The 60,948-nt window shown below is 29.9% G+C and overlaps 7 protein-coding genes across 8 annotated transcripts; 3 read left to right on the forward strand and 4 right to left on the reverse strand.

The window, feature by feature from the left end:
- Positions 1-1,826: 1,826 nt before the first annotated feature.
- On the reverse strand, positions 1,827-3,080 carry LOC109792906 (protein MIZU-KUSSEI 1). The gene has a single exon (XM_020352649.3). The coding sequence runs from the start codon at positions 3,007-3,009 to the stop codon at positions 2,143-2,145; it is 867 nt and encodes a 288-aa protein (XP_020208238.2). The 5' UTR covers positions 3,010-3,080; the 3' UTR covers positions 1,827-2,142.
- Positions 3,081-13,849: 10,769 nt separating this feature from the next.
- LOC109798396 (E3 ubiquitin-protein ligase ATL9) lies at positions 13,850-14,335 on the reverse strand. Its single transcript, XM_020358690.3, has one exon. It carries the CDS (start codon positions 14,333-14,335, stop codon positions 13,850-13,852), a length of 486 nt encoding a protein of 161 aa, XP_020214279.1.
- A 5,378-nt stretch (positions 14,336-19,713) lies between these two features.
- On the forward strand, positions 19,714-21,601 carry LOC109797187 (putative clathrin assembly protein At4g40080). The gene is made up of 2 exons (XM_020357179.3): positions 19,714-20,207; positions 20,807-21,601. Exons 1-2 carry the CDS (start codon positions 19,840-19,842, stop codon positions 21,402-21,404), a joined length of 966 nt encoding a protein of 321 aa, XP_020212768.2. The 5' UTR covers positions 19,714-19,839; the 3' UTR covers positions 21,405-21,601.
- Positions 21,602-27,978: 6,377 nt separating this feature from the next.
- LOC109800192 (uncharacterized) lies at positions 27,979-28,814 on the forward strand. The gene has a single exon (XM_020360938.3). The coding sequence runs from the start codon at positions 28,053-28,055 to the stop codon at positions 28,608-28,610; it is 558 nt and encodes a 185-aa protein (XP_020216527.1). The 5' UTR covers positions 27,979-28,052; the 3' UTR covers positions 28,611-28,814.
- A 1,104-nt stretch (positions 28,815-29,918) lies between these two features.
- Positions 29,919-31,466, forward strand: LOC109797641 (uncharacterized). The gene is made up of 2 exons (XM_020357745.3): positions 29,919-30,542; positions 30,774-31,466. Exons 1-2 carry the CDS (start codon positions 29,992-29,994, stop codon positions 31,219-31,221), a joined length of 999 nt encoding a protein of 332 aa, XP_020213334.2. The 5' UTR covers positions 29,919-29,991; the 3' UTR covers positions 31,222-31,466.
- Positions 31,467-50,330: 18,864 nt separating this feature from the next.
- Positions 50,331-51,077, reverse strand: LOC109797277 (putative E3 ubiquitin-protein ligase XERICO). The gene has a single exon (XM_020357264.3). The coding sequence runs from the start codon at positions 50,987-50,989 to the stop codon at positions 50,600-50,602; it is 390 nt and encodes a 129-aa protein (XP_020212853.1). The 5' UTR covers positions 50,990-51,077; the 3' UTR covers positions 50,331-50,599.
- Positions 51,078-54,058: 2,981 nt separating this feature from the next.
- Positions 54,059-59,130, reverse strand: LOC109799094 (uncharacterized). 2 transcript variants are annotated; one of them, XM_020359597.3, is made up of 15 exons: positions 58,711-59,130; positions 57,502-57,651; positions 57,273-57,384; positions 57,004-57,147; positions 56,594-56,698; positions 56,193-56,276; positions 56,000-56,115; positions 55,770-55,871; positions 55,569-55,682; positions 55,425-55,481; positions 55,272-55,338; positions 55,105-55,158; positions 54,881-54,955; positions 54,767-54,802; positions 54,059-54,437 (listed from the first exon to the last, which is right to left on the reverse strand). In XM_020359597.3, the coding sequence occupies exons 2-15, from the start codon at positions 57,519-57,521 to the stop codon at positions 54,324-54,326; spliced, it is 1,200 nt and encodes a 399-aa protein (XP_020215186.1). In that variant the 5' UTR covers positions 57,522-57,651; positions 58,711-59,130; the 3' UTR covers positions 54,059-54,323. The 2 variants fall into 2 exon arrangements, with proteins under 2 accessions (XP_020215186.1, XP_020215193.1); XM_020359604.3 differs by lacking the exon at positions 58,711-59,130 and adding an exon at positions 57,823-58,656.
- Between the last annotated feature and the right edge of the window lie 1,818 nt (positions 59,131-60,948).

The following is a 60,948-nucleotide window of genomic DNA, read 5'->3' on the forward strand; positions in this document are numbered from 1 at the left end:
ATTGTCCTTTTTAGACATACAGGTTTTTTTTTTACATATAAAATTTCCAAATTACCCTTATTTTGACTAGTCTTTTTGAGAATCCTTATTTTAGAGGTTACATTTCAAAATACTCAATCCGAAGGAATGTATATCTGAAAGTCTGAAATAGAGTCCCTCCAGAAAATACTTTTGGATTGGGTATTCCATGAGAGGGAAGGGTAGTTTAGGAATTTTTTAAAGTATGATGGGTGTATGGGGAAATTAGAAAGGTAGATTAAGTACTTGCCTATAAGTCATTATATATTACCATATGATCCAGTTATTCAGTCCTTGGGCCCTTAGTTGGACTGGGCTGAAAAAATAGGCCCAGGTTTGAGGTTGAGCCCACCTAATACAGGGCAACCTCATAAAAGGGCACTGTTACACGTGGTTCATTCGGATCAAACGACTTGAGGAATCTAAAACAACTCATACATGCAATTAGATACCCATTATGAAGAATGCCCCACATCTTAAAAAATAAAAATAAATAAATAAAATCTTCCACTCATCCTTGCTCTTTCAAATATTAATGATGATGGGGAATTATATAAATTAATCATTGTGATCTCTGAAATTTAATTCTATGCTCGATATCTTTCGGCATCTGATTTTTAATACGAATTTCTAAAGCTGTATGCATGGGTAAAATTTTCTCCAAGATTGCTTAATAGCAATAACTAATAAGAAGAATATTATGACCTGTCAATTATGCGTAAACATTATTAAAATCAAGCCATAATATAGACGGATATATATTGCCTTCTTTTTTCTTCTTTTTTTTAAATCAGCCTATATTTTCAAGTTAATCTATTATAGAAGTTGCAAATTAGAGTTATCTGCTGACATGGCCATTAAAAAAGTTGATACACTTGACATGTCAGTCTCTGGACTTTCATGATATCGTGATAATAAAAACTTCAAGGCAGTAATAACTTTAACGAACAAGAGAATAAGGAGTGAATGTAGAGGCTGGCTCAGGATTATAAAGTGATATTGATCGACCAATCATTTTTAAAATCATGAGATGGTTAAAAGGACATTGTTATTTTTAAAATTCATATAACAATTTCTATAATAAGAGAGATAGAAAAGAAAAAAATGAATTCAAATAAGACAAGTAATGTGATAAAAAAAAGTATCATAAAAAATATGTGGAAATTTTATGTAAAAATAACATCACACTACTTTAATTAACTGTTTACTTGGATGAAATAGTGAGACCGGATATTTTTCTTGAGAAATTTTTTTGGATATCTTAACAATACAACACACTATTAATACTCTTTATTTTTCTTTATTTTCTTTTTCATATCACATCACATCATATTATATATTATATTTATATTTTTTCTCTTTTCTCTTTTTCTTTTGGTACCTGCTGGTATGAAACATTTGTACAAACTCATTTTTCTTTTCCTAATGCATTTTGGGAAGGGAGAAATTATTAAAAGATTCTGGATAACTTCATTCCTAACTAATCTTTCGACCTATAATCAAATTTTATTAATTTTTTTCATAAATTAAAAAATATAAATTATATCATGTAGTGATTAATTGAGATTATGAACATTTGATAGTTCAAGACTACTTATGAAGGGAGTTGTTTGGGGTAAGAAGTGAAGCTAAAACTAAAAAATTGTTAATTGTATAACAGTATTCACTTAGAATAGATTTTTTTTTTTTTACATTATTATTCATTCATGAATTGTTACATAAATGTTAAAATTGTTAACTCTTGATTATATGATCATGTTCAATAGAATAAAAATGAAAAGTATTAATATTCAGACCAAACCAAACAGTGGTAAAAGGAAAATATATTAAAAGTATTATTGGGTGGAAAGACAAAGACAGTTCTTAATTTCTGCTACAAGAGAGGGGAAAAAAGCCAATAGACTAACTAATAGGCTTGAGGCTCCCTCTCCTAAATTGTCACATTCTGTCCTGTCTAACACAACCAACAAAAAAAAAACCACAAGAGTACACTTCAAACTCTGCTTACATAGCATAAGATAAAGCCATGCATGTCAGGTCTGACAGGCCGGCTCAAAAAGAGGGTAATATGAAAGTTGAAACAACTTTGAATATATACATAACAATAAATAAACTTAAGAAAGTTCACCTAGGCCTGAAAAAGAAAATACTAAGCTCTTGACCAATGCTTCCTTCTGGATCAATCAAATGGAAAGACTCACAATTGGATGAGCCACGAACCCTTTGAAAGTTTGCTCTAAGGTACATAAGCTCATCCTCCTTGCAACTGTTCATAACACCAGTCCCCACAGCAACACAACGCATCAAACTCAGTGCTTCAAAGTCACCACTTGAAGGCCTACGTTTCACTGCATACCCCACTTTCCTCCCATTGCAGTACATGCTCCACAAAGGCGTGGAAAAAAGGTTGTTGTTGTTGTTGTTGTTGTTGCATGCTCCTGTGGTGCCACTCTCTAGCACAATTCTCAGTGCCCCACCTCTCATTTCCTTAGCCAAAACGCTTGTGGGAACTGAAAACTCTAGCAGAAGAATAGGGTTGCTAGAGTTAGCATTAGCCTGGATGCAAAAACTTACCTTTCCTCTACGGTATCCGAAGATGGTGCCAGTGACTGTGGTTGAAGTTGAAGACATCATGAGTTGTTGTGGATTATGGTGCTTTTGGAGACACCTTTTTTGGTACTGGTCTTGTTCTTGTTGTTCTTCGACGAAGGTGCAGTTGCAAGTGGGGATGAGAAGTTCCATGAGGGAACGTAGGAGCCTCCATGATCTCACTTGTTTCTGGCAATCCACAGTGGTGACTCCACTGCTCATGCTGTTAACACCAACTGTGGCTATGTAAGCCATGTTTAACTTGTTTTCTTTCTTGGTTCTCTTTTGTGCGGTGAGGGCTGGTTTAAATAATATGGTACATGTGTTTGGGATGATGATGATAATTTTAGTCCTTTTTCTCTTTTTCTTTTTATGTTCTTTGGTTGACCTCATGGTCCTCATCAACACTGGTTCTACAGGAATCTAGTGTTTGATTGGTTTGTAGTGATGCTTGTTGGGTTTTTCTTTTGTCACCAACTGGTGTGTTTTATTTGAAAAAGAAATGTACTTGTAGAATACTTTTATATACAGATTTGTATACAATGGAGAGAGATCGGAAAAGTGTGAGATAAGATAATTAAATCTAAGGATCAAGATTCTTTTATGTATCTATGTGGAGACACAGAAAAATAGGAAGAAAATGAAATATAAACAACTGACACGAGGGATGATTAGATGTAATAAAATAAGGTTTAGTTACCTTTTTGATAGTTATAGTTTTATATCATTTATTATTTATAGTTAAAAATGTTTTTATTTTATTTTTTTAATATACTATTTTTTTTTCTCTTTTTAATCTATATTGTCTATTATTATAGGAATTAAATAAAAAGTAAAGTTTATGTAATTATATATAAATTAAAAAAATATATATATGTATAAGAATTAAAATGAAATATTTTTAATTATAAAAATTTTAAAAATAATGTTCTTAGACTAAAAACAAAAGATAATTATACCTAAAAATAAAGAAGAGTGTCAATGGTATGTGTGAAAATGTTAGGTGTCCAAGAGTCAGACATCCGGGTGTGTTTTGGTTCCACATTCTAGATATGATTTTTTACATTTACTTAAAAGTTATTAATTATAACTTTTAGGTTTTATCACCCTAAAATTAACTAAATAATGAAGAGTCAAATAATATATGTAGACATCTAGATTTAAACTTTACTTTTCTGTAAAAAAAATATATTTAAATTTTGTTGTGGTTATTGCTAAAAGTATTATAAAAAAAACTCACATTTTGTAGTATAATTGACATAATTTTTATTTTTTTCATCGTATTTTTAAACACACATGCAATGAAAGATAAAGAAAAGGATATTATAAAAAATGTGATACAAATAATATAACTCATGATTTAACATTCATTTTTTTAGCCATCATAATTTAGCATTCATCCGAGTGGATTATGATGCAACCAATACAATAATGTCTCTTTTTGTCCTGTTTTCTTAATAATGTGGATTTTTTTAATTTTTTAATGGCCCTTTTTCACTTTTTCTTTGATTCCTTATGTATTTTGTTGGGTTTATTTTAGTTTGTGGACGCAAGTCCTTGAGCACGATGGGGCAACCATGGCTGAAAATCTTATTTACGAGAATAATTGGGGTGTCCCAGCTTTCATTTATGGCTGATTGATGAGCTTTTTTCATTATTTGAGAAGAAGAATTGGGATGAAGATTTCCGTACGACCATAAAATCAATTAATATTCGCAATCTAATCATTAGTCTATATTAGATTTGGGCCAGAGCATGTTCAAATATACAACTGTTCAACAACTACTAAATATAAGTATATGTCTTCATGCACAACAAATGCATAGAGCACTCAAGACTACTACTTTCCTATTGTCAGGTGTCACTATGTTAAATTTAGTCCATTTAAAATGTTTTTTCATTTGTTGTGAGGCTAAAGAAGATAATGGAGGTGTGTAGATGGTTGCATGTGATAGTAGAGTTGTTGGCCTAAATAAATAAATCACTTTAAATCTTTTTAGAATGTTCAACTTATTAATAGGATTCTAATTCGGTCTTAGTTTTGATAACTACCCTATAGAAAGGTCAACACTTAGAACAACCTAGAGAAAAAGACAACAGAAAGTAAATGGGCATGTAATGTTATAATCAAAATAGCAAGAAATCATACCGAAAACGGTCTCATTAAGAGGTATCACTAGGAATCATTGCAAATTCCAATAGTTTTGAATTGGTCAACACTCATGTTGGTCACTAATGACGGAGACAAATTCAGCATGGATAATTTTAAGAATTAATCACCTATTGTCAGTTTAAAGTTTTTTTACATTAACAATCAATTATATCTTTTAGTTGTGGCATGTCACTATTAAGAGTAAAATGTGTTTACAGTGACATGGTATAATTAAAAGATATAATTGATTGTCAATATAAAAAATTTTTACACTGGTAGTATATAGGTGATTAACTCTAATTTTAATATTTTTCATTCTAAATGTCACTATTATAAGATAATAACGAAATTATGATTTTAGAAAGAATGTTATACAAAACTAGCATTCAATAAATGATTATTAAAAAATCCAAAGTATTTTTTTAATAAATAAAATGATATATAAAAAATGATACTCCATAATATTAAACAAAAATTCAATACGATGAAAATTTTCAAATTAAATATTATCCACTTATTGTAATTAAAATTTGATAGTTATCAATTTAACTTAAAATTCTTACTTGGATTTATTAGAAAGATTTTATTTCTAACATCAAGAAGTTATTTTGGTTTTTTTAAAAAACAAATAAATTACATCATAACTAATGATATGATAACTTCAATACAACATAAATATATGAATACATATGTCAAGTAAAACCTTTTTTTCTATACTAGTGTATTCTTTGGCCAAAAACTAAGAAAATTGCTCAAAATACTAAAATTTACTTAATAGATTGACCTCATCCAATAGATATTTGTTTATGTACAAAAATTCAACAACAATAACTGTAAATGTGTATATATATACTTATATTTTTTTATCCCATCGATGCACTAGTGTAGTACACTAACCTTCTTTTCTCATTTATAAGGCCCTACCCCATAAAGAAAGAATTGTTTGTGTGGGAAAGGAGACCCACCAGAAGCCGGCACTATATCTGATGTCTATGTCCTGTTTTCATAATGGCATGTGGGAGGAACTTTGGAGGCCAAGCGTGGTATGTGGAAGCCAAAATCAATTTCATTGGTGTTAGCTTTTGAGTCTGGTTGCTCCACTCTTGTCCTCCTTTTCCCTTCCCTTGCGACCCCCTTACTTATAAAAGACATGAGCAAACATTCCTCCTCTCCTCCTTTTCCCCTTATTGCAGAAGCAAGGGACCCATTCTCTACATATATGTTCCCAAATAAATTCCCCAACTCTCCATTACAAGACTAAAAGTTATACACTCAAAATCTTAATCTATTCACCTATATATTTATAAAGGACATATCATCTTACTTTTTAAAAGATCAATATATTTCTTTACTTTATTCTAACTTTTTTTCTCCTCAATCTATTTTTTAAGGATAAAATCTATAATTTATAATAATATATAAAGAAAATATCACTTTTTAAAGAATAATTATATTTCTTCACTATAAAAAAATTATTTTATAATGACCAAATATTTATTATTTAAAATTACTTTTACTCATATGTATATTCTCATAATTGTTAAAAGCGTAATATAAGTTATAATGATATATAATGTAACGTAGCAAGTTGTTTCACAAGGTCTAAAAGTTCAATATAGGTGATTTAGTAACCTAGAACGGGCCGTTCCCAAACTGGAACGAGGCGTTCCATCTACTAAATTGACTTGTAAAAAGTAGTTGAGAACGGACCGTTCTAGAGGGAGAATGAGTCGTTCCAAATCTCAAAACGGGCCGTTCCGGAAGGAGTACGGGCCGTTCTGGATGGAGAACGGGTCGTTCTGGATGAGTCCCAGAATGGGCCGTTCTGCATGTAAATTTTGTATGTGATGAAGGGGTGCAGAACGGGTCGTTCTGGATTTGGAACAGGGTGTTCTGGCCACTTCGGAACCTCTATAAATAGGGGTTGGTGGTTTAGGAGAAAGTGAAGTTTTTAGAGAGAAGTTTTAGAGATAAGGACTATGGGTCTGTGAGCTCCTTTCTCTCCCAAATTTTTCTGTATGATTCTTTTTCTCCTTTAGATCACTAATGCCTTCTGTCTTTTCTTGAAATTCAGATTTAGGAAGCTTGCTTTGGGAGGATTGAAGTTCCGGGTTGAGCTTCGGAAGGGAATTCTATTTCTTCTCAGTTATTGGCTATTTTGAGCCAATCTTCAGGTGAGGGAAGCTAGAATGTAGGTTGTTTAATTTCAGGAGAGTTAGGGAAGCTTTATGCATGATGTTCTTTTGTTGAAATAGTTGAGTTGTTGGGTGCTTAAGTTGATTTATGCTGTTTATATTGTTGAAGTTGTTTATAAAGTTGTTAAGTTGCATTAAGTTGATATTGTATTGATTACAGTTGTATGATTGAATAAGAAGTTGTCAAGCTGGTATATAATGTCTATTGTTGTATTATTGTAAGTTGTCTATTGTTGTTAAGATGTATATTGTTGTAAAGTTTTTAAGATGTCTATTGCTGAAAAGTTGTATGTTGCTTAAGTTGTTAAGTTGATTAACTTGTGATGATGAGTTGTTGATCACTAGGACTAGGGGATATGTTTTCGAAGTTGCCCATCCCATTGTGTGGATTGAGATAGTTCTGGTGCTCTGAGAGCCCAATTTGTTGAAAAACCCCCCTTGGGGAAGTTGTCCCTTAGAGTGGATGTTGTATTGTTCTCCTCTAGGACTTAGTTGATCCCGTGTGTGGGCAAGGTCGAGGCACACGTGTACAAAGCGACCACGATATAGGGGTCAGGCTGAGCTATACCGATTACAAGCGGCCAGATGTTTATTGTTGTAAAGTTATTATGGTGTCTATTGTTGTAAAGTTGAAAAGTTGGGGACATATGGTGAAGATACATGTCTTATGTTGAGATACATAGTACTAAGGTAATAAATTGAAAGTTGTTTTAAAGTTGAATCCCTTAGTACCGTGTGGGCGACATGGAAATAGTCGATCCATGTCATGGTTGAATGACCAATTTGAGTAAGGTATCTAGTTAGAGATGTAGTCTTTGACTAGGTACTGGAGGGTGCGTGGTACTTGGAGGACAGTGAGTGGGCTAACTCCATATGTGGATTGGTGATGCTAGCCAAGGCCATGGTAGGCTCATACCCAAACCCTTTTGTCCTGACAGTAGTACTGGACCTTCGAGTCTAAGTGGCACACCTGAGCAATCGACTATTATTGTTTATACCTGGTTCTCTTCGGAGTTCCTAATGTTGTTCTATACCTGACCTGATTGAGATAGGTCAAATGCTGGATTCGGTAGGGTTTATGCCACCTAGACTGCTCAACCTCAGTTGTTAGAGATCTCCCGGTTGTACATGCGTGACGACGCATTAAATATTAAGTTGTATATTGTTGTTGTTGTTGTTGTATTAAAGTTATTTCTAAGTTGTATGAATGAGTTGGGTTTTTATGTTGAACTGTATGACCGTTTGTGATGATGATTGATATGCATTAATATCTGTCATGAGATACATTTATTACATGATTGTTAATATGATGAAGTCTGTGGTGTTTAGCTTCATGATTGATGGATTGTATGTTATACATGAGTAGTATTGGATAGAGTATGGTGTGACTCTATGAACATGATTGATAGTTGGATGATTGTGTGGTATAGACTATTGTCTGTACTTGTATGATTGATTTTTTTTAAACTCTAGCTTACCCTTCTGTTTCCATGTGGTGGAACTGCAATGATCATACTTGGTATGAGAGCAGTCAGGGCTAGCTTGGAGTTGAAGTGTCTGCTGCGAGACAGGGAGTTTTGATCCTCGTGTTAGAGTTACCATTATGGGTAACGGTTTTGTCTGTGCTTGACCGACACTATGAAATATTATTTTTGGGATGACTGTACATATATGGAGTTTTATTTTATAATCAGAAACTTAGTTATTTTCATTTTTATTTGTACATGTATGTATGAGTTATCCAGCTTAATATTTCTCTTAATTTTACTAGCAGTAGTGCGATTCCACTAAGTGTAGAGACCATGGCGGGTCGTTACATATAACATATGTTGTTGAATTGCATTTAAAATCAACACCAAAATTATATAAATATGTCAAATAAACTTATTATTTATATTTACATATATTATATTTATAGTGACATTTTTTGTATGTTACTATATATAATATTTCTTGTAGTACTTTCACCAATATATCTTTTAAAAATGAAATAGAAAAAAATGTATGGAAAAAAATTATCATCCACTTTTTTTTAGGAAAACACATTTTTTTATGGAGGTATAGAGTTTTTTTTTTCTGCTAGTTTAATATAAAAGTTGTTGTAATAATTGGTTAATATTTATGTTCTTTAATAAAAATAGGATTCCAATTTTGAGTTTCAATATGAAGTTATAATAGAACATATTACCTTACTCTTTAAATATAATAAATTGATCGAGAAGAGTTAATTATACCTCTCAATTATTAAAAAATATATATATATAGTTAATAGTTATTAATTCAATGTCCAAAATATCGACACGTGCTGAAAGCTATAATATATTTAATACCTGATGTAGCAAACAAATTCACACATTCTTTTTTTAAGAGATCAAAGTAATTTCTGTTGCCCTATTAATTTGAATAAGAAATAAGTAAGTAATTTTTAGAATTTTAAATTTTAAATGCTGATGTTTCAATTCTTATTTATTCATTTATCACGGAACACCTTATCTAAATTGCTGTTTTAATATTAACTTAACAACTAAAAGGAATTTCGTTAATTACTTCTTAACACACAAAAAAAAAAAAAAAAAAAACCTAAACAATATTTATATTAATAAATTTTCGTTGAAACATCTCATTAAAAATATTTTACGTATAGCATGTGTGATCAGTAGTCAATGACTAATCTCTGTTGGAGGCAATAAACAAACTATGTAAATATTCTTTTCTCCACATTCTTTATTCTATATATAAAATCAAGTTTTGAACAACTTAATTAAATTAAAGAATATAAGTTACAATTATCTATGTCATTGTCATTTGTGTCAACTATCATTGGTATCAATATATGACTCGTTAAACATTTTTGATTTGGTTATAACTAAATTTGAATTCTAAAAAAAAAGGTTCCTTAATCAATGTATAATTAATTGAAAGGCATTTTTGAAATAAATACACCACTTTCATGTGTGTATACTCATGGAAGATTTAATTTTGTGAAGTAAAATATTGGGCTATTAAACCCCTAAACATATATTGTTTAACTCGAATTTCTTTCTTTCTTTAAGTATTCCCATCCAATGGCTAAATATTACTTCCTTTCAATAAGTAAATTTTATTCTTTTAAATAAAACATTTTCCTATTGGTGTCAAAAAAAAAATTCATACACATGACATAAAATTGAGCTCCTACCATGATTCTTAAGAAAACTTTGGTTTTATTTTAACACCAAGTGTTGTTTCCTCCTAATCAAACAAATTCATATGTAGCAAACTTGCAGAGGAAAAAAGAGTTTGGGAGTGATACTCCATTAAAAGTAATTAATTAGATTTTAGAGTAAAGATTAGTGTGGTAGATTTTTGTAACTTATAAGAAGGTGATTACAAATAAATAAAAGAATCCATATGAATTAACTATAGAGATAATTGAAATTGCTATATGTGTGTAGAGAGGCAGAGAGAGAGAGAGAGAAAGAGAAGTGAAATTGGTATCCTTTTGCAATTATGATAAACTTGTGTGGGTCTTGCGTGTTGTGTGGTTTTTGCTTGTGTAATAGGCACCAAATTTTGGAAGGTTATGCAGATTAGTCGAGAGGGTGAGTCGAGATTTGAACATTTGATGGTGTATTTAGCACGTGTACGAGACAAAACAAGGTGTGCCGACTCAGCTCTTGGTTCACTTTGTGTTGTTTGTAGCTGGAAACTTGGGACAAATATCTTTTTCTTTACGTTAGAGTTGTTATGAGACAATTACAGTGATGCATGGAGTCTCAATCATAAGCGACACGAGACAGTACAGGCTAGAAGATTAGACAAAACTAAAAGTGTGAGTGATAAGAAATGTCTCAATAGATAGATACTCTAGACTCTAGTGCTCTTTCATCTCACTCTTCAATTCCCTTCTTTCTTCTTTCGTCTTTGCGAGCTGTACTCAATATTAATCCACACTTTAATGTTGTTATTCACTTGTCAAACTTATCATCATTCCTTCCAAATTCATGACCCTCATCATATTCATCATTCAGATTCACCCATGCCCACTAGATGCAGGCCTAGGTTTAAGCTTTGGCCCATTGGTTCAGTTTCACTTTCGTTAAATACACCTCCATCAATTAATAATACAGTTTTTATGTCTGTTTTTATTTATTTATTTCTTAAACACTATTTTTAAAATATTTCTGAAAATGTATTTTAGAATACTATTTTTGGAAAGTACTTTTTAGAATACTATTTTTTTTCTTTTCTAAAAAGTACTTATCAAAAGAATATTTAAGAATTAAAAATTACAATTTCATAATTGTAATAATAAAAAATATATCATTTTTGTTGTTAAAAAATATTTTTTTTTTTTACTTTGTGATGAATAATTATTATAAAATTAACGGGTCATACATTTGGAAATGATATATTCATACAATTCACAATCTTATATCCAATATTGAAGATAAATTAAAAAAATTAGGATTAAAAAAAAAGTGCAAAAACTATAAGATTTAAAAATAATATAAATGAACAAGATGAGTGTTGTTGAAGAAAAAAAATAAAAATAAATAAAAGTAGAGACATATAAAGAGTGATAAGGAAAAAAAAGTAGAGAAAGAAAGGAGTATGGAGAAAATAAAATTTATTTAAAAAAAATAAAATAGTATTTAAAAAATTTATAAAAAAAAAATCAAGAAGAGAGGCATGTCTATTAGAAAGGAATATATATTTGCCGTTTAGTTTTTGTTGTGGTTTGAGGTGTTAGATTAGGCCTCGGTCCAATGGGGCCTGATACTTGGTCTATTTGGATTGGCTCATGATATATATACTTCCTTTTTTTTTTTTATAAGTACACCTCCTTCTTTTAAAAAAAGTTATAAAATATTATAATTTTTTAAATAAATTTAATTTTACACTTTCAAGTTTCAACTTTTAATTTGTTACTTTCTTCTTCTTATTCACGCACTTTTTTTTTCTTTCAATTTTTACATGCTACCAAAATAGGTAGGGTGAAGGAAAAATAAGGAAATGTATATAAAAATTGAAAAAATATGGAAAGATATGTGAAAAAAAGTACTAAATTAAATGTTGTGAATGTAAAATTAAAAATATTTTAAAATTTTAATTATTTTTTTTAAAAGGAGGTGTACTTATAGAAAAAAGGGAGATGTATATTTTATGAACCATTTGGATTTGGCACTGTGAGCTCAACTTGAAACATGGCTTAGTGTAATCACACAAATTGGGCCCCCAACCTCATTCCTTTTCCCGTTGCCAAACAGATGCACCAGGATGGTCCTGTCCAGTTCTATAATGAATAACTTTAAAGGTTAAACATATTTTTTAATCTTTGTAAGTACATAAAAGTTCGTTTTTTAGGTTTTTGTCTTTATTTTTAGTCTTTCATTTTTAAAATAAATATATTTTTTCATGATTTTTATTAATTAATTTAATGGTGATGACAGTCATCAAACCCATCATATACAGGCATGTTAATTTAAAAGCTTAAAAATAATGATGATGACATATCATATATGCACACTAATTTAAGGACAAAATTACCATAATTTTAATTTTGACATGTTTTTATATTTATGTACTTCATGGGCTTTTAATTAAACAATCATCACATATATTAATTTATTTTACATATAAAATTAAGCTTTTATTGTTATATTAAATTTTAAAGTAACTTTAAAGTTTAAAATAAGTTGAACCCAACATAACTTTAATTTAGAAGATAAAGTGAATATTAGTTATTGATATGAAAATTAATAACCAATATGAAGTATGTATATATAACATAGGGAACATACACTCTTTTAAATACAATCTCACCTATTAGATAAAATTATCAAAAATCATAAGATTTGATAGGTTTCGTATCATATTCAATTGTTTCTTTTATAATCTTGTTTGCAATAAATTATGATTAGAACAATTAAATAGGTCACCCTAATCCAATATGTAAAACGTAAATAATGGACTAATCGACGTAATTTGACTTTTACACAAGTTTTACTTTCTTTAGTCCATTAACCCATCAACTCATGCTAAATTGTCAATTTAATTTCCTTTTCATAATAATTTTACATGTAATTTTAAAAAAATAAATAAATAATTAAGTCAAAGAGGACATATACTTTGTAAACCTAATTTTTAATTGTCCAATTTAACCTATCATACTATCCCGAATTGGCCCAAAAAAAATTTTATATTTAAAGTTAATTAGTTTGATTTGACCTGATTAAGTAAGTTGAGCCAATTTTGAAAGATAACTTGTTAAATTATATTTTTTAAAATTTTTTGACATCTTTCATTCAAATACTTAATTGTCGTCATTTTTTTCCGTCACATATAATAGATCATTAATTATATTTATTTCTTTCATATCTCTCTTTCTCTCTTTTGGGTACAATTAAACACTTCAAAAACTGGTCACAATACATTTTTGATTGAAAATAAACTAGCTTTGTACATAGCAATTTATAGTGCAGAGAGAAAAGACAAAATCGCCAATCAAGTCGAACGAATATGCGGCTGAGTTCCCTCGACCTTTCATGACGGCATTCTAAGTGAATTCATGAACAAACAACATCACTAGGCAGAGGAGGACAAGAACCACCGCCTCATTAAAATTCACAATCCAACCTAGTTTAATCTTATAAAATTTATTAACCTAAGTCAATCTTTTTAAAATTTATTTATAAAATAAATATTAATATATAGCAGTAGAACCAGTCATCTTGAGAACTCCGATGGACTATCCATTCTTCAAACTCCATATCCTTCCAAATAATTATGAACTCCAATAAACTCTATATCCTTTAATAAACATGGTCCGAAATTATTTGATATAATTGAACATAAACTAATCATATTATTATTAATATTTACAAGACATGTTATGATGCAACAGATGGAATACCTAATTGGTGTTGAATGGGGTATGAATGGTGTCGGAAGTGAGGTTGTGGCGACAAATGGGGCAGGTCATGTGAGAGGGTAGCCAGTTATCAATGCATTGCTGATGGAAAACATGTGCACACTTTGGAAGCATCTTTATGGTGTCCTTGTCTTCAAACTCGCTCAAGCACACCGTGCACTCCATCGCCTCATTTCCTAATTTGAGCTCCTTCGCCGTGGCGTAGACGAAGATGGGGCAGTTTTCAATCACCTTGTTGTTGGGTGTGTCCTCGTTTTTGCACTCGTGGCTTGAACGAGGCGATTGAAAGCGAAACACGAGGAAGAAGATAAAGGCAACCAACAAAAAGGAGAAGGTGACGATCAATGTCACTTTCCAGTTTTCACGTATGGCTTGCACGCCAAAGGGAGGGACTCCTTGTGCATCAACGCTCGAATGGCATAGAGCTCCCACTACCATCACCACAAACAGATACTCAAACACATCCATCTATCTCCTATCGATTCCACCTTCTTCTACAAATGGAAGGAGCCACTCAATTTATGTGTGTTGATACATAGATGACATGATTATATATACACAAAGAGTGATGAGACCGGACATGTTTAATATCTCATGTTTAACTTATTCTAAGTTTAATTTATTTTATTTTATTTAATAATTCATATTTTATATTAAATTTTAATTATTTAATTACTAAATTAAAAAATGTATAGATTAAATTGTTAAACTTTAAAAATTATTTGATAATTCGTTATATAAATTCAAATTAATGTATAAAATAACTTAAATAATTATTCATCGATTAAATTAAATATCAAAGTTTTTAAAATTTATAAAAATTTATAAATTTAATTTATAGATCAATAATTTTTAAATTAATAATTAAATTATTAAAATTTGATATAAAATATAAATTATTAAATATATTAAATTTATAGACTTACTTTTTAAATAAGTGAATCATTCTCATATATATATGTATATAAGAAGTGATAATATATAAGATATACTATTTTATTTTATAGGTTTAAATGTGCTTTTAGTCGTTAAATTTTTTATAATTTTGCTTTTAATTTTTGATCTTTTCTATTTTATTAATTTTAGTCCTAAACTTTTGTTAATTTTATTTTAGTCTTTTAACTTTTTTTATTATTAATATTTTGGTACCTTAATATCAAATTTTTGTTCTTTAAGAAAAACTTGAAAGACTAAAGATAAAAAAAAAAATTGTTGAAGAACTTAAAAACAAAACTAAATTTAGAAGAAGAAAATAAAAACGTAGTCGTTTATTATATTTGGAGGCGTTTGGTTACATGTTAAGAAGGGTAACGTATGAGTTGGGTTGAGTAGGTCTTCGTAGCGGCACCATAAGAAAGTGACACGATATATTCCGATGATCGGTATTTTTTATTTTTTTTAAGTTGACTTACGTTCAAGTGTCAATTCTACATTCTCGTATGCACTACATACAAAATTTAGAAAATTTTTACTATTCAATATACAATACATTTCCTTTTATGCCCTTCATCTTATGCATATTTTTATATTTAGTTATAGCCCTCTTATTATACATATTTTCCTTTCCATACTTATTAACATTATTAGTTTATAAAATGGAAAGTTATATTAAATATTAGAATTGGTACTTTTAACATGAAGCTACTTTATAATTAATTAACAGAACTGATTGAAATATTCAGAAAAAAATATGATGATTTTAAATATTTATCATCACTAATATATTTCTATATATGATTAGCTAATACTATAGAATTATGTTAAAAAGACACAGATGCATAAAAAAAACTTAATACTAATAAACACCTATAATAGTTCATCTTACGAAAGTATTGATGAAATATAAATTGTCAATTAAAATGACAATTAATATATGTTAAGTAGTACTAAATTTCAATATACAGTGTGTACCTAATTTAATTAATATTTATATTTAAAATTATTCAAAATATTATTTACAAAACTTAAATCTTATAAAATGAATAAAAAATTAAAATAATTGAGTATTTTATATTTGACGTTTAAAAATTATAAATTATTTAAATTTTAATATGATATATATAGTTTTAAATTTTTTAACCAAATCTCATATAATTTTATAAATATTTTGAATAAAAAAATATACGTAAATCTCTAGGTAAATGCATGTATAACATGGGTTAAATACTTAAAAGTGCACAAATCAACACCTTATAATAATCTTAAAATAATCGTCCGAATTTGATAATAGTTTTATTTGTTATATACTTGTATACAGTTTTCTAATGAATTAATAAAAAATTAAATAGCCAAAATTAAAAAGTGCTAGAATAAAATCATTGAAGAGAAGAAGAAATCCATATATGAAGGAAACAATGGAGATTCAATAGCAGCACATCACATACACGTAGTCAAATTTATTTGTCTTTAACCTCACTATATGATACAAAGTATAATTTGCTGACTTCATCCAGTTATATGAGTTGTTTCCAATTTGGACAGTTACATGATTTACAAGTGCCACCCCACCCCCTTTTTTTTCTCTCTTTATTATATCTTTTTGAATGAGTATGTAAAATGATAATAAGGGATAATATTTATTTGACTACTCGACACGAAAACAATCACTGACAACTCCAGAAGAAATTTTTTTAGTAAGGACAAAAAAAATAGTCTCTAATATTTATATATATATATATAATATAATATAATTTTATAAAATATATATACTTTTATGGCAAAAGAATCTAAGATATTAATTTTTTTATAAATTAGAATTGTTTTTTTTTTTTTTTTTATTTATCCCTGGAATACAGCAGTGACTAATCTCATCGCTACGTTGGAGGCACCTCAAAGGGTGGAGTAGCTGTTTCCCGGTGGTCCTAGTGCCCATTATCTGGCTTGCATATGCAAAGCTTCCTGTGAACCCTTCAACCCTTCCCTCTTCCTCCGTTGCCAGCGACCCTAAGAAGAGAACTGCACTGGCTGTGATGACTACAATGGTGTCATCTTCTTCACTTTGGGCGAAATCTACCTACGCCACTGGCTCCACTACAGACACCCTGACGTCACCACCACACTCGTCGCCGGCTACCTGCTCAGACGCCGTGTCATGGACAAGTGTCCAGTCTTCATCTACTCGAGGTTGAAGGACCTCAAATGTGTGGTAACAATGATGAGTGTGTGGTGTGCTTGAACTACTTTCAAGACAACGGCACCCTGAAGATGCTGCCAAAGTGTTAACACGTTTTCCACCAGCTTTGCATCGATGCATGGTTACCCTTTCGCTTGTCGTGTCCCATTTGTTGCCAAAGCCTCACTCCTGAAACTGAAGAACGACAACAACTGAGAGGTGCAGAGGTGGTCGTAGCAGAAGCGGAACAACCTCAAACTGAAACTGTCGCAGCTGTTGTGGGACCAAAAGATGTGATGGTGCATGGAGTGCCAGGTGGTGGATCTTCTCCGTGATTTCTCCGACTTATTCGTTCATGTAGGGTCCAGGGAGATGAGAAACCGTCGCAGATTCTTCGGTTTTTGTCTCTTCTTTCTGCTGAATAAACTGCTACCTAGCTAGTTGTTTTTCTTTTTAAGTTCTAGAGTGTCTTCATGTGCATTTTGATGAAAAATTTCAATGCACTTTTATGTGTTATGTATGGAGTTAAATAGTACTATCAATTAAAGGTGATGGATATGACCATGTATTAATTCATCAGGTTCTGGGTTAAGGGTGTTTGTAATCTAGAGAGAAAAAATGGTATTATTACTGTTGGTTCATTACTTTTTATATATCTGAATCAAGTTATTAAGAATGTATCTTTCTTTTTATAAAATTTCTTTAACCATCAACCATCACAAGTCTGCAATGTTCATTTGTGAATTTCAAAATATGCAATGAGAAAGAAGAAAGAGGAACAAAATTGAAAGAAAGATATGGAAAAATGTAAGATGAGTATAAAAATTAAAGCGGTCAAATCATTATTAAAAATGTTTAGTGATACATAATCTTGAAAGAGAATACGTTAGACTTTAAAAAGAAATTTATGATTTGATTTATTTAAAATTTGACTATATTGATGTATTTAATAAAAAAGGTAAATTTTAATTTATAAAAAATTTATTTATTTAAAAATGTTAGACTTTAACTTAATTATTAAAAAAATATGTTAGACATGATAACATAATTTATTTATTTATATAATATAATAATAAAAAATATACGCATTACATTATTAATAATACAATTAAATAAATAAATTTTTAATACAAAAATTAAATTGTTTGTTTTTGACATTTTTGCTATTCTTATTTAAATGTTTTACATTTTTTATTCATACAAAATCAAAAATAAAATAAAATAAAAAATTTAACCTTTACATATTCGTCTACTCATTTTCTTTATTTTCATGATTTTTTATTTATTAAAATATTTTAAATGAAATATAGAAAATATTTATAAAGTTCTTTTTGTTAAAGAAGTTATCTTCTTTCATTATATCTATATGTGTGTTAGTGTACATAAATTGTCACTCTCTTATATTAATTTTTTTATTTTAAATTCTAAATTTTAATAATATTAATAATAATAATAATAGATCAAAACTATTTTTTATCACGTAAATTAAAAAAAAATCACACACGTATTTAAAAATAAGCTTGTTAACTTATTTAAAATTAAGTTTATTAACCTATATTTAACATTGTTATTATAAAATAGACTTTTAAATATATTAATTGATTGAACCAGACTTTTAAAAATATATTGAATTTAAGCTTTAATTTTATAAAATAAATACAATTCATATATTCGGTTGATCTTTCATATTCTTAAAAAAAATATTATTTTATAAAATGATGTGGCATTATTTTTGTCAATGTATTTTTTATTATTTAAGATTTGTTAAATAAAGAGAAAATGATTGATGGTAATAAATCTTCTAGCTCGTAAATTCTAATATGAATAGGTATTTTTTCCTATATTCACGAGAATATTTGAATGATTAACTTATAATTAATGAGTATTTATATAAAAATATCAAACTAAAAAACAATTATGTTCAACAAAATTTTACTTCATAAATTACTTAACATGTTGATAATCATGACGTATAAGAATTATTAAAATGTGTTTAGTTGATTACAAATGTTTTTTAAAATATTTATGTATGCTACTTGAAAATCAATTATCTTTATTTAAAAATGATACATATTTACTTATCACAGGAGAATAATTTTTAGGAAACGAATAAAAATTATTTTTTAGTAAATTAAATGTGAAAATAACTTTATCAACTTCAAATTCATTAAAAAAATAAAAAAGAATCATTGTATGTATCAAATGTCTCTCAAAGTTTTACAAAAATACTATTATCTTTCTTATATTTTTAAATATTAATTTTTGTTGACATGTGTAAAATAAGTTAAAATAATATTTATTATAGAAATGAATCGGTATTTATTTTCAAGTCATAAAATTACATCATTATTTTTATCAATATTATAATATTTTCAATATGTTTATTTTAAAATTAATCTAACTTTTAAAATACTCGTCAAAACGTATTGCTTTTGTTTTCATTCTACAATCGTCAGTGATTATGTTATTGATTAGATTAGTATTTTTTTCAGGTGGCCATTCAGGATATTCTATTAGAAGTATGTCTATCATGTTTGAAAATTTTGAAGCTGACCCAACCAACCAAGTCTTGTTAGCTTTTTGATTAATCAACAGTCACAGGAACAACGAATGGAGTCATGCTGAAGTAATATAATAATACACCAATAGTCACCAAGAGCTTCCTGCATCAAAAAGCAATTAATGGTCAATTATAAGGTGCATGACTAACAATAGTTTATGTTTAAAATTTCAAAGATGATATTTACATGTATAAAAATTAATATGTAACCTGTAATACTCATATATTGTCGTCCTTGAAGAATTAAGGATCCATTAGTTGGTATCTTGTCTCTTAGCGTGTAAGTGTTATCTTGTTTCTATGAGGAAACTGAAACTGAAAGAGGTGATAGGGATAATGAAAGACAAGGCTTCACAAGGTAAAGCTGCGATTCTCTCCAAACGCGCCACACTCTCTCTCCTACGCGCCACCGGCCACGACTCTTTCACCCCTCCCACGCGCAAGGACCTCTCCACGCTCCTTGCCTCCGGCGATGGTTCACGTTCCACGGCTGCCGCCGCCATGGAGCTTCTGATGGACCGCCTCCAGACGACGCAGAACTCCGCCGTGGCCCTGAAGTGCCTTGTCGCCGTCCACCATGTCATCAAGCACGGTAGCTTCATCCTGCGCGACCAGCTTCCCTACAGCGGTGGCAGAAACCACCTTAACCTCTCCAAATTCCGCGACAGGTAACGCTTAAATTGATATACTCGAACCATATTTATTTAATAATTATTTATAAAAATGTTATTATATCTAAATCTAGGGTTGAATTTTGATACTTGAATATGGTATAAGAGAATGTTTATTTTAGAAGGGATTTGAAGAAGAAAAAAACTATTTATTTTCAATAAATAGTAGACTATATACAAATTGAAAATATATGAAAATAAAAAAAAATACTATATTAATTTCAATAGAAACTTTTTTAAAAAAAAAACTAATATTATATACAAACAAGCTTCAAGTCTTTTTTATATGATTTTTGGTTGACAAACTATTCAACTATGTCATAATCATAACTGGTTCTGTCAAAATTATATTTTGTAAAATTGAATTAATCCAAATTTATATATTTTAATATAACATCACGTCTATATTAACTAGTATCGTTAAGTTTATTACATCATCATCTCGTTATTAATTGATTACATTCCTACATATCTAATCTTCAAAACTTTATATATAAAATGTTTAATCTTGAACATGGATGGATGTGTTAAAAATCTTGCATGATAGTTTTATAAGATTAAGTTAATAAGATTTTAATAAGGGGTGATAATTATAGGAGTAGCCCGGTGTCGTGGGGACTCTCTGCTTGGGTCCGATGGTACGCCAGACATGTGGAACAGCTTCTTTGGGCCTCTAGAACTGTCGGGTTTTTTCTCAACACTGCACCAGAATCATCATCGGAAGAGAAAGTTTCGGGTCTGGCCAACGGTGAGTTGCTACGGGAGACGGAGGCTTTGTTGGCGGTGGTTGAGGGGATTGGAGAAATACCCGACCATGTGTCCACAGAAGGGAACAAGTTAGTTGCTGAGATAGAGAGTTTGGTGGAAGAGGATGTGGTTGCGGTGTTGAGTGAGGTTTTTGTTAGGGTTAACGAGTTTAGGGAGAGGTTGGGGTGTCTATGTTTTGGAGAAGTGGTGGAGTTGGTTTACGTGATGAATAGATTGGAGAAGTGCAAAGAGAGAGTGGTGGTGGTGGAGAAGCAGAGGTTATGGGATTCAGTGAGAGAGTTGAAGGAGAAAGTGAAGAAAATGGAGGTGTATAGAGAAGAACAGAAAACAGTGACTACACACAGGACGACCAAGTCAGATAGGTTTGATCTTAAGTTTCTCAAATCTCTTGATTTGGTCCGGTTCCCCTCAACAAGGTTATTGTAATATTTTGTAAATATATAAGTTATATATTTTTTTCTCACATTCTCTTTTGTTCTAAGGAAAAGTGGGATGAGTGTTAATTAGATGTGTAAAAAAGTTAAATTTTTTTAAGAGAGAAGTGGAATGTTTAAAACTGATTGTTAATTTGTTTTTCACTTTTCGGTACTGTAGTGGATTAAAGAGAATTTTTTTTTTGTGCAGTGTAAATGGTGATAATAAATTCTAATGATTGTTTATACTTGAAAAAAATGAAAAGAAAAAAAAAGGTTATTTAATTGTGTGATGATGACTAATATAATAAAAAAAAAAAGTGCAGTTGAAAAGAGTGTAAAGAAAGAGTGAGATCATCTCTCTTTTCAAATGTGTGCATCTTGTTTCTTGCGAGTCATATGATGGTCGGTTGAAAATCGGATGTTTTTCTTTTGCCGGTCATGAGATTGCATTGAGTTATTTGACTCATTCAAAATAAATTGATTTTGAATTTGATTTACTTTCCATATTACCTGGGTCAATATATTACATTGTTAAATTGTATTATTTTATTTATCTACTTTAATAAATATGTAATTAATATATTCATTTATATTAAAATATTTTTTTTATACATATGATATACTATTTAAAATTTAAATATAGAGATAGGTGATTAATTAAAAATAGATAAATAAAATTAAAAGTTTCTTTCAAAAGTGTGCATATTTGATGATAATTGTACCAGTAAAAACAGGATTAGTTTCTTTATGTCCATTAAAAGATTTCGTTTGACCCATTCTAGATCTTGTGAGAATGAGAAAAAAATCTTTTCAACTTTCATTCATCATAGTTTAAATTTTTTTAATGATTTTTCAATATATAAGTTTCAATATGCTTTGTTTATGGCCAATAAAGAATGTCAAATATGAAGTTTTCATTATTACATACACTCTTTATTAATTGGATTTTTTAATTACGTTTAGGGGAGTTTATTTATAATTTTGAATGACTATGTAGCATCATAACTTTTTTTATTGATTATTTTTTCTTTAAAAAATAATTTTATAAAATAGGAATATATATTTCACTCATAAATGTTTTGTAAATATCTATTCAAAGAAAGAAAAAAATATATAAAAAAAAATATAAATATATTAAAATATATGATGTATTAAGAAAAATAATTAAAAATATATATATCTAGTAAAAATACTTATTTAACATTTTTAGAGTAAAAGTCACATTTCACAACTATGTCTGTTTGAAAAAAAAAATAGTGTACAAAAATTGTGATTATATTTCAATCAAGTAACTTATATTTATTTCAGTTAAATAGATGAGTTGTACTTCAAGTTTGTGATTTTGTCTTAGCTTTCCATTAATTTCTGAGACTTTCTTTCATTAATTGAAAATTTGTTTATTTTTAATACAGTGATTTCCATTCTGTGTATCATTCATGCAATGCAATCTTAAAACTCCCCTCTTTAACAACACGATTTAATGACAACTCTCATTAATTTTCATTAAATTAGAAAGTCTCGAATTATGATTTAATTTAAATTTTATTTCCTTACATGTTAGTCAATATACAAAAAATAAAGGAAAATTTAAATATTAATTTCAATCTTCTTGCAACTTTCAACGTATCGACTGCAAATGATATCACATCCAAATTCAGCTATTAAAACTTAATTTAATGTGAATTGTGAAGTACTCACTTCGATCATTCCATTTAAAAGATCCTTCGCATTTCAGCGTCAACAACCATTTGTGGATTAATATAATCATGAATGTCTTTTAAGGGTCCACAGGAAACTTTTATATATATATAGGTCATGCACTCACTTTTTTTTTAATGTATTTTAATCATCACTCTTTGCATAATTGTTGTAGAGATATTTTTTCATTTTTTTTAATGAATTTTAAAATTAATGTATTCTTCTTAATTTTAAAAAAGGATTGATCACATGCCTCGAAACTGCAGGAAAATTCGATATTACTTTTTAATAGTTAGAGTAATGAGAAAAAAGTTCACCAACCATGACTGAGACTTAAGTTAGTATATGCAAACTTGTAAAGTTAAAAGATAAAGGGTGGAATCAAAAACAAAAAGTGATCAGGTTCATGATATATACATCCTTTTTTTTATTTATAAATACATCTCCTATTTTTAAAAAAATAATTAAAATTTTAAAATATTCTTAATTTTTTTAATTTTTAATTTTTTTAATTTTACATCTACTACATTTAATTTAGTAATTTTTTTCATACATCTTCCTTCTTTTTTTCAATTTTTACATGCACTCTTTACCTTTCTTTCATCCCACCTTTTTTGGTAGCATGTAAAAACTAAAAAAGAAAAAAAAGTGTGTAAAAAAAAAGAAGAAAGTAACAAATTAAAAGTTGAAGGTGTAAAATTAAAAAAAAATTAAAAAAATTAAAAAATCTTATAATTTAAAAAAAATATATAAAAGAAATGTACTTATAAAAAAAAGAGGTGTATATATCATGAGCCAAGTGATTAACATATAAAAAAATGTATTGGTGAGCTTGAATTTAGCGGGCTAGCACTTAGCCCATTCTTCTAACCAAAACACAGGTTAATTGAAAACACTTAGAGGCCCATTTTCTCTTCGTAGTAAGCCTAACCCATATACAAATCCATTATGGCCCATTCCAATTCCAAATAATCGATGTTGGGGCGAAAATTGAAATGTCGCACTCATTTTAATATTTGGAATTTCATTTTAAGAATATTCAGGTATATGAAGAAAAGTACAACTACTCCTATAGTTTCATAGTTGTTTTCGAATTTAAAAGAAAAGGGTTGTGTTAAACCCTCTTAAGTTAAGATAAAACTTGTTTGAATGAATTATCTGTACTAATGACTTTTAAAAAGAAATTGTCGGAAGAAGGTAATCAAATGTTTAAGAAAGTTAGATTACTAAAACAATCTTATTAAAAGCATTAAAAAGATTTAGGACTGAAAGATAAAACACCTTGATGGTGAAATGAAAATATTCAAGAAAAAAGGTAAAAAAGAATTGTTCCAAAGCCTTATACAAGTGCAATTACAATGAAAATTAGGTAAAGTATAAAAAAAAAAAACAAAAACAAAAAAAAACAAAAAACAAAGAAGCTAACTAACTAAAAATCAAACGAGGAAAGTTTTGAGGGACAAGCCGAAACTTCTTTTAAGTAATTTTATCAAGATCTTAACACAAAGAAATAAAATGAAGGGGGAAAATATAAATTTGTCAAAACTAATCGAGGCTTTAGCCTTTCTTCACACCCAAAAGAAAATAAGTACTGTTAATCAATTTAATTCTAAGTTGATAAAAAGGTAAATTGATTTACGCTCATATTTGGAAGAGGAAAAAAAATGTAGATGAAATAAAATAAAGAAAATTAAGACCTTATAACTTTTTCTAGAAAAATGTTATATTGTTGCATGGTTCCAATAAAAAGATTAAGAAAGATAATTTTATAAAATAAATATTTTTTTAATAATTTTTTATCATATTAGTTTTTGTAAGAATAAAATGATATTTTCAATTTAGATTCTATATTTAAAATGGAAGTCAAACTTCAGTCCTTAATTAAGAAATACAAACATCTAATTACTTGAGTTAATAAATTTTTAGTAAATAATTATTTTTTATTTATATAAAAATACTTAAAACGATATTTATTATAAAATAGAGGAAGTAATTAATTATATGACATTTCGAGCCAAGAAAATATGTGGATACTTCATTTAATTAATTGTTTTGGATACATAACCAATTATATGTCATCTCCAACAAAGAAAATGTTTCATATGCTTCATTTAACAAATAAACGAGGGAAAAGAGGGTTATTTGGAAAAGTGAGGCGTGCCCATATATTTCTTTCATTTTTTTTAATGTATTTCTGGCTTATCAAACAGAGTGTTAATGATCAAATTAATTCAAGCATACCAATATATTAAGGATCAAATTAATTGATATTTATCTATAGGTTTACCTTGGTTGATCGAGTATAATAGGTGAATTATTGTAAACTTTTAGTATTTAGTTTGATTTTAATGAATAAATTTTAAAAATTAATTGATAATTAGTAATTAGTAAAGTTAAAAGTCAATTTTTATTAATAAAGTCAAAATTAAATTTATCTTTTAATAATAAAACCAAATAAGTCGACAAAATTTTATGATACTAAAAGTTATTTAATCCATTTTAAAAATTAGATTGATACTTTAAACAAATACAAGTCTATCAAGTGAGTCTAACTCAATCATATTGATTAATAATAAAAATAATAATAATAATAATAATAATAATAATAATAATAAATAAATAAATAAAAAGCAGGCCTTGAATTATATTGAAGAGAATGGGGTCCTATGTGGATCCCTATGAGAGTTGATAGATGATAAGGAATGTGATGCTTTTCCATTTGCATTGCAAATTAAGAATCAGATTTGTTAATATTCCTACACCCAAGCAATGATCCATGGTGGTGGCTTTAGAATTTTTTGGGAGTATCATATTATTGTTATTATCATTATTATTATTCTTGTCCTCCACTTCATTATACTAAATTATGTTTTCCTTTTCTGATAAATACTTTTAATATATTTGCTTTCCTTTTACTTAAAAATATACACTCTCTTATACCCACATCCACAGATAAATGTCTTTACATTTCAATTTATATTATCGTACATGAGTCTTTTAAAAACTTTTTTCTGACTCTCATTTAAATATAATTCACAACTAGTTTTAAACGTTTGTTATTAATTTTGTGATCATAAAAAATAAATTAATATTTTAATGAAATTTTAAAGTCAATAATAGAAGTATTTAAAATTTCAGCATATCTCCTTAAATATTAAAAATAAAAATAAGGTGACATTTGTTACTGAGCTCTCTTGTAGTATAAATTTGAATCATCGTATTGAATGAAAGTATTTTTTAGAGTTACTTATTGTTCTCTAAAAAAAAAAAAATAAAGAGAGAGATACTCATAGATAAAAGTATTTTCAGATATTTTTCTAAATAAATACATTTTTAAGAATTAAGCAACAGGGCATGTCTTGATTATTTAATTTAATTTTTAAATATAAATTTAATTCTATAACTTGTTCATTAATCTCTTTTTTTTTATTTTATCTTTTTATTATTCATCAAGAACGAAAGAAAAAATATAAGAGTTTATAAAATATAATATATTCTATTAGTAATAAATTTTTTTATAATAATAAAAAATAAGATCATGAAAACTTAAATCAAAATGAATAATATCATACTAACATAAATATTTATATGAATAACAAATAAATAACAACAGAATATTAATATTCATCTTAATAAACAAATACTTAATAACCTTTAACACATACGATCCCAAAACCCAACTAGTGCTTATTTTAACTATATACTTGATTCTTTTAAACTGAATGTGTCGATTTTTCCTTTCTATTTATATTTTTAAATTAAATTTTAATATTTTAAAAAATTATCAACAGTTACCAATAACCTTCTATCAAAAGTTAAATTGTTTATTATAAACTTAAAATATAATTCATATATTTAAAATATTTATTTACTATAAATTTTAATTCATAAAATAAATATTTATTCTGCACTACATAAACTAAGATATAAAGTATCATTCAGGGATATGTTTATAATTATTCGACAATAATAAGAAGTTTATTTATATTAAAATAGACTTAAGTATAACTCATTCATTTTTCATAGAAAGAGATAAATATCATTAAATAAATTTGAAGTTAATCTTCTTCTTATTACTTCAACCTGGAATTTGAGAATTTCATTAATGAACAGGATCTCTCTGTCCAAATTAAATAAGTGGCATAACAAATGGGCCAGTTTTCCTTTTCTTGCTAGTGTCTGTGACACTGAAACTGATGAAGGAGAATCCACAAAACAAATATTCTACAACCGAATCAAAGTGACCTGAAGGAATGCCGTTCCATAATATAAGTCAATTTGAACAATAAGATAAAGAAAAAGCAAAGGTCCTTGGCTAAAGATAAACAAAACCTTCAAATTCCCTCTGCCTCTGCTAACCTTCAAATTCTACAATTTTTTTTGTATTATTGATCTTATTCATAGTTCTTAAAAGAAAAAACCATAGCTAAAAGGGTTTAATTTAAAATTAACTTAATTTTATAAAACTGAGTTATAAAATAAAGTATTCTATTTATATCACTAGTTAACAAGTCCATCACAGACTTCACTACTCGGTTGAAATTAGTAAATGTGTTATCCTGAAATTCATTTCAATTACAATCACTTGTATCTATATAACAGGGAAAGCAATTATTTACAGGCAAAAGGGAATAAAGATCTGCAGGCATGGTCTGAACCATATCATAGGGGGGAAATTTAAAAAGAATGGGAAGAAAGCAGAGAGGATTTAGAATAAAGTTGTATGAATAATTTAGTAACGCACTCTGGAGTCCATGTCCAACCCTGCCATGGTTCAAAATTCCACTGAAAAATTGGCAAAATTAAATTCCCATGCAAAGGTGCATTGTTATCTATCCCATTTCCAGGATTAGAATATTATCAACAGGTGCCTATATAAGGATCTCCAACAACAGAAACAAAACCAGAAATCTCTTTAGATCTTTAACATCAAACTAAGGTTAAAGTTTCCAACAAAAACATGAGGGGCTTTGGGTTTCAACAGCAGCAACACTGTGCTGATGAGGGCATGTGGGTGGAGTCTCAGGCTCAGCAGCAGAACTATGCCTTTCATGAAGAGTCTTGGAGCTCTGAAAACAATTACCAAAACCAATTCCCAAGCATGATGCAGATGAACAAGCATGGTTCTTTTGGTGTGGACTCAAAGTCAAAACATCATGGCATGTTAGGAGGAAATGGAAACTGTGGCATGTTTCAAGAAGGCATGCACAGTAACCATGGCTTTGGTCATGGGGGTGGCAAAAAGTTTCCTTTTGGTGGCAACAAAGCCTCTCATCAGTTTTCAAATGGTGGGGGCAAGTTCAATTCTGGTGGGCACCATGAGTATATCATGGAGGAAAATGAGTATGAGGAGGCTTATGAGGAGCATGTTGGTGCTGGCAATGCTACGGTTGATGAAATGAGATATGAGCGTCATGAGTACCAGGGTGGGGATAGTTGCTATGTCAATCCCTATGAGAGGAAAATGATTAGGAACATGAACCACAAACCCCACCACTGGACAGCAAAGGGGGTCTAATATACCACACTATGATACCACCTATTTCCTATGCATTTGAAGCTATCTATGCAACAGTAATAAAATGTGTGCTTTGTTGTTTTATTGTTGGAATAAGATTCCACCCAGTGTGTTTGGATTTGGACCCTTGTGCTTCATGTTACTTGTAATATCTTATTTAACTTGTTATGTTATAAACTTATAATATAAAGTTGCCTTTGATTATGATGATTGAGATTATTTGCTTTGTTTAATTAATTGACTGTGACTCATGGTGCTTGCATTGCATTATCCTCCTTTTAGTGGGGAGCTATGTCAATGTCAGCCTCTTTTCTCATCTTTTTCTCCTTCTTGTACATCATTTGGATAATCTTCTTATCATCAAATAATGTGTTTTGGTCTAGTCGTCATATGCAAATTAGTTTCTCACTGACATCCTTTAAGTGAATAATATTAAACCAAGGTCTGAAATCCTTTGAGTCAATAAAAATTACACCAAGGTCTGAGATCTTTTGAATTTGATTGTGCTCCAATACAACTGAGATGCCATGGAAAATGAGATACTTGTAAAAAGTACTTTGATTCTCATGTTAATAAAAATTAAACCATAACCAAGATGTAAATGAAGTGTTTACATGCTATTGTGACGATGGTAGTATATAGGGAACAGAGCTTGGCTAAATTTTCTAAGATGAGACCTATGGCCTCTCCTAGATAATAATATTCTGTTCTGATATAGCAACAGATCAATTATTTTCCTGACCTAGTTATAATCCACACGATTCACAATTATATTTTTATATTTCTATTACTAGTGGTGAAATAATGGGCTAATCCAATATTTGGGCTTAGATGGTTCATTACACGAGATATTACTTCAAAAACATGTTTTGTATCAAATGGGCCGGGTTTCCTTTTCTTGTAGTGACATAGATGAAGGAGCATCGAGTCAAACAGTTGAAACGATGCATAAGCTACAATAGCATGCTTACGTAGGAAGTGAAATGAGACAGACATGACGCCTATACGAACACGTAGGTTTTGGAATAAAGTTGTACCAATAATTTCTAACGCACTCTCAAGTCCAACCAACCCTTCCTTCCCTCAAAATTCCATTCTAATTGGCCAAATTAAATTTGGATACAAAGATGCATCGTTATCTATCCTATTTCTAATGGAATATATACTCTCCAATGACATCTTTTACTGCATAATAAGATACAGGACTAAAAGATTTAAGAACGAGATCTTAATACTTGAGATTGAGAAATTCAAGGTTTTTTTTTTGGTCAATTTGAGAGAATCTCATTGTATTATTACTAACTGATAACTGCCTATATAAGGGCCTCCAATATTTGAAATAAATATCAAACTAAACTCGAAGTTTCCAACAACAAAAAAAATGAGTAGGAGCCTTGGGTTTCAACAGCAACTCTATGCTGGTGGTGGCATGCGGATAGAGGCTCAAGCTCAGGAGGGCTATTCCTACCAAGAAGAGTCTTGGAGCTCTGATAACGGCTACCACAAGCAATTTCCAGGCATGCACATGAGCCAGCTTGGTGGTTTTGGCATGGACTCTGAACTCTCTATGTCAAAGAACCAGCGTGGCAAGTTAGGTGGCATGCACATGAGCCAGCTTGGTGGTTTTGGCATGGACTCTGAACTCTCTATGTCAAAGAACCAGCGTGGCAAGTTAGGTGGCATGAACATGACCAAGCTTGGTGGTTTTGGCATGGACTCTGACCTCTCCATGTCAAAACAGCATGGCAAATTAGCAGGCATGCAGATGAACAGGTTTGATGGTTTTGATATGGACTCTGACCTCTCCATGTCAAAACAGCGTGGCAAATTAGCAGGCATGCAGACGAACAGGTTTGGTGGTTTTGATATGGACTCTGACCTCGCCATGTCAAAACATGAAAAGTTAGGAAGCATGACAGGATCGATGCTAGGGTAAGACTACTATAATTTGAGCATCAAGTTCATCAACAAAAAAAAAATGTTTGTTATTAGTTTTTATAAAGTTAAAAAACTACATACATACATATATATATATATATATAACAAAAAGACTTCATGTGTTAGCGAAAAAATCAACATATATATTTTTTATTTAAAGGAAGAAAATTCTCGTGAATTTTGTTTTAAGTCTTACTTATGGTTGGACCTATCATGCATGAACAGGCATGGGGGTTTTGGCATGGACTCTGAGCTCTCCAGGTCAAAGCATCATGGAAAGTTAGGAAACAAGCACATGAACAAATATGGTTCTGTTATGGACTCTGATAACTCCATGTCAAAACAGCATGGCAGGTTTGGAGGAAGGCACGGCATGTCTGAAGAAGACATGCACAATGACCATGGTTATGTTAATGTTCGTAGGGGTGGCAGAAAGTCCCCTTTTGGTGGTAATAACGGCTCCTATCATGCTTTAAATGGTGGTGGTGGTCGTAAGTTCGGTTCTGGTGGACACAATGAGTATTTCTCAGAGGAAAGTGAGTATGAGGAGGCTTATGCAGAGGAGCATGTTAGTGCTGCCGCGAGTAAGGTGGAAGAAATGAGATATCAGCATCAAACCTGGGGTGGGGATACTTGCTACATGAGTCCCTATGACAGAAACATGAGGTGGTGAGCAATAAAGGGGGTCTAATATACTATATACAATCTACTTCCTTAGCGTTTGCTTCATGCATAATCAATATAACAGAAATAAAATGTGTGTTTTGGTGTTCCTTATGGGAATATGATTCCTCCCATTGTACTTGGACCTTTGTGCTGCTTGATGTTACTTGTAATGTCTACCTTAACTTAATTATGAAGTTGTAATATGTATAGTTGTCTTTGATTGTGATGACTAAGATCATTTGCTTCGTTCAATATTTGCAGCTCAATATGGATCTTTTATATAATATATGAGGCCCCCAACGTACGTTTATAAAGTAAAATAGAAAAGGTTTTTTTGATTAGTCTTCACTTGGGTTCTAAGATAAACTGAGTTTAATGCCTCCATTTTGCCTTGAAATTTGGTTTAAAATATAGGACATGAAGAGTTGAGTGCTTTTGCAAAATGATGTTTTTTCGGACTTAAGTTTATAAACTTAAAATCCGAAAAAGTGTTAAGTCTACCAAATAAAGGGCGTTTGTGATAGGAAAGAGGTGTGATAATGCAGTCATCATAACAAGGAAATGTATGGATCCCAAACTGTTTGTTGCGAAGAATTTTCAATGTATGAATCAAATGAGATGTCTCGGTTGTAAGATTTTAATGTCTCAGGTGATAACATGTGACATGTTAAAGGATCACTAAATAAATGACAAATAATTAAGGGGGTGTATTGAATTAAGATTTTAAAGGACTTTTTTAGTTAAAAAAAATCTCGCAGATTTTAAAAAAATTTGCAGGATTTTCATGACTTTTAAGACTTTGAAGGATTTTGCAAGATTTTAAATCAGAATATTAATGGATTCTGTAAGACTTTTAAATTAAGATTTTAATGAATTTTACGGAACTTTGTGAATTTTGTAGAATTTTCGTGATTTTTTGACATATGATAAAATTTCAAAAAAAATTCATAAATTCAAATTTAAAAAGAGTCAAAGACAAAAATATTAAAAAACAACAATGTTTAAATAAATAATAATAATAATTATTATTATTCTTTATAATATCATATCCTCTAAAATAATATTCACCCATATATTCATAGGTATACTAGTCCTTCAAGCATTAACGTCTTATCGTTCTTGTTCATGAGTTTGAATAATAAACTCAAAAGTATGATCTTCATTAATAAGTAATGTTGAAGATGAAGGATCAAATACATTGGTCATTATAAAAAACATGTAAAAATGGAAATATAGAAACATATGATAATTTTTTATATAAAAAATCAGTATATTCGATACTGAGAAAATATTTAGATATATAAAATTTTTAATATAAACAGAAGTATTTAGATATAGAGAAAAAAAATATATATATATATATATTTATATTTAAGTATTTTAGTTATATATTATATGATAATTTTTGAACAATATTTATAAATATAAATTATTCTAACAAATATTTTAACAATATTTCCTTTTTTTTTAAAATAAGTTAGCGGAAGCATAAACCCTAAACCTTAAAAAATTAGATACTACAATGTCTTATGTTAATTTTCTTTTCTTAAAATATAAAAAAAATCTTAATTTCACAATATAAAAATTAAAAAAAATAATAGTAAAAAAAATAAAATAATTGTTGAGGCATAAAAGAAGGAGAGATAAGAGTAACAAACTCAAAGGAATGAGAGAGATCGCAGTTTTTATGCTGAGAGGGTTTTTCCTCAACTAAGATTCATTTTCATCTCATTCTACTCACAGAAACCCTAACTCAAATTCATCTTATATATATATATATATATATATATATATATATATATATATATATAGATTGTAGAGATTATGATATCAATTTCATCTTGTACCTTTTCTTTTTCTTGACGTGTGTTATAAAATAGAGCAGGTCAATTAAAGAGAACGAAGAAAAAAATAGAGCAAGTCAATGACACTATCATTTACATATGGGAGCTTCACAAAATAAGGGAATGGAATGAGAACAATATTACAGTATTATATATAAGCAATGAACACTAGTACAATATTATTAGCAGAGAAAAAATTGGAGAAGACAAAAGCATACAAAAAAAAGATGAAAATTTTACTTGGAAATTCTTGAAGCACTTGAAAAGTCATTTCAAACAATCATTCAAAATCTGATGAATTTGGATGAGATTGTTTTATGAATTTGGTATTTATAGATAACACTATAAAGTCCTTCAAAATCCCTCTAATATAACAATTCTTTAAAATCCTTATATTTTTGAATACCAATGGATTGTTTTTAAGTTGTAAAAAATCTCAAATGAATACCAATAAATTTTAATGAACTCTTTAAAAAATATTGAAAATCCAGATTCAATACCACTAGATTGTTTTTAAGTGACATAAAATCCTGATTGAATACCAATGGACTTTTTTACTCAAAAAAAGTCTTTTAAAATCCTATGAAATCTTAAACCAATACACCCCCTAAGTGTTAAATTATAAATGGGTTAAAGTGAAAAGGTTTTTAAAAATAAAGGAAAATTGTTATAATGTTTCTTGAGGTATATCAAAATGGAAAATGGATCTTTTGACTTTTTGGAAGAAAATTTATGGCAACTTAATGCATTTAAACCGTTAGATTTGTAATAATAGATCAAATTGTGACATGTACATTTAAGTCAAAATATTTATTGTACACGTGTTACAATATGATTTATTTTTATAAATCTAACGATTTAAATGCATTAAGTTACCGTAACTTTCATATTTCAAAGTTAGAGAATCTGAATCCATCAAAATGATACTAACCTCTCTTCTATTGTATTAATTGACACCCACTTCCTTTATTTTATAGTTTAGATTTCACATACCACTCATTTCTAAAATCTTAATTCATTTACATGTTAAAACTCACTCTCTTTTACTATTTAAACTTTTTTCTATGATTGAAAAAGTGTACGGGTCATTAGTGTATTTTTGTTCTTAGCTTCATTTTATTGTGATATAGTAATAATATTAATTCCCTAAAAAAAAGTAATAATATTAAAAAAATTATTTATTGGTAGACCATAAAAGAGTACAAGTGATTAATTATTTTCATTTAAAAATCTTATCAATGATATTAATTACTCACAATTCAGTTCAAAAAACTTAAATAATTATAAATGTATTAATTAAGAATGTGACTTTGTATTCCCAATAATATGTTTATATGTCAAATATCAATTATCAAAAGAGCTATTATGCAATATTTACGAAACTATATTTTTGTTTGCATAAATAAAAGAAAAGACAACCTAAAAAGAGTTATCTAAATAGAGACACTGAAATGAAAAGTAGTAAAGAGGGAGCTTGTTAATAAATGAAGAAGAAAAGTCATGCATATTAAAAATTTATTATTTTTTACCTAAACAATTTTTTAGTTTTATTTATAATTTAAATGGTCTTTGTTTTTCAAAAAACTAGAGAGATAATTTTTGTTATTTAGGTAAACTTTAGGACGTCAATGCAATTTTTTCTAAAAATAATTGTTATCTAATGGGAGTAATTGTTTAAAGGAGTTAATATCCATGACATGAAACAAGTTTTACAAAGTGGATTGAAATCTAACGCAACCTCACAAATTTGTTTCATAAGGTGATTGTATTTCACTTATATTCACTAGCATGAAAGCATAAAGAAAATTCACTAGTATGATCATCACACTAGTTGATGTGGGATTTCCAAACACTTTCTTACACCAAAGACTAGGCACCTAACAAACATAACAACAATTAATAATTGTTAGGATAGACTCCAATACTATCTTAAAAAGTGAATTCAAATCTAACTCAATTGATTTATAAGGTAAAAATTATTCTCCAATAGCAAGTCTCTTTCTTGAAATAAAAGTATTCTTCCAACCTTTGACCATGCATCATGAATAAAAAATAAATAAAAATAAAAAATAACAAGAGTCAAAAACTGAAATTTTATTGTTTTATTTTTTATAGAAGACTAAAGTACTCTAAGATTCAAGAAGTTTTTTCTAATAAAATAAAGTAGTACTATTCCTTGATGTTATGAGAATCATCAATTTCAAAGATTCTATTAATTAATTAGTAATCTTAAAAATTAGAACTTACATCATCTAGGAAAAATCTGATATAAAAAGGGGTAATGTTGCTTTGTTTGGCTAGCAATTCTTTTTCTAACTGTATCTTCTCATTGAAGTCAAACACTATTTTTTTTCTAAAAGCATCTCCAATACTGGGTATATAGCTAGTTCTTAAGATTAAATTCTCATTGCTTATAAAAACCCTATATTAGAGCATGCTAACATGAAAAATAAAATTGTTAAAACTTAAGCATTATTGCTTATATAAGAGAGAGTTCCTTAAGAATAAAAAAATAATTTAATGGGAGGAAACACCGAGCACACCAGCTACCACCACTTGCACTGAGAGCCAACCAACGACTAAGACAACATTTGTGGATTTTTACTTCTTTGATAGTTGGGAAGGCTTGGAAGATGCCACATGAATTGGAGAAGAGACAACTAAAATTATAATATTTAATTATAATATTATTTATTAAGTTTATGTTAAAATATTAATTATTATGTTTTACTAAATTAATATTTTATTAGAATACTTAAATTATTCTTTAAGTGATCAAAAACTAAGTATAAATAAAACTTTATAAAAAGTGTGAAATATTTATAAAAAATATTTATTGAGGATTGATATATCCTTCAAAACAACTCTAAAAGATTAAAATATTAACACCTTTCAATAAATTTATTATAAAATAATTATTTAATTTAATATTTTATTATTTAAATTAATTTTTTAATAATTTGGAATAACTTTGAGAACATTCATTTGGATGATCCAATATTTTTCTTATTTATTAGAGTAAAATTTATATAAAAAAATATAAATTAAATTACTTAAAAGTGATATGACATAATGAGTCTATGTAAAATAAAATAAAAAACATGAGTTATTTATAAAAACTTGCATGCAAGATGAAATTGCTTTCTTTCGATACATGTTCCATACAAATAAAGCTGCCATCAACCTTTGATCACGAGGTTACTTAAAGAACATAATAATCTTTTCAAGTCAAAAGTCCACCTTTTCCTTTAGCTTTTTTTACAATGATTCTGCTTTTCAATTAATTTCCATGAATCGTTTCTCAAACAAGTTGATCCCGTTCAACGAAGAGCATAACCCGGGATACATTTTCCTTCAACCATCGCCAACTGTAGCAGTAAATGTAAAACGAATCAAATTGAATGGTGGTTTCAATGCAATTGCCAATCATTCTCGTATCCACTTCATGTCTAAGGGTATATTCAATGGAAGCAATTCATTTGAGTTGTTTCATGCATTGAAAAATGAAATAAGTGGTTCTTAGTGTGTTATATCAGTATTAAGCAACTCAAACACAAATTTACTCCAATGATAAGAAACTTCAAGAAATTCAACTTTTAAAAAAAAAAATTTCAAATCATTTATAAACTAAATTTAAATTTTTATTAAAAATGATAATTGCACTACAATGAAAGAAAATAAATTATCAGAAAAAATATATAATAAGTAGATATTAAAAATAAAATAAAACAATAATAAATATATAAATATTATACGAAATTAATTTTCATCATTATTATTTTTGAAACCTTCCCAAATATGTTCAATAAGATCTGCTAGAAATCTGGTAAGGAACGGTTATTTGAAGAAACAACTCTCTCTTCTTCAGTTACCACGTCAGAATCCTTCAATAATAAACCGAAGAAACAACTCACATTAAAGTTTCACTAAGAAATTCCGATGATCCGATCCATTATGCCTATGCTCAAAGATCCACCATTCCATATTTAACTTTCTTTTCTGCTTAAAGCTTCTGCCGAAAGTGGGGGTATTAGATTCAGCCTTATCATCATAGAATTTATTTATTTTTTGATAAACGCCATAGCCTTAATTATCATCATAGAATAATACATTAACAGCATATATGATGTATCCATTCCACAAAAAACATATCGAATATCTATATTATTAATGTGAAGTATTAATTATTAATTTTTGTCAAAAAATTTAATTAATTATCTTTTATCTGAGATATTTATATTATATATTAGTGTAAAGTATCTACTAATTTTAAAGAATATGACTGAACACAGTTTATTGAAGTGTGCTTGAATGGGAGATTTTAATAGAATAATTCAATTTTTTTTGAAGATGGTATAAAATATTTTGTTTAGACGAAGAATTTATAAGAAATTTGAAATTTAAGTATTTATGAGATTCTCTAAAATTATAAAATTTTAGATTCTCCCACCAAAGTATGAATTTAAAATTATTCTTTCTTTTTTTTCTCTTATCTTCCTCTTCTCTCTTTTAAAGTTGACATAAAAAAATATTAAAAAAAATAATTATTGAATATTTAAAATTATTTTTTAAATTATTAAATATTGTCTGATATCACTTTTATAAAAAAAATTATTAAATATTTAGAAATTGACAAATATTTAGTTTTATAAAATTAAATCTTAAAATTTCAATATATATATATATATATATTTAAATTCAATTTTATCCATAGTAAAAATTAAATTATCCTATCCAAATTAAGAATTTAAAATTTTAAAATTTGAATTAATTTGTTCAAATAAAACATTTAAAGAATAATGTAAATTGCAATTAAAATAATTTAAATTTTAAAAATTTCAAATTTATAAAATTCCTTATCCAAATACATCATTAAAATTTTTCTTTCAATTAATTAACTACCTTTTTTTTCATATATAAGATTCGAAATTCAATAAGTTGAACGAATAAGATTCTGGTTGGAACAAGGACCTCTTATTAAGAGAAGGCAAGATATCGATTATTGGGTAATAATGGTAAGAGTATAAATAAATAAATAAGGAATGAAAGTGTAACACAAGCTTGACACACCTAGGAGTAAGGCAATGGCAAACGAAAACCAAAACCAAGTGCATGAAGTAGCTAAGCCTGCCCTACGCAAACATCCTCGGCATCAGAAGGGTCGCGTGGCCTTCAAAACGAACCTAGAAGAGGTCATAACAGAGGCCCTTGTTCCTGAGACCGAGACCCCTACCATTACCAACCATGCACATGCAAATGCTTACGACACTGTGGACGAAAGATTGAACTTGCCAGGCTCAACTCTTTGGGACAAATATAGTACCTATGTATCTATAAGGACATGCTTGATATTACATGCAAATTTACAATAATCTCCACCTAGGCTACTCTTGAATTATAATATTCCTATACTCTTAGACTCTGTATCTTTTTCCTTTTCTTGATGTTTTAGATTAGAGTGTTAGAAGTGATTAAAACATTATAAATACCACCCCTTGTACTGAAATATAATATACAGAATAAGAATTCCTTTTTCTCCCACTTTACGTTTTCCTCTGATACTCTCTCTTTCACGTGTGGGTGTGGCTTTGCTCTAACAAACTGGTATCCAGAGCATAGGTTCCGATTAAGGGATTTTTTGAGACACGATGGGTTCAACTGGTACGAATTTTCCGGCAAACCTTCCCGTTCTCAATGGAAAGAACTGGGATTGGTGGCGTGTGCAGATGAAGGCGATTCTGGGTTATCAAGAGGTTGCAGAAATCGTCGAAGAAGGCTATCCAACGCTCACCAAAGACTCGACAGATGCACAGAAGGCGCTTTACAGAGAAAATAAAAAGAAAGATTGTAAAGCAACCTTCTTGATTCATCAATGTGTTGATGAGGCACACTTTGAGAAGATTGCAGGTGCTGCAACTTCGCAAGAAGCGTGGAAGATTCTGGAGAAATGCAGTGAAGGAGCAGAGCAATTGAAGAAGGTGAGATTGCAGACGATGAGGCGTCAATACGAATTGATGCAAATGGAGAATAATGAAAAGATAGCTGAGTTCTTCAACAGAATCATCACCCACACGAATGCTATGAAGAACTGTGGAGAGAAAATCACAGATCAAACAATCGTAGAAAAGATTCTGAGAACACTCGATCCCAAATTTGACCACATTGTTGTGGCCATTGAAGAATCAAAGAAGCTCGAGGAATTGAAGGTAGAGGAACTTCAAGGTTCTCTTGAGGCACATGAGCAGAGACTCATTGAAAGAGGTTCAGTGAAGTCTGATGATCATCAAGCACTGCAAGCTCAAACCTCAAAGAAAGGACGTTACAACTCCAAAGGAAACTTCAGAGGACGAGGCCGTGGGAGAGGATTCAGAGGTGGCTTTGAAAAAAATAATCAAAGTCAAGACCAAGGAAAGATTGAACAAGATCAACCAGAAAACTCAAATAGAAGAGGGAGTTTCAGTAATTGGCGAGGAGGAAAGAAAAAGGTAATCGATAGGAAAAGAATTAAATGCTTTAATTGTAATCGAATTGGACATTTTTCGGCAGAATGTGAAGCTGCACCAGGTCGCACAGATCAACGGGGGAGTCAATCACATGGTGATTATCAAGCACACATGGCCAAAGAAGATAATGAAGCGAATCTTGAAGAACAACCGTTGATGTTGATGATGATCACCAATCCAGAATCTTATAACAATGAAGAATGGTACATAGATTCTGGATGTTCCAATCATATGACCGGGCATCGAGATTGGTTTGTCAATTTCGATCCAAAGAAAAAGAGTACTGTAAAATTTGCAGACAATAGAGCCACTCAGGTTGAAGGTTCTGGAAATGTATTAGTCAAAAGAGAAGATGGAAGACAAACAGTGATTACAGAAGTACTGTATGTTCCTGGAATGACCACGAATCTGATCAGTCTGGGTCAACTTCTGGAGAAAGGATGCTCAGTAAACTCAGTTAAAGGCTTTCTAGAAATCTATGACAAAACAAAGAGATTGGTGATGAAAGCTCCATTGGCCAAGAACAGAACCTTCAAGGTAAGCCTAAACACCATTGAATCACAATGTCTTTCCGCTGCTATGTTGTCAGATGATTCATGGTTATGGCACCGTAGACTAGGCCACTTAAATTTTAGAGATTTGAGTCTCTTGAAATCCAAGGAAATGTTAACTGGTCTTCCTTCAATTAAAATTCCCAAGAAAATATGTGATAACTGTTTGATCAGCAAACAACCCAGGAACTCTTTCAGCAATTTTACAGCTTCTAAGGCTAATGAAGTACTGCATGTTGTTTACTCAGATGTTTGTGGACCGATTGACACTCCATCATTAGGTGGAAATAGATATTTTGTTTCTTTTGTTGATGACCTGAGCAGGAAGGCATGGCTCTACCTAATCAAAGCCAAGAGTGATGTGTTCAGCATCTTTAAAGATTTCAAGGCTTTGGTGGAGAAGCAATCTGGAAAATGCATTAAAATTCTGAGGACAGATGGTGGAGGAGAATTCACATCTGGAGAATTTGAAGGTTTCTGCAAGGAGCATGGTATAGTTCATGAAGTAACTGCTCCTTACACTCCCCAGCATAATGGCATTGCAGAAAGAAGGAACAGAACAATCTTGAACATGGTCAGAAGTATGCTTAAAGAGAAGAATCTTCCTCATAGTTTTTGGGGTGAAGCAGCCATGACAGCTGTGTATGTTCTGAATAGGTGTCCAACCAAAAGGCTTGGCTCCATGGTTCCAGAAGAAGCCTGGTCGGGAAGCAAACCTTCAGTTAAGCATCTCAGAATTTTTGGATCTCTATGCTACAGACATGTTCCTGATCAAAGGAGAAAGAAGTTGGATGACAAGAGTGAGGCAATGATTTTTGTTGGATACAACTCTACTGGTTCATACAAGCTATTCAATCCCAAGAATCAGCAAGTCCTATTTAGTAGAGATGTCTACTTTGATGAATCAAGTTCATGGGCAGAGTTTCAGTCTACTTCTGATATAATACCAAAGTTTCAGTTTGAATGGAAAGATGAGGATCTAGTTGGAGAGACACATCAAGAAGTGGTCAACAGTGAACTTCAAATGGTGGCTGACAGACCTACAAGAGTCAGGAGTTTTCCATTAAGACTCAGTGATTATCAGATTTATCATGATAGTGCAATTACTGAGGAAGGTGATTTGGTTCAGCATATGGCACTTTTGACAGACATGGAACCCATTACGTTTGAGGAAGCTATCTCTAAGGAAGTGTGGAGATCAGCAATGGAGGAAGAATTGAAGAGCATTGAGAAAAATGATACCTGGGAAATGGTGAATTTACCTCAGAATAAAAAGGCTATTGCTGTTAAATGGGTTTTCAAAACTAAATTCAAATCTGATGGGTCAATTGCCAAACACAAGGCTAGGCTGGTGGCAAAAGGCTTCATGCAGAAGGAAGGGATAGATTACTCAGAGGTGTTTGCTCCTGTAGCTAGATTGGAGACTGTGAGGCTGATTGTTGCTTTGGCTAGTTGGAGGAACTGGAAGCTGTGGCAGCTAGATGTTAAGTCAGCATTTTTAAATGGGCCACTTGATGAAGAAGTTTTTGTGACACAACCTCCTGGTTTTATATGTAAAGGTAAAGAACTGAAAGTCTTGAGATTGAAGAAGGCCTTGTATGGCTTAAAGCAAGCACCAAGGGCGTGGAACAAAAGGATTGACTCTTTTCTCACTGGTTTTGGCTTTCAGAAATGCTCAGTTGAGCATGGTGTGTATATCAAAACAGTAAGTGAAACTGAGATATTGGTATTGTGTTTGTATGTTGATGATTTACTCATCACTGGTAGCAGTTTGACCGCTATTGAGTCACTCAAGCAAGGTTTGAAGAGTGAATTTGAGATGACTGATCTAGGCATCCTGTCCTATTTTCTGGGAATTGAATTTGCCTACACCGAGAAAGGCATCTTTATGCATCAAAGGAAGTATATGTCCGAAGTTCTGAAGAGGTTTAAGATGCTGGGGTGCAAACCAGCAGAAACTCCAGCTGAATTGAATGTGAAGCTTGATAAGAGCGAAGATGAAGGCTCTGTTGATGGAACTATGTTCAGGCAAATTGTTGGTAGCTTGAGATTTATTTGTCACAGCAGACCAGAAATAGCTTTTAGTGTTGGTTTGGTCAGCAGATTTATGAGTGATCCTAGACAATCACATTTGGTTGCAGCTAAAAGAATCATGAGGTATCTAAGAGGAACGCTCAGTTATGGCATTTTGTTTCCTCATCACACTAAAGGAGATGATAGCTTACACCTTGTAGCCTATTCTGATTCTGATTGGTGTGGTGATCTGGTTGACAGAAGGAGCACCATGGGACAAGTTTTCTTGCTGTCAGGATCACCCATATCCTGGAATTCTAAGAAGCAGACAGTAGTAGCACTCTCTACCTGTGAAGCCGAATACATTGCAGCCTGTGCAGCTGCATGTCAAGCCTTGTGGATATCCTCTCTACTTAAAGAATTAAAGATGTTTACTGGTGAAGCAGTGGATTTGCTGGTGGATAGCAAATCAGCAATTGATTTGGCTAAGAATCCTGTGTCACACGGTAGAAGCAAGCATATAGACACGAAATTCCATTTCCTCAGAGATCAAGTAAGCAAGGGGAGGATCAGACTTCAGCATTGCAGATCTGAGAAACAGCTAGCAGACATTATGACTAAATCCATGAAGAGTGAAAGATTTAAAGAGTTGAGAGAGTTTTTGAATGTTGTTAGTTTGTAATTGGTTTGAATCAAGGGGAGGTGTTAGAAGTGATTAAAACATTATAAATACCACCCCTTGTACTGAAATATAATATACAGAATAAGAATTCCTTTTTCTCCCACTTTACGTTTTCCTCTGATACTCTCTCTTTCACGTGTGGGTGTGGCTTTGCTCTAACATAGAGAGTGTTTTTCATTTTCAATGCTTCAAGCCACCACCCTCATATAAGGGGTGCACTAAATTAATAACTTCTTGTTTCATAAGTATCTAATTTGTAGTTTTTATGGTAATTGGCTCCTCCTTTTCTTTCCTTTGGGCTTATACTTGATCTTTGCCATGGATTTTTGCACACAATTGATGATTTGCAAGTATGATAACTTCCCTTTCCCTTATCAATAACAAATGTATTTTGTTTAATAGAAGAACTTATAATAGTCCATGTTCAAATCTTGAGCAGTATAATGATTATTTTAAAAACTGGTGCAGCTATAAAGTCGGCTCAGTAGTTTAAGCAGATTAATTGATTGTAGAATCGGTCTAAAAATTGACTTTGAACAATTACTTGATTAATTAAGTTGTTGAACTGTCTAGTCCAATTTGATTCTAATAAGTGTTAATTGCATAACTCAAACGACCAATTAAATACTATTTTTAAAATATTAAAATAATTTTAATTTATTTATTTGAGAGAATATCAACATTCATGTAAATTTGCTTTTCTAGTAGAAAGAAAATTTTAGTATTATTAAAAATGAGTATGCAAGGCGTTTGAATAATTTTAAAAGTTTTTTTTTATTAATTTATTAATTAGTTTGATTAAAATAAATTTATTTAGTATTAAAACTTATTTTAAAAGTTTATATTATAACTTACTTTTCTAAGTCATTCGAGATAGCTTATAATTTATCAGCTTCTATCTTCTAACTTATAACTTATTTTAACTACTTGATAAATTATAGTTTTATTAAACACACTTAATTTTTGGGTGAATGATTTCCTTAGAGGTGGATAAAGTCTTTATACTTTCATAATACTTGTTGAAAATTCATATTGAATTCATATTTATTTTACTTAGCAGTGAATCTTGCAATAATATTTGGAAGAATAAAATAATTATAATAAAAAAATTATCATACACGTGTATATATAATTAATGATACAAAAATTATTATTAAAAATTATTTTTATCTATATAATAAATATAATAGATATTGATATATTATTAAAAAAATGTAGATATAAATTATAATGACACATAAAATATATTATTAAACTAAATTTAAAATTAATATTAAAATTATATATAATTATATATTAAATAAATATATACATACATATATTATATTATACTATACTTTTTGTATATGATTAAATTAAGTTTAGTGTACTAAAGAGTATATAAGAATTCACTGCCGCATAATCACATCTAAGTTAGATGTCCCAACAAACAACTGAACATATGAATTTATGGCTATGTTAGATTCTATCTTACTTCACTTGAATAATTTCTCGAAAATAATTTGTAAATATTTGTAGTCAACTCGCTTATTTAAAAAAAATTCTACAAATACTTTATTTTATCTTATTTAATTAAGATAATTTATTATTAATTAAATATTGCTTATAAATTGTATATTAATTATTTTCAATTTTTCAAGTAAATTAAATTAAATTATATTTTTTCCTTATCTTATTTTTAAGATTTATTTTTTTTGCAAAAAAAATATTTTGATTCTTTATCTTTTAAATGTGAGATAATTTGATTTTTCATAATCAATGATTTTTTTTTTAATTTTTGGACACAACTTTGAATCCTTTTTCAAATAATTTGTAATGTGAAACTTATTTCATTAAATTTATCTACATAAAAATTATTGAACTCCATTAATGTTTAAAACAATAAAAAGAAACATAATCATGATGAACATAACACGGAAATAGGTCTATGACTCTAAACAAACAAAAAATAATAAACTAATATTGTTTAAGAAAAACAAATTGACCATACTAAAACATATAATAAGTTAAAAAAAATTGAATTTTCTTTTTCTTCCTATTTTTTGCCTCACTTAATGATGGAATTCAAATGTAATTTCATTTTGATGATTATTTTAGATTGGTTTTTTTTATATTACTTTGCCAGTTTTAGTTATTAAATATTTTTTTTTTATTTCCTATTTTCTAAATTTCATAAGAAATAATAAAAATGATTTTTCAACATGTAAAATAAAATAAACATTTATAAACCTAAACAATATTAAAATGTGTTTCAAAAAGTCAAAAATTAAAGTTGCAGTGAAATAAATCATTACAACATTCTATAAATCAAAATCGTTTTCTCCTCGCTTAACAAAAATGTATGCTCCGGCTGGAGAAAAAATAAAGAAAGAAAGTAAAAAAAAAAAAAAATAAATAAAAAAGTAAGATGTAATGAATACTTTAATTGATAAAATTGAAAATGGAAACATGAAGAGAAAAAAAAAAGTTAACTTTATAAAAAGATGAATGAGAAAATAGTGGGAAAATAATATGTAAGGACAAAAAAAAATTTAAAGGAAATATGGTATTAATTTTTTTAAAGAAATAATAAGTGACAAAGAAGTACTTTTATAATGTAAAAATATATATAATGACGCTTTAACAAGAAGGGAAATGAATAAAAATTACTTATACATTGTTAGTGTAAAGTTTTTTTACACTAGTAATTAATAATATCTTTTAATGGTGTCATGTCAATTGCTTATTTAATGAAATAATAATAAATTAAACAACTTTAAAAGATATGATTGGTTGCTAGTATAAAAAACTTTACACTGACAGTATATGGATGATTAACTCAATGAATAACACTAAACCCAAAAATGCAATATGTTATAATTATACTATCGTCTAATTATAAATAATTATTAACTTTAATTATTTGTTAAAATTTGTATCTAAATATTTTCTAATTAGTAAATATTTAATTTTTTAAACTAAAAAATGTCAAAATCAAATTCATTATTAATTAAAACCATTAGAAAGTAAAGATACAATAGATTAGTTTTGTTGTGAAAATAAGAAGAGACTCGCACAAATAAAACAGAAAGATCGTTAGCCAATACTGATATGAAATCGTAAAATGTGGCACTTCTGAAGTTTATAGTTTTTTTTTAATTTAATAATATATTCAATCTTCGCATCATTGACATCTTGAAGAAACAGAGTGCCATCCTTACATTTAAATATCCTTTTTTCGTTCAGCAAAAAAGAATTTGAAATTACCCTTCTAACTATTTCTTTTTTACGGATTTGAAGTGAGACCTCTCAAAAACATGTTTATTATTATTATTATTATTATTATTATTATTATTATTATTATTATTATTATTATTATTATTATTATTATTATTATTATTATTATTATTATTATTATTATTATTATAATAGTGACATATAAAAAATATCATTATAAATATATTGATATAAATTTATTTAATATATAATTATACAAAATTTTAATGTTAATTTTAAATAAAATTTTATATTTTTTAACAATATATTAAATTTATAAAGTGATAAATATTATGTTGTCATATAGTATTAATTTTTCAAAATTAAACTTTTAGTCTTTAGAATATTTAATTTATAATTTAATCTTTTATAATATTCGATAAACAATTTTACCTCCTTTCACTTATTTATGCAATTTTAATATTCATAAATTTAATATTCGATCAGCAATTTTATCTCTCTTATCCTATTTATGTAATTTTATTCTATTTATGCAATTTTAGGTCACATGATAGTTTAGTTCAGTTTTAGTTAACTATTAGTTTATAATAATGTATTTACATAACACCTTAAACAAATCAAATAACTTAATACATTATAAAAAAAAATGATTTGTAATGATCAACATAAATTATGAAGTTGAAAAATTATGGGTAAATATCTTTAGTATTTAATTATGTGAGTTATAATTTGATTTTTTTTTTATTTATGAAATTTTAGACCATATATATGATAATTTAATTCAATTTTAATTAATTATTGTGAGACCCTGCTTCCTTTTCTCTTTTTCCTATCCCCGAACCCTCAACTCTCACTCTCTTATGCTCTTGCTCTCAATTCTCCTCTTCTTACTCTTGAACTGTGGTTTTGGTGGCTAAAGGTACTGATTGAAGGTTTGAAATTCTTGTTAAACCCGTGCGGAGCTCCTCCCATCTTCTTCTCCAATCCCTCTTCTCCTCCGTTCTTCGTTTTCCACTTCCCGGAGCTCAAAATCTTCACCCGAGGTAAGGGAAGCTGGTTATTTCCGTTGCATTTGGCTGTGTATGAGTCCAGAACTCATTTGTTGGTTAGTGATTTTTTTTAAATTTCAAGTTGGGACTGTTGAAAAATGGGGTTTTTGAGTTTTCGGGGTTTTTGATAAATTTGGGGTTTTTTTGATGAAGTTGTGGTTGCATGTTGAAAAAGATGTTATTTTTGAACTCTTGGATGAAAATGTGTTACTTTGGCCGGATTGCATGTACTGGATAGTGATTTTTTGCAGGTACTTTGGGAAAAATTTTGAACTTGGTAAGGTTTCAGATGAGCTTCGCGCTTCGCGCTGTTCATCGCGCTGGGCGTGTGGCCGCCATGGGACCTCATTTAGCCAAGCTCGCTGAGCGCCTTGATGAGTGTGCTGGGCGTGCTTCAGAACGTAGGTCTCTGGTTGGCCCTCGCTGGGCGCGACTTGGACTGCGCTAAGCGCGATACCATTGTAACTTGTTGTTAGGCTCTAGAGGCTGCGCTAAGCGCGGCCCTTGTCGCGCTGGGCGTGAGACTCTTTGGGAGTCTCTGCCTCGTGGGCGCTGGGCGCAATTCCGAATTGCGCTGGGCGCGAGACCAAGGGGTGGTCTCTGCCTTCCCCGCGCTGAGCGCTGGGTTAGGTGCGCTGGGCGCGTGAGACTCCTTGGAGTCTCTGTCTGGCCTGCGTTGGGCGCAGTTAGTATTGCGCCAAGCGCGGGAGAGCCTTGTGCTCTCTGGCTGAGTCCCGCTGAGCGCGAGCCTGCTCGCGCTGGGCGCGCTAGCCCCCTGGGGCTCTCTGGTTGTACTGCGCTGGGCGCAACTTCGAGGGCGCCGGGCGCGGGGATGAGACATTTCCCTTTATGTATTGAATTATGTTGTTCTATGTTGATAAGTTGAGTTGTATGTTGATAAGTTGAGTTGTATGTTGATAAGTTGAGTGTATGTTGATAAGTTGTGTTGTATGTTGATAAGTTGAGTTGTGTTGTATGTTGAGTTGAAAAAGTTGAGGTGTGTTGATTATTGATATGAGTTGTTGTTGTAGGCCGTAATGGCTGAGTTGTTGTAGGCCGTATTGGCTGAGTTGTTGTAGGTCTCAAGGGCTGAGTTGTTGTAGGCCTTAACGGCTGAGTTGTTGTAGGCCTTCACGGCTGAGTTGTTGTAGGAGAATCTCCGAGGTGATATGCGTGACGACGCATTTATATCAAATTGCAGGTTGGTTGCATAAATTGAATGGATAGTAGAATGTTGTTGTGTTGACGGTTGAAGTTGTACTGATTATTAGAATTTTTGCTGTATGTTGTTCTTGTTATACTAGCTTACCCTTGTTGTTTCCTTGTGGTTGGACTGCTATGATCGTATGATTTACGGGAGCAGAACAGGATTAGGTGTTTGGTTCGTGGTGAGTCGGCAGCTGGTATGCGGAGCTGGCCATGTTTTATTGATATTTTGTTGTAATAGCTACTAGGTGTAGCAGTTGGTTATGTATTTTGCCGATAGGATGTTTTGAACACTCTAACTCTAGTCGGATCGAGGCTTTGTATATTTTTATATTCTAGACCCTATAGTTATATACTTGCTCTTTCTGTCTGGTGTTTACGGTGTTTTGAGGTTGGTGTGTAGTGACCGGTCGGGTCGTCACAATTATAATTCATAATAATATATTTATATAATTAGAAGTGTAAAAAAAGAAAAAATTAACCAATTTGTACCAATTTATAATTGATTGATCCACGTGAAAAAAAAAAATTAAATCGATATCCTTTGTAAAATCCATTCAATATTTTTACAAATTAAATTAATTCGATTCATTTTTTTAAATAATTTATATATATATATATAATAGATAATATTGTATCAAACTGATCAATTTAAAAAAAAATTATCACAACCAATCTAATTTAATTATAAAAATAAATTAATTTTATAAAAATAAATTAATTAATCAACATATTAAAATAATTAAAAATCAAACTAGTTTAAAATAGATTAGTTAACCAATTCAATTATGAAAATCAATCTAATTTATATAAAAAAAATAGTTAATAAATATATTAAAATAATTAAAAATTAAACCAAAATTAATTAATTAACTAATCCAATCTAATTTTGATTCGATTTTAAATTTTTTATAAAATAAATTGATTCGATTTTAAATTTTTCAAAATTTAATTCATGATTCATTAACACTCTTATATAAAAGACCTTAAACAAATTAAATAATTTAATACTATACTAATAGTATACTAGAAAATTAACTTGTAATTAACTTATAATGATAAACATAAATTGTTATTGCTTGTAATTATAACATTACTTGTAATTAAGTTATAATGATAAACATAAATTGTTATTAAAAGTTAAAAAAATTGTGAGTAAATGTCAGATAATTTATCCGTCTATTATGTAATTTTATAAAATTTACTTACAACAAAGAAAATTATAAATTTAAATTTTACCTACATTAACTATTTATCACCAATTATTTATAAGTAATAATTTTTAATTTTACCTAAAGTTACTATGTAAATAAGAATAAAAGATACATACACTTTCCTTCTAGAGTAGTTTAAATGATTGAATAGATGGTTTGAGTGTGTCAACAAAGATAGATTAAGTAGTTAGATAGAAAGTCCTAAACAAATCAAATGTGTCAGTGGTTTAAATACATAAGAAAAATATTTTAAATATTCAACTAGCAATTACGACTCAACCGAGTTAATCTTTATTAAGAAGACTCCGCTAAGTGAGGTCACGAATTTGACGGTAAGCGAAATGTTGTAACAGGAAGAAAAAAAATTGAAAAAGATTTTTATGTTTTAAAAAAAAAATCAAAACCCAAAATAAATCTAGAAAATGAAAAATAGAATTTAACCTATTAAAAATATACATAAAAAAAGATAACTGATAATTGTTAACTAATCTTATTAAACTTACAATAATAATTGGTAAAAAAAAATTACAACATTATAACTATTCATTATTATCTCTACTCAACAACGACAAAAGTTACCTAAAATATATATATTCTTATTTTTCTAAAAGGTGCAAGAATAATATACCACCTTCCACGACATTTCCCCGTCCAAACAAGAGAAACGACAGCGGCAGAAAAACGTGACAAAGCAAAAAGAGTTTCATAGCTCCTTATTATCTTCATTCATCATTCAATTCGAAGCCTGTTTGTACTTCGTATAACTCCTTAAATGGACTTCACCTACCACACTAAAATTTTGCATCAACGGTGGGAAATACCAAAATTCCACTTCAAATTTCAAACAAACAAGCCACAAGGCACTAGTATCATCAAATTGAAAATTACGCAAAAATCACGATGAAATCGAATTTGGAACTACTTGCACATAGAACACAACACCGCACCATCTCTAAATAGAGAAGTGAGTAGGTTGAAGTGGGTTTACAAAGTAAAGAAAAAGAGAGACATTGATGCATTTCAGTCTGACAACAAGTTAATCAAGAAGCAACCACGTAGGTGTAATTGTAACATTAATGTAACCTTTGTACACATGTGTAGTCTAGTCTAGTCGATGGATCGACACAAGGGGCATGTGGCGTGTTTGTTACGAAACCATTTATCCAAACAGCCCCTATGGAAGAAGTGCTTACAAGGCAACTGACTGACCTCTTGATTAGCCTCAAAGGCAGAGAGACAAACGCAGCACTCGACCAAGGGCACAGCGTGGCACAATGAGTCGTAGTGAGTTATGGAGACCCTTCTTGGGTGGGAGCAGGAGCAGTCTTGTTGAATGTTGGGTGAGTAGGAGGAAGAAGTAGTGCCAGTGCCAGTGCCAGCAACCACTTGGAGCATGGACCTGAACATGTTCTTCAACACAGCCACCGATACAACGGTGTTCATGACGAGCACGGGTAGCACCCCTTCTGATGCACTAGGGAAATTCGACAGACCCATAATCACGGCCACAAATTAACGAGAATGAGACAAATTGCACAACATACCCACTTGCCCCCGAGAATTCGTATATATCAGACTTTGTTATATAGTGTACACTATAGTAGTGAGGAACGTTGTTCGCGGTTCACATATCCTAACTAACGAAATGTACTAACCTAACCATGGTTTGGCCGCGGAAAGGGGTTTCATTTTACGCGTGGCAACACGTGGAGGAGTTTGTGACTAGGGACTAGGGAGTGAAGTGAAAAATCAGAAGATGGCAATTTCGCCATCCCCAAAAAAGATACTTTCAGAAAGCCACGTGTCCGCTGTGGCCACACCGCTCGTGACTCGTGGCATGCATCCTCGCCTTTCCGAGGTTTCTAGATTTTCGGCTGCCTCCGCGTAAAGTAACCTAAGCTCTTCCTTCACTCGGTAACGCAATCTTCAGATCCGTTTATTCATAATTCTTTTTTATAAATATGATTTATTCGGTGTTTCAAAATTTAAAAATAAATGCTTATCTTATGCATGATTGATCTTATTATGAATAATTCGACAAAAAGTATCTTTATAAAATATCAACCAAAATCGATGTTTTATGTTTATTTCAGAAAGGTTAAATAATTGAGATTATATGAAATTGATATGTTTAATAGAATTTTATACATAATATTTGATTCATATCATGGGCTTGGCTTAGTGTATGATAGGTTTAGAACATATATGTGGTGTCAACTGTCAAGGCTCTTAATCCGCGTTTGTGCTTCACAAATTTTGAACGCCTAATCTCATTATATATATATATATACATATATATATATATATTGACAGAAAAAAGGATTATAATAATATGTAACTTTTACTAAGTATTACACTACTAAATAATCTTATATTAAATGTGATCTTTAGATTGAAAGTTCTTTGCTCATTTTTCAAGTTCATGGGAGAAAAGTATATATTAATTTTTATCCTTAGTTTCAACTCTTAAATAATGTAAAATTTTATAATAGGTGAAAAGTAATTATTAAAAATTATCTTCCTTTAACTCATTGACATGTTTTTTCATTAAAAAAAAATTGTGATAAATTATTAAATACTAATGCAAACAATATTTCGAATGGGATATTAAACTTTTAGTAAATTTTAATCAATAAAAAAAGTATGTTAGAAAGTTTATTAGGAAAAAAAAACTTCTTGATAAGAGTTAACTACACTTTCTAACAAATTATTTTTTATTAGTTAAAAATCATAAGAAAGATTTATTACATAGGAGACTAAAATTATTTTGGATTTTTTATTTTATTAGAAAAATTTATTTTGAATATTTATTTTTGTTGAGTACGTGGGGGGTTAGCACACACATACACATGTCTCCACATTGGTGAGACATAACCCTCACGGTTTTACTTTTGAACATCAAACAAAAGGTCTCTCAACCAATGGAGACAATTGTGTGTATATAAACTCATGTGCATCCTCTTGTTTGAATGATGTGAAATTTTGTTTGCATCCCAACAATTTTTTAAAATATATTTTTTTTTTAACTTTTAAATTTGACTTAATATTGGAATTTTGAAACAATGATATTTTTTATTTTGGAGCAAAAGTTGAACATAAAAGACAAAGGACAAAAAATATTTTAATTTAAATAAAATATAAAACCCACACTTTATATATTTTTAATATAATTCTAATTAATAGAAGAAGAAAAAAGGTATTAAAATTAAAGTGTGTTGGGATTATTCAGCTAGTTGCAACATGGGCATATACGTGGGTGAAAACAAAAAACTGCCCAAGTTGGGTGGACAAAAAACTGCCCAAGTTGGGTGGGGGCCACGTGTTCAAGTTTCGTCAACATGTCACCATCTTAACCCAACCAATCCATCCTTTGGGAAGTGACACATGAATGGGTCAAGTTTCATTAGTGCTGTTTTGGTATTGCACTTTCAAGATTCGTAACTACTTTTTAAATCTAATCAGCATTACGTGAAAATTATGTCAATTTTCTCAGCCAGCTTCAAACTATGTATTAATATGGAAAATGAAGATGAGTCTTTAATGTAGAACATGGATTTTTTTTAAGTATGAAACCTATCTAACTCTTGAGGTGGAAAGGAAACATTTATTAGTCCAATTATAATAATGGTAACAGATTACATCAATTCCATGTACTAACCCTATTTCCCCGTCATCCACAACACACGGAACCAATTCCGAAAGTCTTCAGTTGTTTTCTTCTTTCTCAAAACACACACTTGTCGTTCCCATGTTGAAGAATCTAGTTGAGTTGTCGTCATTGTAGAGTTATTCAAGTGCTTGATGGAACGTTCAACATTTTGATTTGATTAAAATGATGGCAATCAATCACCTAGAACACAAAACAAAAAAAACCGTGCCCACAACAACGATTTGGAAACGAATCAAGAATGTTCACCAGGGTGGAACAAGTAATAACTTGAACACAACGTTACTAGAGAAATAAAAATTGGAACCCCTCATATCCGATTTTTGCACCCCACACCGATTTTGAAAATGACTCTCTTGCCATCTCCTGCTTTCAACTTGTCAGTTTTTTGTCTAACAAATGGAAACTGTTCTGGTATAAAATCTATGCAGTCTTTATTTAAAAAAAAAAAAAAAAAAGTGAGATTATGAATAAAAACTTGATTATCCTCTCTAGCTTACTATTATATAGTAGCTTCATTTATCTTTTATATTTATTAATTTGGATCAATCTTTATCTCAACTTGTTTATCTTTTAAGATTGTTTATCACCATATAAATTATTTCTAGCTTACATTAATTATATCTTTAAAGTTTAAAATTATATCTGAATTAATTGTTCAATTATAAGTGAATCGATATTGAGTTGAACAACAGTCAACAGCTCGGTTCAATTATGCTCGACTTTGAGGCCAGAGACCCAGAAAGTAACATTATTATAAGATACTACTATTTTACAATGGAATACATAAAATGTAGCAACATGAAATAAAACTGTTATCAGTATTTAAATATTTTATGATAAAACCAAATTTTATAATTTTATTCCATAATCTGAGAAATAGAATAAAAGAATAAGAATTGTGACACTAAAGTATTTCCATTTCCTATAATAAGCATTTGCATCCAGTCCCAAAAGAGTTAGGCTGCAATGATAGTTCTATTCACTAGATTTACTCACTTTCAGTACAGCAATTCTACATCGAATTGATCTTTGGTCCCTGGCTAGGACTCTAGATTGCAATTGCATGTACGTAACGTTATACAGTAATATATTTTCTTTTTCTAAGGGAAAATCTACAAATAAGGGTGGTAAAGATATGTGTGTACTAGTCAAGTTTGGTCGTTAATGAGCAGTGGAATTAGATATATCAGCTCCAATGGACTTGTAATACGCGCTTTCCGCAATTGCTAACCGACTCTGGAACATTGTCCACTCTTTTCTACACCTCTCCCTCACCTAGCACCAACAACATTTGAACATCAATCAATTTGGACATCATAGTACATAACATAAAAGACCACTTCCATTATAACACAGAGTTTCTTCATTAGACATTTAATGTGAGCAAAAGAAGCCAACTACTATAGTACTATATCATACTCTCATGAGAAAATTAATCGAACAATATCAAGAGGTCTTCATCAGTTAGTTGAACAGAATGCGTCAGTTGTTGTAAATCCCTTAGGACTGAGTTTGATTCTTTCAATAGACCCAAAAAAAAAAAAACTAAACTAAACAGTGTACAATTTAATAAAGCTGAAGAATATTGAACATGTAAAACATACCCCCTGCCATGGCGCTTTCCCTGTTTGAGATTCACCCTGCATAGGAAAGAAAATTAATATGCGTTTTAAGCATGATTTTTGAGTAAAATTGTGTAATCATGGCTAACAAAATACCTGATTCCCTAGTGAGGGAACACCTTGGTGAACTATCCACTGAGAATCAACAACTCCAATCTTTTCGTGCGCGGGCTATATAAGAAAAAAATGATATTAGTTTAAAGCTCCATAGCATGTATAGATTGCATTTTTTTTATTTTCACTTGTGTGTGCTTCCCCTAAGGTCATTAAATTAAGCAGTTAACAATTTAGATGATTTGAAAATGTGAGAATGGACTCACCTCAACACATCTTCTAAGAGCAAAATCAAGACCCCACCCATGGACCAAGTCATTCTGCAATGCCAAGTGGTACAATCATAATTTTATCAAGTGCTTAAAGAAACATTGAACAAATAGGCAAGGGGCATCTTTCAAAACAATAAGAACTTTAGGATTAACCAGTCAACCTGAATCAAATGCCATACGCAGCGCCATGCATCTCGGGAGAACACTGGAGCCATGATCTCAACAAACCTGCATTCATGTAACAGTGATGGCACAATCATTTACAGTTCAGTAGACTTAGATAATGTAACTATAATACATTGGCAGTTCCTTACGCTGCGCAAGGAGGTAAATGAGGGTCAGAACACCATCCTGGTTTTTCCTCTGTCACCCTAATAAAAATACAGAAAAAATAAAGTTAATGCACGTTCTTTAAAATAACAAGAACTTCCAGAGAGCAGGACTCCAATCATTCTTACTTGTGAACTTCACGATCACCTCTTCTTTTCGTCATTTGCCATGTCAATCCTTTATTAGGTTCCAAGCCAGGCTGAGAAATCTCCAAGCCATGCTTCCTCACCAGTTTTATGTACCTGCACTTGAAATAAGAGAGGCATATGAAACTTTGATTCAAAAAATAAAACCTTTTAAAAGATATCACTCTCTTATCCAATACTCACTCTTCAGCATTAAAATGCTCAACACCCAGGTCTTCATCCCATATGAATATATAGTCATAAGGTGCCACAATGTCAGGATGCAGAAACCGCTTGGCATACCACCTGAGGGAGAATCAAATGGTCAATGTGATAACATGATTGAAATTGGGTAAGCACTAGATACTATTAATTGCAAAAACCACAACAAAAATTTATCATTCAAAAAAATAATGAAAAGCTTAGCTCCTTACCATTTGGTCTGTTTGCGAGCACTCACATGAATCGCCCGCTTTGACCATTCAAACTCATCCCATTCAGTGGTTCGGCCATCATAATGAAACAGAAGGATCGTGAAGTTCCCTGAAAACTGTTCAAGTAAATATCTAGTTAAAGGACACATACAGAAGCATATGCAAACAGAGAGAGGAAGGGGCTGAGTAAGACCTTTTTAACAGCTGCATCTATATTGCTTTTCTGATCATACCCAACAGTGAAGGTTACAAGGTAATTTGGTTTGGACGTTAGATCCTGCAAGTGTCAACTTAATTAAATTCTGTCCAATTGAGATTTACTTGTTTTACTTCATATAAGCAAGATAACAATCTAGCCAAACATATGAAAGTCCTCTTTTGCTAGGCTTTTTTTTATCATGTAGCACTTCATAAGGCCATAATCTGTATTAAGCAATGTTATTTTGATGCATGGAAAAGGACAAGCTTTCTTTGCTCAAATTTCCCTCCACACCTCAAAAAAATAGGAAGAAAAAAAAGTAGTTTTCTTGTGATATTTGGAATTGTAGCCACAATAAGCCTATAAACTGTTTTGAACTGTTTTTGGATACACACCTCACTGGGCTTACCCCACAATCTACGCAAATAAAAGTCCGACTCAGCTTCAACAATGCCAGGAGGTAATCTTTCTGCACCTCTAGGATTTGATGGAACCCAAATCTGAAGAGAAACAAAAAAATAAGAAGCATGTGATTGATCAATAATTCAATGCACAGACTCTAAGTAACCATTTTCCCAAATCCCAACATTGTACAAAATAAAATCATTCTTGGAATCTCTTATCAATAGTGCATTTATGAACATGAACATGTCACTATAATAGGAACTTATAGTAACAGAAGGCCAGGGCCTACTATGTTTTTCCCTTACACTCATAAAAGGCATGGATCATTAACTACCTAGAATCCCCATAAAACCTGGTGGCTTAAAATGCTTTAAATATGCTGAGAGGATAAAGTGTGTACCTTTGATGTATCATTTGATAATTGAACATGTGGTGAACTTCTTCTGTTACTACTATTCATAAAAGACCAAGCCTGGCGACCTGTATATTTGCCTTCAATGTAAGAAAGATCAATGGAGGGAAGGAGGCCAGATGGGAGATTCAACTGCAAATTGTTATGCACTGTTAGTGTACCACTATCAAATCCAATAACATAAAACCATTGACAAAAATTTACTTCTGCACAAAGTATGCCAAAAAGAGGAGAGGAAAGAGATACTCAGTCTGCACCTTTGTTATTGACAATGTTGGAAACGATACTCCTATAAAGAATCCAAAAACTAAACCAATAAAAGCTGTCACAAAAATCCTCATAATTTCACTTGGTTTTCTACCAACAGAACTGCAGCCAATGAAATGGAAATGTCCAATGTCAATTGAAAGGAGTTGTTGACATTAACTAGAATACACGAAAAATCTCACAAAAACAAAAATAGTTAGCTATCACCAATGATTAGACCTGCGAGTGACGATCCCCATTTATTTTGCAACTTCTGTGACTGTATGTTCATAAAACTATATGCAGTGGCTATTCTTCACTACTTATCAATTGGCAGGTATCCTCCGTATAAGAAACAGATATGCTTGTTAAACTAAAATAATAAAAACCCTGCCAAAGGAACATTGCAGAAAGAACCAGAAACATTAACAGATGGAACCAGATATTGATTCTAATTTGAAAAGAACATAAGGTGCAATTGTTTTATGAGATAAAAGGTTATATTGTTTGGAAAGCAAATTACATAATATCCCCCAACACCACCTCAAATTCCCAACATACCAGTGGCATTCACAAGTAATATTACTTTACTTCTATTCGTGAACATGTTCCACAACCCAAGTAGCATGGCAACTTATCATAGCACCATTCTGTTAAACTTTTCAACCATATCAATTGGCAGTTATGGAAGGAAGAGCAATTAGTGTGCTAGAAGTTGCCAAGAAGCATAAGCAAAGGAGCCAAATTTAGGTAACAGCCCTTGAAGCAAGACACCAATTTAAAAAAACCATAAGCAAGAAAAGCGTGTGTCTTTTCCTGAAAATCCTCCTACATTAACTCAGACCGGTTGGACAACACATGTGATCTCTTTGACAAAAAACGATATGAAACAAAAAGAGGATAATAACCCTAACTTAGAAGCTCCAAAATTTTCAGAGCCATGTGGTAGTTTCTATATAAATATAGAACCTGCCATTAAAACTTCAAATAAAAGGAAAGAAAGAAAAGGAAAGAGAAAATATAAAACTTGCCCATATCTGAATTATGTTAATTTTTTTATTGACAAAAAGCTTCACAAGCAAAAACTCTCTCCTCAGGAAATTAATGAAAAGCTTTTCGGGAAGCAAAATAAACCAATCCAAACAGGCACAATTCTCCAGCGTGGTATAAACGCAATGATTGTACCACTTGACATAAACTGAAATCATAATTCAGTATGCAGCATCTTTGTCTCTAAACTGAACTCTATTCTATGCTATTACCAATGATCCTAAACTTTACCATTTTTTTAACCTTTCTTTCATAAAAGAAAACGAAATAACGTTACACGAGGATATATTCTGCCATTCTGGGGAAACTTAATCCTTGTATTTGAAGCTTTCATTCAGTTCATCGATTCTGAAAGTGCAAAGACATTTAAAAAAAAAAAAAAAGAAACATAATACGTACCAGGAACAAGAAGACCAAGAGGAAGATCTGAGCAAAAATGGAAGCTTTATGATAAAAAGCAGAGAAAAAAAACACCCCAAGTGCGTGGAGTTTGGTGATGTTGATCGAAAACAGAGGTGGAAGTTATAGAGCGAAGAAAGAATGAATTTTTCAGAGGCAGACACGTATAAAGAAAAAAAAATGAAGAATGGAATCTTCTTCCCTCTCTGAGTGGTTTGGGTTTATGGCTCAAACAAACAAGATCTTTGGAGTTTAAACAACAGAGGGTGTCTGGAAACTTTATTTTTGTAGCCTTTAAACCCAAAGTTTTGGTTTTTGAGTTCCCTTCGCTTGCTCTTCTACCTTCATTTTAAAGAGAGAAGTGATTGTGTTTAAATTCAAACTACATGTGATTAGGATTTATGATAAGAGGTAATTGTGCTTTTCCTTAAAGCTTTTGGGGTTAAAGACAACATAAAGTGGTGCCACTAAAAATATAAAAAGGTTTGGGGTGGTTTTTTGTTAATGCGTTTGTTTAATGAATTTCACGACGTTTCTGTTTCAAAGGGATTAGGACTTAAGAGTCTCCTCACAAAACAAAGACGAGACTCCACCTTTAATTAAATTCTTTTTTTACCATTTCAATTTTTTTTTTTTTTATCAAGTATAGATCACAATTCACACATTATAAAAAATTCTCCCCACCCGATATTTAACATATACTTTTATACTCAAATTAAAAATTATTAATTAAACTGAAATAATTTATATTAGTTAATTCAGTAATTTATCATATCAATTTTTAATATTGAATAAATAAATATTTTTTATATGTAATATTATATAAAGAGATAACTTTTTTAATAATTGTTTTGATCTCTATTTTTATATAAATTTAAATTATTTTTTTAAATATTTTTTCATTTTATTTTTTTTATTCTTTTTAAATAACTGCTCGCATAATTGTCCATAATTTAGATAACTCTCAATTTTCGTCTCTAGTCAACATTAAATGAATAGTTTGATTATAAATTGGAGTCCGTTATTATATCAAATTTTAAAATTAAAAGGTAAATTATTTTTTTTAGAAATTTATTGAAGTCTTTAAAGTCAATATTTTTTTTTAATATGAACAAATCTTAGTTTTTGGGAAAAATCTCCCATTTTTTTAAGTTGTAAATGATTATAGAGCATTGATATTATTAGATTTTTAAAATGGGACCGGTTCAATTAAAAAAAAATTTAAAATCAACCTAAAAAATTGAAAATGAATGAAAAAAAATTAGTGTTTTTATTCGATTTTTTCATTTTACGAAACAACATTCGGTTTGCAGTTTGGGATAATAAAACTATAAAAAAAAAATCAATTTAGACCGTAAGATATATATCAATATTTTTTCACAACTGTATCGATATTGGATCATATAATCTTCCGATTTATATATATATATATATATATATATATATATATATATATATATATGAGAAATAATTTATTTATTCTAAGAGAAAAGTTATTTACATTTATTTCATTTAATAAATTATGATTTATATTGAATTTAAAACGATTTAGCCAGTTAAATTAAAAAAAAATTAATACATAGATCAAGTTTATAAATTTTAAAAATAGTTGAAAATTATTTAGTACTCTATTTTTGTTAATTGAAATCAACATAAAAATATATTTTTATGATTGTCTGTAAATTTGAATTAGTGAAATAGAATATCAAATAATTTTAAAATTTTAAAAAAATTTACAAACTTGATTTATATATTAAAAACTTTTAATTTAATGACTAAATTATTAAAATTTAATGAACAACATGGGTTATTGAGTGTAATAAGTGTAATAAATTGACTTACTCTTTAAATAAATAATTTTTTATATACTAAATGAAAGATCTGTCTTGGGGCTGTAATGGTTTTTTTGATGGATTGTATTGTCTTGTGTGGGGGTTGTAGGCAATATTAACAAATATGTAAAGAGTGGAGAAAGTAGTGTGTGGCTCATTCACTAGAATAGGGGTTTGGTGGTTGCTAGCTAACTAGGTTATGAAAATTGTAAGGGAATGAAAACATGGATCACTTGGTAGTTTAATAAAATTATTTGTATATGAGTTAAGGTACTCCTTATATCTCTTTTAATAAATTTTTATTTGATAAAAAAAAAAACCTCTAAAAGTAAATTAATCTCTCCTTTATATATGAGAAGGGATTCACTTACTCTAATAGTAAGTATATTTAGACTTATTCCATTTA

This window comes from Cajanus cajan, chromosome 3 (genome assembly GCF_000230855.2).
Source record: "Cajanus cajan strain Asha chromosome 3, NIPB_CcT2T_4, whole genome shotgun sequence".
Taxonomy (NCBI): domain Eukaryota; kingdom Viridiplantae; phylum Streptophyta; class Magnoliopsida; order Fabales; family Fabaceae; genus Cajanus; species Cajanus cajan.

What these genes read in the sequence shown, in the direction of transcription:
- LOC109792906 (XM_020352649.3), bottom strand. Translation starts at nt 3,009, where the DNA reads ATGAGGACCATGAGGTCAACCAAAGAACATAAAAAGAAAAAGAGAAAA.
- LOC109798396 (XM_020358690.3), bottom strand. Translation starts at nt 14,335, where the DNA reads ATGGATGTGTTTGAGTATCTGTTTGTGGTGATGGTAGTGGGAGCTCTA.
- LOC109797187 (XM_020357179.3), top strand. Translation starts at nt 19,840, where the DNA reads ATGAGGAAACTGAAACTGAAAGAGGTGATAGGGATAATGAAAGACAAG. An exon ending in CTCTCCAAATTCCGCGACAG is followed by an intron (nt 20,208 to 20,806) that starts GTAACGCTTAAA and finishes TGATAATTATAG; the next exon opens with GAGTAGCCCGGTGTCGTGGG.
- LOC109800192 (XM_020360938.3), top strand. Translation starts at nt 28,053, where the DNA reads ATGAGGGGCTTTGGGTTTCAACAGCAGCAACACTGTGCTGATGAGGGC.
- LOC109797641 (XM_020357745.3), top strand. Translation starts at nt 29,992, where the DNA reads ATGAGTAGGAGCCTTGGGTTTCAACAGCAACTCTATGCTGGTGGTGGC. An exon ending in ATGACAGGATCGATGCTAGG is followed by an intron (nt 30,543 to 30,773) that starts GTAAGACTACTA and finishes ATGCATGAACAG; the next exon opens with GCATGGGGGTTTTGGCATGG.
- LOC109797277 (XM_020357264.3), bottom strand. Translation starts at nt 50,989, where the DNA reads ATGGGTCTGTCGAATTTCCCTAGTGCATCAGAAGGGGTGCTACCCGTG.
- LOC109799094 (XM_020359597.3), bottom strand. Translation starts at nt 57,521, where the DNA reads ATGGGGATCGTCACTCGCAG. An exon ending in GGTGATCGTGAAGTTCACAA is followed by an intron (nt 55,482 to 55,568) that starts GTAAGAATGATT and finishes TATTTTTATTAG; the next exon opens with GGTGACAGAGGAAAAACCAG. An exon ending in CTCTTAGAAGATGTGTTGAG is followed by an intron (nt 54,956 to 55,104) that starts GTGAGTCCATTC and finishes TTTCTTATATAG; the next exon opens with CCCGCGCACGAAAAGATTGG.